Source organism: Miscanthus floridulus, chromosome 2 (genome assembly GCF_019320115.1).
Source record: "Miscanthus floridulus cultivar M001 chromosome 2, ASM1932011v1, whole genome shotgun sequence".
Lineage (NCBI taxonomy): Eukaryota > Viridiplantae > Streptophyta > Magnoliopsida > Poales > Poaceae > Miscanthus > Miscanthus floridulus.
The window spans coordinates 83,136,620-83,208,708 of record NC_089581.1 but is presented as its reverse complement, the minus strand read 5'-3'; the positions used below and the strand labels follow the sequence as shown (position 1 = coordinate 83,208,708).

The 72,089-nt window shown below is 45.0% G+C and overlaps 2 protein-coding genes across 6 annotated transcripts; one reads left to right on the top strand and one right to left on the bottom strand.

Moving 5' to 3' along the window:
- The first annotated feature begins 42,865 nt into the window (after positions 1 to 42,865).
- On the top strand, positions 42,866 to 43,793 carry LOC136539180 (uncharacterized). Its single transcript, XM_066531121.1, has 2 exons — positions 42,866 to 43,237; positions 43,394 to 43,793. The coding sequence occupies exons 1-2, from the start codon at positions 43,058 to 43,060 to the stop codon at positions 43,508 to 43,510; spliced, it is 297 nt and encodes a 98-aa protein (XP_066387218.1). The 5' UTR covers positions 42,866 to 43,057; the 3' UTR covers positions 43,511 to 43,793.
- Positions 43,794 to 45,698: 1,905 nt separating this feature from the next.
- On the bottom strand, positions 45,699 to 52,274 carry LOC136526550 (F-box protein At2g26160-like). 5 transcript variants are annotated; one of them, XM_066519202.1, is made up of 4 exons: positions 51,149 to 52,274; positions 49,050 to 49,133; positions 47,809 to 48,942; positions 47,368 to 47,689 (listed from the first exon to the last, which is right to left on the bottom strand). In XM_066519202.1, the coding sequence occupies exon 1, from the start codon at positions 52,265 to 52,267 to the stop codon at positions 51,170 to 51,172; it is 1,098 nt and encodes a 365-aa protein (XP_066375299.1). In that variant the 5' UTR covers positions 52,268 to 52,274; the 3' UTR covers positions 47,368 to 47,689; positions 47,809 to 48,942; positions 49,050 to 49,133; positions 51,149 to 51,169. The 5 variants fall into 5 exon arrangements, with proteins under 5 accessions (XP_066375289.1, XP_066375299.1, XP_066375283.1 ...); XM_066519186.1 differs by having other exon boundaries at positions 49,050 to 52,274; XM_066519197.1 differs by having other exon boundaries at positions 47,809 to 49,133.
- Positions 52,275 to 72,089: the final 19,815 nt, after the last annotated feature.

The window sequence follows — 72,089 nt, the reverse complement described above, 5'->3', positions numbered from 1 at the left end:
AGTTGTTTGTGTGAGCTCCTAGTTCTTCCCGAGTTGTTTGTGTGAGCGGGTGTTTTGAAAATGAATTTTTCCTTTTTCAGAAATAATTGAATAGTGCTATAATTTGTTATTTTTGTGTAGATTTATTTAGAGCTAAAAAATTATGAAAATTTTTGTGTGACCTCTCTATGATGAATATTATTTAGTAAAAATATGAAATATTGATTTACAGAACTTTTTGAATGTAATGAAAATTGCTCAATTAATTAATAAATGGATTTCCATGATTTTTCTAGGCTCAATTAATTATCCAAAAATTATGAGATTTATTTTGCCACTTAGTTATCATGTGATGAACGTTTACAAAAATTTTGAGGTCAATTGGAACAAATTGATTTATTTCATAATTCTTAGTTAAATAATTCATTCATAAAAGCAAATAGTAACTTTTAATGATTTAGGTTTTGATTGAATTTTTGATTGAGTGGTGTCCTTGGGTCATTAGTTGGTAATGATCTTTGGCAATCGATATAAGTAGTATGAAAAAAAGAATTGGTTAGTTTGACTTGTAACCGTATCGCGAAGGAAAGTTGTATTCAAGTTGTTAATTTTTGCATCCATCATCGAGCATCATGTTTTGTATTCCGCATCATGTTAAACATGTCATTGTTATTACGTGTAGTGAACGAAGGTGAACACGTGGTAGTTAATCAAGTTGTTGAGGAGGTTAATCCATCTGTTGAGGTCGGATCAAATACTTGTGAAACGTCGTAGGAGCCGGATTTTTCTGTCAATGAAGGCAAGCCCCGGATGCATACAACCCTACGTTGTGTTTTATAAATTAATTTTGCTTTTGCTTTCTGTTACTATATTAAGTGGTTAGGAGTTAAGTAAGAGCCTAATTGGTGCATTACCACCCTTGTTATTCCATATTTACCATATTACCAGTTTTAAACTCATATATGCCTAGTTTTGCTTAGCTATGCGTAGAACGATGAAAGTCGGGTGACTACCTGCCACCTGCAAGTTTTAAATGGAACATTAGTTAATTATGTTAGCATGTGATATGGGAATGTGGAGTAATAAATCTAGACCGGGCGGACTCGGTGAGTGTGAGCCACCAGACATGGAGGTCTTGTGAGCGAGTTCTTTCCACCTGTGTCGATTAAGGCACATCCATTGTTGAATTGCATGAGGTGAGAATTTGTAGTACTAACCACATACTCCAGTAAGCCTGAACTTGGCAATTCTATTACGAGAAGGGCTACTCGCGCACTGGGAGTGGAGAGATGGCGGGAATAGCGTGTACCCACGTGGCAATGGGCTAGATTGGTGGAGTACTGTATTCTCGGGTGGCGCGGACCCATTCTTGTTTTAGAGGATCCGAGGGTAGGTTGGTATATGTAGGTCTGGAACCTGCATATGTCATGTGGTCTGGAATTCCCAGCTGGGCTTAATCGGTTCGAATCGTCGTTGCTCCTTGGTTATGGAGACTCAACTCACTGTTCATCATCGTAGTACTAATAACTGGAACTCGAATAAGGCTTGTGAAGGTGTTAGATATGAAGTTTCATGATCTCAGCGCGGATCATGTCAGCTTTGTATATAATTCTTATGAAGTTTTCTATATAAAGAATTTTGTTAAAAGAGCTTTTATGCAAAAGAACTTTGATTATTGCTAAAGCCATACCTTGAATCCCTGAGCCTGCATTCCTGAGTCTTCTCAGTGTTATTTCAGTCAAGTCTTGTTGAGTACTTTTGTACTCAGGGTTCGTTGACCCTTGTTGCAGGTGAGCCTCATGAGCAGATCTATTTTGGATCGTGCTGCATGACTATCGTTTGTTCTGACGATGAGAAGTAAATGTGTGATCCTTGGGCAGGATGTTTAATTTGTGTGTAATGTATATGTTAATTATGCCACTCCACTACTACTATGGTTTGTAATAATTATCGAACTTAGTTTGTAAGGTTTGAAACAACTAGTTTGTAAACTATGTTATCGTAAGACTTCCACTGTTTTTACTCTGGTACTGATATTTGAATAAATGTTGTAATACTGCATTGACTTGGTAATGTGATCCTACTCAGAAATCGTGGATGATTCGGGGTTCCCCGAGGACACCTGACAGTCTTTTTAAGTTAATGGAAATATATGCATAGATGTCAAAGGTCGTCGGACAGTGACAGGTGCATGTGGGCCCTATAAATTAGGAGGTTCTGCCACAGAATGGTATCAGAGCGATCGTTATAAGGTTTTTGGTTGTATTGTTTTACAAAAACTTCAAAATAATTTGGGATAACTAAATTTAACTTGATAATTTGGTCCAAATTGCTTCTAACTTATCTTGTTTCTTTCTCGCCATTCCGTATTTGATTAAAAGGTTTTGTGTGGTGGAGTAGTAATTTTACTATGCCCTATATAAAAATAAATGTTGTTTATGTGTATTATAAACTTTGATGTTTTTGTTCATAAGAACAATTCATGCATCATGATTAATTCACTAGTTACTTCCTTCACCTCTTAGTCTGGAGTTGAGTAGTGAGTCTAGTTTGAGGAATGTAATCCATCTTAGCTACTTTTTAAACTTTGATCAAATGGTTTTACTTGGATTAAATTGGCTTCCTACAGTATGGCTCATGCCAAGATGACGCCCCGTAAGTCCACCGGACCAAAGGAGTTCCTCGTCACCAACTTGCCCCTAGAAATGATGGTGCTAGCAGTAGCAGCTCTAGGCTTGATCCCCAAGCAGAGATACAAAGGATTTCTGTAGAGTTAGCACAAGCTACTCGAGATAGGGCTGTGGATGCTATCTAGGTAGGAGAACTACAAGATCAATTGAGATGTCTCACCACTGCACACAGGAACTGCAAAAGCATGTTAGTTCGTACAGTGGAGGGAAGGAATGAAGCTTGGCATAGGGAAAATGTAGCTAGAGCTAGAACTCATGAGCTAGAATTCTATGTAGAAGATTTAGAAGAACATAATACCTATCTACATGAGGAAGTTCATAGGCTTAGCAATCTACTAAACCTGAATCATGAGCCTCAAGCTGATGCCATGGACCTCGGTGTCATCCTTGCCGATGATAATGAATCGAAAGAAGAAGAAGAAGAAGAAGAAGATCCTGAAGAATTAGTAATGATCAATGAAAGTGATGATGAAGGTGGTAATAATTCTGGAATGGATACCGAGTCTGAAGTTTGAAGTAATCACAAAAAAGAGTAGAGTTGTATAATAGTTAATTATGGTTAAGCTGTGTATCTTGTTTTGGTACTTATAGGTTCTAGTGTTTATAGTAGTAAACCCTATGTAATGTGTCTAGAGTAAGCTTTTGTGCAATTCAATAAAGGCTTGTGAATAAAGTCTGGTTTGTCATGAGCAGATGTGTCGTACGCGGGGTTCGTATGTTCCTGGAACTTCACAAGATGAGGATGGTATTCTAGATCTGCCACTAGTTCCAACAAATTTAGCTGATGCTATAACCGCACTTGTCAATGTGATGGCTGAAAATTCTCGTTTGCTTCATGAGATGGCTCAGAGTAATCAGAATCAGATGCACGGAAACCGTGGTCGCCACCATAACAGACAGGAAGCTACATATGTTGACTTTACAGACACAAGACCACCGGTGTTCACCAAGGCAGATGAACCATTGGAGGCTGATGACTGGCTTCGAACTATGGAGCAGAAATTTGACCTTATTCCATGCATGGAGTATCAGAAACCTACGTTTGCCACCCAGCAACTTAGGGGAGCAGCAAGTGCTTGGTGGGCAAACTTAGTGGCTATGCAACCAGCTAGCATTCCAATAACTTGGGCTGAGTTCTGTACTACCTTCAGAGCCCATTATATCCCTAAAGGAGTGATGGCTATGAAGCTAAATGAATTCCTTGCTTTGAAGCAAGGAGATCAAACTATGATGCAGTATGTGGGAAGATTTAATCATCTGTCCCAATATGCATCAGAACATGTCAATACTGATGCCAAGAAGAAGAGGTGGTTTATGACAGTCCTAAATACCAAGTTGCAGACTATGATGACCACTTGTACCAATGTCACTTACCATGAGGCCGTAAATATTGCAATTGCTTTAGAGTCAAAGTATCGGCAGCATAAGGAGCTCAAAATGAAAAAGAGTATGTCGTCTGGATATTTTGGGGGAAATCAGAAGAGGCAGAGGGTGATTTATCATCCAGTACATCATAATCGTCCTCCTTATCGTCCACCATAGTCTCAAGCCGGGCAACAGTCAAATGTCCATCCTGCTATAACCTATCCAAATTCACAGTCAACTAATGCTCCTGGTGGCAATGCTCTAACGTCCCAGGGTCATAACTATCCGTGTTACAATTGTGGAAGGATTGGTCATTTATCTAGAGAATGTCCATATCCTAGGTAGGCTAATCAAAATTATCAGAAGGCCCCTACCAATCAACAATAGGGTCAGGCACCAAACAAGAACCCCAATCAGAATGCTTAGAAGGGCAAAGATGAGAGGAAGATAGGAAGGGTGTTCTATATTCAAGCTGGAGAAATTCCAGAAGGGGAGCTAGTGATGATGGGTATGTTTCCTGTTGCCAATCACCCTGCAGTTATACTTTTTGATTCTGGTGCATTGCATTCATTCATCAATAGAACATTTGTCGTGAAGCATGAAATTTCAATTAGGGCAACAAAGGAAAGTTTCTTTATATAGTCGCTCGAGGCACGTCTGTGTATTAAGGAAATGGTATACTAGGTACCTATAAACCTGGGTGGGCATATTTTTCCCACTACCATGATTATCCTTAAGGATCAGGATATAGATGTAATCTTGGGAATGAATTGGATGTATCAGCATAAGGCTATTATAGATGCATTGAATAGGACATTAAGAGTGAGTTTGCCTGATAATAATTCTCAACTTCTCATCCAACTTCCAACCCTAAGAAGATCAGTGGGCAAGATTTGTGCAACTACTGTCAAAGAGATTAGAGATATTCTGGTAGTATGTGAATTTCTGGATGTGTTTCCTGAGGATTTACCTGGTCTACCACCTGATAGGGATGTATAGTTTAATATAGAGTTACAACCTGGAACAGCTCTGATTTCTCGGAGAGCTTATAGGATGCCACCTAAGGAATTGGCCAAGTTGAAGGCTCGGTTACAAGAATTAATTGAGAAGGGGTTTATCCAACCTAGTTCATCACCTTGGGGATGTCTGGCAATTTTTGTGAAAAAGAAAGATGAGACCCTGAGGTTATGTGTTGACTATCGTCCATTGAATAAGGTGACCATCAAGAATAAATATCCATTACCTCAAATAGATTTGCTTTTTGATCAATTGGCCAGAGCCAAAGTTTTCTCCAAGATAGATTTGAGATCAGGGTATCACCAAATAAAGATAAAGCCGGAAGATATTCTCAAAACGGCATTTACCACAAGATATGGATTATATGAATACTTGGTAATGTCTTTTGGTTTGACCAATGCTCCAGCTCATTTCATGTATCTCATGAACTCAGTATTCATGCCTGAGCTAGACAAGTTTGTAGTGGTGTTTATTGATGACATTTTAGTATATTCCAAGAATAAGAAAAAACATGTGGAACATCTCAGAATTGTTCTGACCCGCTTGAGAGAACATCAACTATATGCCAAGTTCAGCAAGTGTGATTTTTGGCTTAAGGAAGTGCAATTTCTTGGACATGTCTTGTCAGCCGAAGGAGTTGCAGTTAATCCTAGCAAAGTGAAGGATGTGCTTGATTGGAAACCGCCAGCCACAGTTCATCAAGTTCAGAGTTTTCTAGGATTGGCAGGGTATTACCGTCAGTTTATTTCAGATTTCTCAAAAATATCAAAGTCTATAACTGAATTGTTGAAGAACCAAGTTAAGTTTGTCTGGTCATCAGATTGTGAGGAGGCTTTCCAGACTTTGAAGAGACTGTTGACTACTACACTAGTATTAGCCCAACCTGATATCGAGAAGCCGTTTGATGTTTATTGTGATGCTTCAGGTATTGGTATTGGATGTGTGTTGATGCAAGAAGGCCGAGTCATTGCCTATGCATCCTGACAACTTAAGCAGCATGAAGAACACTATCCGACTCATGACTTGGAGTTACCAGCTGTGGTTCATGCTCTAAAGATTTGGCGACATTACCTGCTTGGTAATACGTGCCACATGTATACAGACCACAAGAGCCTAAAGTATATCTTTACTCAGTTAGAGTTGAACATGCGACAAAGAAGATGGTTAGAATTGATTAAGGATTATGATTTGGAAGTACATTATCACCTTGGTAAAGCAAATGTGGTTACAGATGCCCTCAGTCGCAAAAGTTATTGCAATTGTCTGACAGTGAGAATAATGGGTTTGAATTTATGTCAAGAAATGGAAAAGTTGAATGTAGAAGTAATTCAATAAGGAAGTTTGACTAACATAATTGTTGAAGCCACTATTCGAGATCAAGTTATTGCTGCTCAGAAGGAAAACAAGGGTATAGCCCATATCAAGGAAAGAGTCAAGAATGGAAAAGAGGAATGCTTTAGCATTGATGATGAAGATGTGTTGTGGTTCAAGGATCGCCTGGTGGTACCAAAAGTTCTTGAGTTGCGACAGTCAATTCTAGAAGAGGCACATGCTACTAGGTTATCTATTCATCCGGGAAGCAACAAGATGTACCATGACTTGAAGCAAAGATTCTAGTGGACTAAAATGAAAATAGAGATTGCTAGATTTATAGCAAAGTGTGATACTTGTCAAAAGGTGAAAGCTATATATTTGAGGTCTGCTGGTGAATTACAACCATTACCTATTCCATCTTGGAAGTGGGAGGACATAAGTATGGACTTTATTGTTGGTCTACCCAAGACATCAAAGGGATTTGACTCAGTATGGGTTATTGTAGATCGACTCACTAAGTCAGCATATTTTCTTCCAGTCAAGACAATATATCCTATGATCCAATATGCCAAAATGTACTTAGCAAGAATCATGAGTTTGCATGGAGTACCAAAGACCATAGTGTCAGATAGGGGTACACAGTTTGTCTCCAATTTTTGGAAACAATTGCATTCTTCATTGGGTACCAAACTACTGTATAGTACAGCCTATCATCCGTAGACTGATGGACAAACTAAAAGAGTCAATCAGGTGCTTAAAGATATGTTAAGGTGTTGTGTCCTTAACTATTCCACTAAGTGGGATGAATGCTTACCTTTGGCCGAGTTCTCATACAACAATAGTTATTAGGAAAGCATTAGAATGGCTCCATTTGAAGCACTCTATGGTCGTAGATGTAGAACATCATTGAGTTGGTCTGAGCCTGGAGAGAGAAGATTCTTTGGAGTTGACCTTGTGAAAGAAACAGAAGAAAAGGTTAGGCAAATATAGAGTAATTTGAAGATAGCTCAATCCTGACAAAAGAGTTATGCGGATAGAAGACGGAGACCATTGGTATTTAACAAAGGAGATTTTGTATATCTGAAAGTATCACCAATGAAGGGAGTTACCCATTTTGGTGTTAAAGGAAAGTTGGCACCCCGATACATTGGACCGTATCAAATTTTGGAGAGGTATGGAAAAGTAGCATATCGCTTGAAATTACCTGAACATCTCGCAGCTGTGCATGATGTGTTCCATGTTTCTTAATTGAAGAAGTGTCTCCGAGTGCCTGAACAGAATGTTGAAGTTGAAGGAGTGGAACTAGAACCAGATTTAACTTATTCTGAATATCCTATCCGAGTGTTAGATTAGAAAGATCGTGTTACTCGAAGACGGACAATCAAGTTCTATAAAATACAATGGAATCAACATTCAAAAGAGGAAATACTTGGGAATCAGAAGATTACTTGTTAGAAAAGTTTCTAGAGTTTCTAGCGTTAATATAAAATAGAATAATGTTAGTTGAGCTCGGTTACTACAAATGGTGTTTTGTAAAAGAACCCCAGTTGTTTTATGAACAAGTTGTGAATGTTTTTGGATTGACACATTTCTTTTTCCATTACTAACCCTTGGACTTTGAATCTCGGGACGAGATTTCTTTTAGGGGGAAGGATTGTAACACCTCGGGTGTTTAAATACTAAAACATGCCATGTCATCATATGCATACACTAAAACAAGTTTACCTTTATGTTACATGCGTTGACTTGTATGGCTTGAATTGAGTTAAAATTCTTTGTATTGAATTGAATTTCCGAAAACTCTGATTTTCAGTATTTAAATTCTACCCTAAAAACCCATTTCAAAATCTAAGTATATTTTGGGGTTGAGCCTAAAAGCAAAAGTGTAGAGCTTGTTGAGTTATACACAGTTTGTTTTTGGAGATTTCAAAGTTGTTATGAAAAATTTGAAGTAATTTGAAAAGACGAGATTCTTTAAATGTTCCCTTTTTGAATTCAAATTTGCATTTCAAAATGTAGACTGAATTAGGGGGTGGTTATAAAAGCAAAGTTGTAGAACTTTAAATTTGGAGCAACTTTTATTTTTGAAGATTTTTGAGTTGTTACATAAATTTGGGAGTAATTTGGATTTTTAAATCGAATGGCAGTTTGGTAATTTTGATGAACAGATTGGTGGAGTACTGTATTCTCGAGTGGCGCGGACCCGTTCTTGTTTTAGAGGATCCGAGGGTAGGTTGGTATATGTAGGTCCGGAACCTGCATATGTCATGTGGTCTGGAATTCCCAGCTGGGCTTAATCGGTTCGAATCATCGTTGCTCCTCGGTTATGGAGACTCAACTCACTATTCATCATTGTAGTACTAATAACTAGAACTCAAATAAGGCTTGTGAAGGTGTTAGATATAAAGTTTCATGATCTCAGCGTGGATCGTGTCAGCTTTGTATATAATTCTTATGAAGTTTTCTATATAAATAATTTTGTTAAAAGAGCTTTTATGCAAAAGAACTTTGATTATTGCTAAAGCCATACCTTGAATCCCTGAGCCTGCATTCCTGAGTCTTCTCAGTGTTATTTCAGTTAAGTCTTGTTGAGTACTTTTGTACTCAGGGTTCGTTGACCCTTGTTGTAGGTGAGCCTCATGAGCAGATCTGTTTTGGATCATGCTGCATGACTATCGTTCGTTCTGACGATGAGAAGTAAATGTGTGATCCTTGGGCAGGATGTTTAATTTGTGTGTAATGTATATGTTAATTATGCCACTCCACTACTACTATGGTTTGTAATAATTATCGAACTTAGTTTGTAAGGTTTGAAACAACTAGTTTGTAAACTATGTTGTCGTAAGACTTCTGCTGTTTTTACTCTGGTACTGATATTTGAATAAATGTTGTAATACTGCATTGACTCTGTAACATGATCCTACTCAGAAATCGTGGATGATTCAGGGTTCCCTGAGGACACCCAACGGTCTTTTTAAGTTCATGGGAACATATGCATAGATGTCAAAGGTCGTCGGACAGCGACAGGTGCATGTGGGCCCTATAACTTAGGAGGTTCTGCCACACGGACCCCACCCGTCAGCCCTCCTGTTCTTCTTCTCCACGCCGCGCTCAACTGTCGTGCGACCAAGAGCCGACAGTGGTGGCAGGGGTGGGCCAGGGGTCATGCCCGGGGCATGGTCCTGTCTCCCCCTTGGTGCATCGCCCATGTGACCTCCGCGCCAACCACCCCACACCGCAATGCCGTTCGATGCCCACGGTGCATCACCAACCGTCCGCCTGTCCGTTGAAGATGGAGCTCAGAGCTCTGGCTATAAAGCCATGCCCAGAGCCCTAGGGTTCTCCCAATGCCCTGCTGCCACCGTGGTGGCTGACCACAGCACACCTGAGCCAAGAGAGAAGAGTGGGGGAGAAAGGGGGAAACTCTAACGCCGCTGCGAAGGGGAAAAGCTCGCCGAGACCGCCGGAGCCGAGAGCGACGCCGTCGTCTACATCACCGACGTGGTTTGGCATGGCGCTACTTGGCTATCAGAGCTACATGGCCTCGAATCGACATGACACCACCATCCATTCTTCCACACCACCCATGGTGAGCCCCCTCCTTCTGGTCTCTCTCTACCGCCGAACCTCACCGTCGGCCATGGTGCTCCATCCTGAGAGCGCGTAGGCTAGCGCCTTGTCTCCGGCCACTAGGAACACACACACCCATGCACACCCCGCGACCATGCCGTGACCACCCCGTGGGAGCGCCCTTGATCACCTGTGCGCCTCGCTATTGTCTTCATGACCGCCGTGGCCGCTGGGAAGCCCTATCGGCCACAGGAGAACCTGTAGCCTCGCCTTGAGCCTGGACGTCCCCGCTGCATCCCCATGCATCCATAAAAGCATACACGCCCCGCCGAGATGTTTCACCATGACCGTAGCCACCTCACCGACATCGTCATCGTGCTCGGAAGGGCGTCGCCATGGCCAAAGCCACCGGAGGCCCTAGAGGACCCCTCGACCTGCCCAACATGCCTGCTGGTGCGTTGTGTCGCCCACGTGCACCACAGATCGGCCTATGCCACAGCACCTGCACCATTCCCGCACGCCGGTGGAGCTCGAGCCACCGATCGCCATGGCCAGTGCCTTGGAAAGCTTCGACCGCCACCTTAACCCCACTGACGCAGTCGCCACAGTGAGAGGAAGCTTTTCCCCACCCTAATCGAACACTAGCACTGCCACAGGAGGCTCACAGCAAAGCTCACCATTGGCAGGAGTGCCGCCGCAGGAAAAACAAGGGAACACTGCCCCCCTCACCGGTCACCCGTGAGTGCACTCGGTGTACATAGACCGCTCATAAGAGATGAAGGGTGGACTTGGTCCACCGTAGACCAGTCTATAGTCCATGGACCATGAACATGGGTCCACCATGAGCTGCGCTCACGCCCACAGCCTAAACACGAGGCCCAGTAAGAGCCCATGGACGTGACGTGGCAACGCCACAGCTTGCCACGTGTTCGGCCCGGCCCGGCCCAAATCTAGCCCAACCCGAAGCCCGTATGAGACCCGGTCGTGTTGACCGTTGACTGGTCAACATTGACCATTGACCTGGCCCCACATGTCAGTGACACGAACATTTTGGACCCACACGATAGGCGCTGACGTCATGCTGATGTCACACGGGACCCACATGTCAGCAGCCCCCGTAGCCAGGGTGATATCATGCTGACATCACATTGACATCAGCTGCTGACGTCAGTAGCCCAGGCCCCACATGTTAGTGACCCTGACCGTTGACCGTTGACTCGACGTTGACCGACATTGACTTTGACCGGACCCACCTGTCAGTGACCCAATAGCCTTTGGCCCCACCTGTCGGTGTGGACGACATTGATGACGTCATGCTGATGTCAACTGGACCCCACCTGTCAGCTTGGAATCATGATACCAGCATCATGCTGACATCAGCAAGCCACGTGGACCAACCACAGCATGACACGTGTCAGCCCAGGATTAATTCAGCCTTTTTTCCATTTTCAAAAATAGATTTAAACTTCGGAAATTCATAACTAATTCATACGACCTCAGAAAAATATGAAACCAGGACTAAAATTCATCTAAAATCAAGCTCTACGCAATGAACCCATGTTTGAGTGCATTTGGCTCTTTTGAATTTTCATTGCTTCTTTGTGCTACTCTATAGATGTCGCTAACGCGACTATAATGCAAACGTTGCAGACTTGGAGGAGAACCTGACGGACGAGGATTCTGAGTACCGTGAGGAGTATGGAGACGACTACACTAAAGGTGCCACATCCCACCCAATCTCATAGCACCTATTACACATGGCTAATGTAGAACTGTTATTGCTTTACTTTACTGTTATAATCATACTATGATAGGACTTGCATGGTAGTATGCTTTCTTGATGGCCTTTACCTTGACGCAACCTTACCCCTGCATACCCTGCTATTAGGTTAGACACACGCTCACTGCTATAATTTAATTGCTCGTACTTCTACTACGTTTATACTACATTAATGCATGGTGTATTCTGGATTACGGGGAGAGTGCTGCATGTGTGACTTGGGTGTGTGGAGGGTGAGGGTTGTGTCGACCAAGTTGGAGTATACGATGAGCCTGGGGCAAGTCATGCCATGTGGTGCTACCTGGGCACCCTTGGAATGGATACCTATGGTGGGTAAATGGTATATGAGGTGGTCCTGGGTGTGAACCTTTGATGGGAGGAGCCCGGGATGGAGGTGCTATGGTGGCACGATATATGGAAACCCTAATGAAGACATTCTGGCTTGGTCACCCCTAAGGACTTACTAGTACTCAGATTCACTGGGAAGCCTTACGTACCACTCGCCCTATATGGTGCGGGACGGTCGGACTACTTGGTAGGATATTGCCACTACTGCTAGGTTGATAGCGGACAGTGTAAGGAGGTACGGGGCATGAAGGATTTCTCCCCACACCCTTCTGAGACTTCATGGAGACCTTGTGGACCCGGCTCATGACTCACAGTTTCAGCCACCCCAGACTAGACTTGGGGTGTACCAGGGCTGAATGGTAGAGTGGCATTATCCTAGGCTAGCAAGCGGCCAGAATTAGCCCAGTTGACGACGGTCAGCGAGGAAGGCAGATCTTGTGGTTATGTAACACCTCTACTATGATAGAACCGCCCAATTTATACAAGATCAAGTACGGCTGTCCCCGCTTAACACGTTGACACGCGCATACTCTCACTTATATAAACCCGGTAGTCCACCGAGTGTCACGCAGGACCTCGGTAAATCAACATCACAACCAAGATCGCGTGATTAAGCAAATACACATCACATACACAGAGTTGCAGTGGAAATAATATTACAAATAGGTTCATAAATAATAATACATGTTTGGATTTCAAAATCGATTAGTGAAAACAACATTGCTTTCGAAGGATTTCATTAATATGAGTTCCAAATACATTGCTAGCATAAGTGACATCCTCAGACAAAAGCATGTAGATGAGAAGTGAATATAGAGTCACCGAGCCCACCGGTGGTTAGCCACCATCCTCAACAAGTCAAAACCTTACCTGCAACATGGTGGGATAAACCCTGAGTACTCAAGACTCAGCTAGACTTACCCGTCATAAACCAGAAATAAAACTAACTCCAAGGAGTATTCAAGGCTTTATAAGTGGAGGTAGCTTGACAACATTTTGCATAAAAAGCGATTAACTCAATTATACAATTATAATTTTGTCATCAAGTTAATTAGAACTATCCATCTCTAGATTAGCAACTATCCTGTGCCAAACATGTGGTATATCGTTTTAGAGCATACAATAGTAACCATAGCAGGTATTGTAATTCCATATTCATTCAAACCATCATATTCCATAACAAAGTTACTATGATGTTGGAGCTAGCCAAGTTTCTCACTATCCAGGAGAGACGGCGATTCGAATCGATTTCAACCAGCTGGGAATTTATTCCTAACACAAACCCAGGCAGACCAGATCAACGATCATCTTAGGTCACCTTTGGTACAACTTCGGTACATATTTCGCGGGTCCGTACTATGCCGCACAATCTGGAACACCAGATGCCAAGATGCTCAGGCCAAGCCTGCCCTTGGGCTCAGTCTGATCGTTCCCCGGAAGGAGCGCACAACAGAACGATTCCCGGCCTGAGTTGAATTACTCGGCTTCGTGGTCAGAACGAGTTATCCGGCCAGCTAAGTGATAGGCATGCGTTCAATCTTGTTAGAAGTTCCAACAACGGTACGGTCCTTGATCGGCACAGACGGAATCACATGAGTCATCCTACGCATAGACTCCGCCTGGCCTCGATTTTCTTTTACCCCATGGTTCTATTCCATGATAGCAAATATAGCCAACCATGCTCTGGTATCCATCTATATCTCGCAGGTGACAGGATATCACCCGACTTCTACCGGTCTAAGCATGGCTAAGCATATATTCGATCCTGGACCTATACCGGATTAAAGGTGTAATATCTAGGACAAGGAATTTATATGCATCAAGTGGTTCCATTCAACTCTTATAACCTAATGCATCAATCATAAGTACTTAAGTAATCATTTGTAAAATACTGGGAGACTTAAAATGCTCCGGGGCTTGCCTGGGATCCGACACAAGTCAGTTCAGTTAGCTTGTACCGACTTGGTGACATCTCCGGTCCCTAGCACTTGCTTAGTCCTTCCATCTTTGGAATAGATCCACCAAACACCATCTTCGGGTTTGACTCCACATCACATCCTTCACGTGGTTCATCTAGCGTACCTAAATGAGATGCAAGATGCATGTGTATGAATACATGGAAGTGCAATAGACAATGCATTCGCATGCAGTAAGTAAGACAAGCACAAGGTTACGTTAACATGCACAAGCACTTCGCATTGCTTACTTTAAATATCACACAATTTATCCATGCCACGATAGCAAAGAAGACGACAACACCAAGCATGACACAAGTTTCCCAAGATTTCAGGTACTCTAACTCAACCATCATCAAAGGTATGAGCCACACTTAGCAATATACAAGCAAACAACTATAATTGGAATCTGTCAATTTCTGGACATGCAAACAGCAGCTACAAGATTTAGCTATAACTGGAGTTACACAAATCAAAATGACTTGCAAGAAGACATTTTGGAAAAGCTTATGAAATTATCTGCATTTCATCTATAACCATCACAGCATGATTCACAAGTTAAGTAGGTCGAAATTATACATTTACAGAAACTGGTCCACAATTAACAGAGAGCAGCCATTTCTGAAACCCAACTTTAAACAGGCATAACTCACAAACTACTTAGCCAAATGACACCAAATTTTAACAGAAGCTAGATACATGAATTATCTACAACTTTTATATAAACAAGTTTCACAACAAAGCACATTATCATGAAGAACTTTGCTAAGTTCCCAGATCTGTCCATAAACCACATCGGCAAGAAAATAATTATTAACTTATGTTGCAAATTCATGATTGGGCAAAACCAACTTTACCAACATTTCACACATGACTAAAGAACACCAGAAAACCTAGTGTCCATGACCAAATAAATTCTTTTAATGTATATCTTAATTTATTTTAGATAACAAGGTGACTTAATGAACATATACCAAAAGTATACAATAAATTCTACAAATATTACAGTGGCTCACATATCCTCTCAATAGCCTACTGTACAAATTTCACTCCATTTGAATATGTATAGCAACCTCTATGAAAAAGACAAGTTGCTAAAGCAAGAAATCATGTGAGAGCAAGATAAACCAATAACTCACTCATACTTCATCCAATACTCACGAAAATTTTTACCACACATCAACTATCACATGAGTAGCATGCCACAAAAATTCCACTTCATTTGGAGCCCTAGATCTGCAGTTATGGAAAATAACAAATTCAACTAGCATTACAACCTTACTGCACAAATCTATTTTTATCACAAAATATTGAAACTAAAACATGCCATATTATAGATCCAATGCATAGAGAATTTCACAAGGATTCTAAAAAGTCCTCATTTGCTATTTTACGAATTTCCTATGAATTACTATGAATTTCCAAAGATTCAGCAAATTTACTACAAATGGGTCCTTATTGACACTATTCATTTGAGTCACAGACTTCGCAGTTAGACCCTTCCACTTTGTCAAATTTGAGCCCGAGGCCCCTGGTCGGAATTAACAGCAGAGGAGCATGCCGGACTTGTCGTTGCCGGCCGAAGGAGGCTCATCGGTGGCGGTGGAGTGGTGGTGGAGCATCAGCAGGGCCGCGCGCACCCGATGGTGCCCTCGGCTCGGCCCGAGGAGGAGTGTGGAGGGCTGGCCACATGTGCCTGTGGCTCGGATGCGCGTAGACCGACGGCGACGATGCTGTGGGGCGCTATGGGCGGCGAGGATGAGCCGCGCGAAACCGGGTGGCCACAGCGCGCCCGTGGCTGGGCTCCACTCGCGCCATGGCAGGGCGCAGCGGCCAAGCCACGTGCTCGTGCGGCGGTGGCCCGAGCTTCGGCATGGCTGGCATCCATGGCGGACATAGTTGTGCACGGCAAAGAATGGAAGAGGAGACAGAGAGCGAGAGGAAGAATGGGAGAGGGGCGAGTGCTCGGGTCTCCAAATCGACAAGCTGGGCGACGCGGCACGCATGCAGGCGAGCATGAGAGGCCATGGGGCATTGAGCGCCAGTCCACGGTCGGCCATTCCTACTGCTACTGTGGATTCAAATTTCTAATACCACCTCAAACATTCGACTCAAATGTCATCTTTCCCATCCTATATCTCCTAAATCGATTCGCTATTCGTTCAACTGATTGCACCATGTGTTATAGCTACATGAGTACTACAAATTTTCTTAAAGGATCATGGTCTGGATCGGATCGGTTTGCAAGATATTAGTTCCTCAATGTAGAGACATGAAACCTGAAAACAGTCATTCAGTCCATTGAGGACTTAGCAAATTTTTCGAGCTCCAAAGTAGTAATGGATTCCAATTTGAGGGCTCGGTTGGACTAAGTTAGAAACTGAGCTAGGTCTTGACCTTTAAACAAAGTTTGTTCTACTCAAACTGAGCTACAACTTTTATTAAAGGTGCAACTCCATGCAAGCACTATAAGTGATTGGTCAACATAGGTCAAAGTAGCATCACGGTAAAGCTTAAATCCAAGTTTTAGACCGATGGAGGTATTTTCTTGTCCTTCGCTCAACACGAACCCTGTATAACTTTTATTCACAAGTGTAAGTAGAGTTGTTTGAGCAAGGTTGCAATGTTTGTTTGTCATTACATATTCTTATTCACCTAATAAAGTAATTCAGGCGAGGACATAACTTGTCATTTCATGTGATTTCTTGATTCCAAACTTTATGAAACTTTTCCAATCATCCATGTGGGTGGAAATTGATGTGAGGCACATGAAAGAAGCACCTTCAACCTTACTTAGGTATATATCCGAAAAGGGCCAATAAGCAAGCAAAGGTGTGTTGCCCAAGTTTAAGTTGGAGCTCGCTCTTGTAGACTTGATCTTGACACCATCATCACCACTTAACACATCATGTTTGAGCTCCAACCCATTGCTTAATTGGTGACAAACACCTGGGGTGTTACAGCCCTCCCCCCTTAAAGGAACCGCATCTCGAGATTCGGTGCAATAGACTTTTAAGGGAAGAGAAACATGTCAACCAGTTTCCAACATCAGTGATAGCATTAAGCTACTTAACTTCGGAGTATCAAAGAGGCTAATTTGGTCACGACACTTTCTGATACTTGCTCTTCGTCATAAGCTGTTGTCTGAAGAATCTCCTTCATTGGCATCTAGAAAGCATTATTATATTGGAAGGAATCCAAGATAGCACTGTCCTACGTACTTCATCCTCAATGTATGAAGAGTGATACCAGCGTAGACTAAATACTTGTAACATCTACTTCCCTAGTGGATATAGCATAGACCTATGGACTTTGCACTAGACCATAGTCGATTGACGGATATTCCTTGCAACGGTGCTATATTTGCTCCCAAGGTTCGAAAAGCAGTTCTCTATTAAAGTGGCTTGAGCACAACTTCTCATAAAGGAGGTGATCATAAACGGTAAACGTCCTTTGAGGGTATGAGAAGCTAGTTAACCAATATCCAAACTGGTTGTAGCGGTGCAATCACTCAGATGTCAACTGATGGAAAGCTACATAATGTTCCATGTGCGCAGTGCTCTTCCTTTGATAACAATATTGTATGGTCTGAGTCTGCTGAGTGAGTGGTAAACGTAGTAGCTGACTCTGTCGGCTCAACGTTCTCGATGATCATTCCTTAGGGAGCCTTTGGATCCAAGTTGCAACAGTGATCTGGGTTGAATCTGATGCAACCTCTTGGGTAAAAACACATATAAGGTACCAAAGGCATGTCAGCATTGGAGAACCATTGACGTACAAGGATGTTAGAGAGGCTTGGAGGACAACACAAGTTGCAAGTAATCACAAAACTAGGGACTAGTTCACTACCAAGCAGGTTGAGTACAATTTGCCTTCGTGGTGCAGTTGCACATCAAGTTGGGTTGACTTGTATCATAGCAAAACTAGCCTTCTTAAACTATATTTGACGTCGAGGCTTCCATTCTTAGGCCAATCAATATCTCGAAAACCATAATCCAAAAATCTATGGTTTGACACCTTTCCAATTACTTTTGAATTGCAAGGGCACAATTTGGCTTCTAGAACACCTTGACTGCTCACGCATTGTTGATCTAAGAGGGCAAAAGCAAGGCACATAGGGGTGCAATTAGTGTTCTCAAGGGTATGGAGGGTTGTCTAATAGCAATACACCTACAAGTTGTAATTTCTTGGCATGAATTACAAACACAACCTTCTAATGCAAAGGATGATCGTAGTCACAGCGAAATTGCAGATTCTGTACCCTTTTGTTTTCTATTCATATCTCATAAACTACTGCTCCAATATGCAAAAATTTTTGTGGGTAGGTAGATCCATGGGTCTTCTAACTACTCACCAAAATTCAACTCAACCGGACACCGTTTGACCATCCAATCAATTCATCTATCGAAACTGCTCTGTTCTAAAATGACAGCAACCAGGCCAACAAGATATCTCTCAAATCCAATGTTTTACTCAACCAATACTCAAACCAACTTAGGACATTGAAGGGTCCTAAGCAAAGAATGAGATCACCAAGTTTGGGGTCAATCCAACTTCGTTTGAGTCACTAATCGCCTGGCTTGAAGATACCCGGTTTAGTGCCACAAAATCTGGACATATTTCTCGTTCTACCTTTATAACCACGGTAGCTTTCTCGCTGAGGATGGAGGCTAGGGTTTTCCTTACATGCCTCTTAGGAAACAACCTCAACCATAGATTTAGACACCAACTCGATGATGCACAAACATTGGACTTGTGGGCTATTTTCACAGGGTACAAAGCATTACTCCACATGGAGGGCATCCCTATATAGATAAGGAACCGTTTCTGAATATTCTCTGGCACCTCATCTAATAGAGCCTTGAACAAATCCGTTTGTGGTACCTAGGGGCACAATGATGCTGATCAAAACTAGGGATATGCTTTCTCTAGTTCTTTACTTAGCTGATACAACATCTTGCACTATATACGTGATTGTCCAAGATGGAATTGACTTGATAGCACATTTGGAGAAGAAGTAGCACTTGCATTGCAGGGCCAGGTTTGCTGGTTCCTTGATCAACATTGTTCTGTGAGATCTGGCCTTCATAGTTACCAACTAGTCATTACCTAACTGAAGACTAACTTTCCTACTGGTAACTAATTAGTTGTCCCTCAACACTAAAAAGGTTCCAAATCTTCACTCTTGATAATAAAAATTGTGGTCGAAGCATACAGATGGTCGCCATTGGAGTCAGCAGAAAGGGGTCACACCAAGGAAGGTCAGTTCGTCTACGTGATCCTTATGCACCTAAAGATTGAGAACTTGGATAGGAACTCATATATACTAGGTGACCTATTACAGCACATAATATCCTGGTCCATTTATCATCCGACTGATAACTTGTTCAACCTTAAGTGTGGTGCACCTTTCTGATCCAACGAGAATGACATAAGTTGCTCACTAGATGACCGACGTCCTTACAGGGACAGTCACGTCGAGTAGAGTCACTTTTCTACCACCTCTTGCAGTCTATTTATGTTCCTGTTAGTGACCTGTTCTTCAAAGGTTAACCATTGGATGACTCCAGAAGGAAGTCCTATTGCATCTACTTCAACATATAGATCTCTTAACAGGATAAGGAGAGATAACCAAGGAAGAGCTCATGTGAGAATAACATATTAGTGTAGTTCTGCAATGGATCATGACTAGAAACCTCGATACCAGCGTGTGCCGAGCAGCACAGCCTTGTGTGTGCACCCACAGGAGGCTCTCGGTTTTGTCGTGGCATCGTAGATCGCTAATCGTGGCACCATTACTGAACATACAACCCATAAGAAATCTCACATGGCATAAATTGGGTTGCATAGGAGCAAGCACTATGCGAAGGAGGGACAGCAAACAAAGGTAGTCACAAGGTTAGGAGTCAACAAGCAGGGGATCCGAAGATTAAAACACAACGCAAGAGAGCATAGCCTAATTGCCGAAGGCATCTAAGCAGGAGACTCTTGCTGAATTTCCATATACGCCTTGTGTCCACCAAGTGATTACCAGATAATGATTAACCTGAGATTTGGTCTTGCCGAGCAGCAACATGAGATCAAGACTAATAACATCCAGAGACTTGGAAGAGTTGGAGACAAAGCAAACGAGATTCGAGGGATAGAGCCAAGGCACTGACTAAGGATTTAGTTGATAAAGCAACGACATGATCTGCGAGGAAAAGGTTCCAAAGCAGGGTAGATAGCGATTAGCATTGCACCAGATCATCAGGAGAAGAAAGAGCAATAAGGCTCGACAAAGATTTTTGAGTAGAGTACACCCCCACAGGAGCAAGACAACCACGACACATGCAGGCATTCAAGGGAACTAAGCTTGGGCCTAAGGTCAAGCAAAGGCATAGATAAAGTCTTCGTAGCACAACGTTCAAGGCTCGCAACCACGTGTACAGGCTCAGGTTCCTAAGAGAGAACTTAATTGTAGACGACAACCCTGAGATTACCAAAACTTGGATGTTGTTCCAGGATAGCGCTCTTCAACACTCATATGCTTTCCGAGGACAAAAGGAGTGACAGCTATGGCACTACCTAGATTACAAGCATCCACACCTATGTCATGGTCTTAAGCAAGCACTTCAAAACACTCAATCTAATTAGCTTAAGCGACTATTACTAAGCACAAAGCTCGCACCTAACAAGTAGTCACCTACGACCACATTGCTACACATAAACATGCGAACCTGGTGGTAAGGTACTGTTATCTTTTATTTCCTTTTTACCGAGTAGGTGGATATCTCTACAAAATAAGTCTTATATTTAGCAATTTAGTCTTCGAAGGGGTGAAGTTTTGCTAATTAAGAACTTGTCATCTATTTCCTTTGGAAGCAAACATACAAGGTAAAGCTAATCACACACTATCTTCAAGCATAGCTATTCAAGCGGCATGGAACAAGGCACTTTGTCTAGCTTCACACAAGGAAGATAGTAGCATCACATTGATCACAAGTTACTTAGTATTTGAGCAAAGTGAGGGAAGCATATTTATGCACAAGCACAATCATGATGCATGCTCGTCATATTCGTCCTTACAAAATTACTAGCCTAAGGCGGCAATCACGTTCTATGTCAGTGGCATAACATGTACTCTCTCAACATATAGCTAGTCGTCAGCTACCTTCAAGCTACGCATTCGTGGTTAGTGTACCTATAGGCAAATTCATTGCAGCCCATTCCCACAAGAGATAAATAAGCACACAATGAAAATAGTAAACTAAGATACTCTCCATATATACATCCCCAGATATATATACTTCGGTATCCATAGCTACCCGACAGATATACCCACAATTAAGTACCTTCATAGATACATGTGTGTAACATGTAAATATTCCAGTAACCATAGCTAACTCTCCCCTAGACCGATAGATGGACGGTCATGCTCTCACAACTCACACTTACCTGGGCATAGAGGCAATTGATCCATACATTACCATTCAAGTGAGCGACATCCATACAATAGCACGCCGTATGGACGACGAAAGTAAAATTTGCAAGAAGTAAACCCCCATAGTTAGTACTTAGATAGCCACCTAATAGTCCTTAACTGGGCATAAAGGATGATGTCGCTAGCATAGTTTTGCAAATAAGATTTGACAAATTTGCATATAGCTAAAGTTTTAGTTAAAATAGGCTTTTTAAAACCAAAACTTGGCTTTTAAAACTATGTACATGATAGTATTATACTTAATCTCGCTCTAATACCAGCTGTGACAGAACCGTCCAATTTATACAAGATCAAGTACGGCTGTCCCTGCTTAACACGTTGACACGCGCATACTCTCACTTATATAAACCCGGTAGTCCGCCAAGTGTCACGCAGGACCTTGGTAAATCAACATCACAACCAAGATCGCATGATTAAGCAAATACACATCACATACACAGAGTTGCAGCGGAAATAATATTACAAATAGGTTCATAAATAATAATACATGTTTGGATTTCAAAACCGATTAGTGAAAACAACATTGCTTTCGAAGGATTTCATTAATATGAGTTCCAAATACATTGCTAGCATAAGTGATATCCTCAGACAAAAGCATGTAGATGAGAAGTGAATATAGAGTCACCGAGCCCACCGGTGGTTAGCCACCATCCTTAGCAGGTCAAAACCTTACCTGCAACATGGTGGGATAAACCCTGAGTACTCGAATGTACTCAGCTAGACTTACCCGTCATAAACCAGAAATAAAACTGACTCCAAGGGTATGCAAGGCTTTATAAGTGGAGGTAGCTTGACAACATTTTGCATAAAAAGCGATTAACTCAATTATACAATTATAATTCTGTCGTCAAGTTAATTAGAACTATCCATCTCTAGATTAGCAACTATCCTGTGCCAAACATGTGGTATATTGTTTTAGAGCATACAATAGTAACCATAGCAGGTATTGTAATTCCATATTCATTCGAACCATCATATTCCATAACAAAGTTACTACGATGTTGGAGCTAGCCAAGTTTCTCACTATCCGGGAGAGACGGCGATTCAAATCGATTTCAACCAGCTGGGAATTTATTCCTAACACAAACCCAGGCAGACCAGATCAACGGTCACCTTTGGTACAACTCTGGTACACATTTCGTGGGTCCGTACTGCACCACACAATCTAGAACACCAGATGCCAGGATGCTCAGGCCAAGCCTGCCCTTGGGCTTAGTCTGATCGTTCCCCGGAAGGAGCGCACAACAGAACGATTCCTGGCCTGAGTTGAATTACTCGGCTTCGCGGTCGGAACGAGTTATCCGGCCAGCTAAGTGATAGGCATGCATTCAATCTTGTCAGAAGTTCCAACAATGGTACGGTCCTTGATCGGCACAGACGGAATCACATGAGTCATCCTACGCATAGACTCCGCACGGCCTCGATTTCCTTTTACCCCATGATTCTGTTCCATGATAGCAAATATAGCCAACCGTGCTCTGGTATCCATCTATATCTCGTAGGTGACAGGATATCACCCGACTTCTACCGGTCTAAGCATGGCTAAGCATATATTCGATCCTGGACCTATACCGGTTAAAGGTGTAATATCTGGACAAGGAATTTATATGCATCAAGTGGTTCCATTCAACTCTTATAACCTAATGCATCAATCATAAGTACTTAAGTAATCATTTGTAAAATACTGGGAGACTTAAAATGCTCCAGGGCTTGCCTGGGATCCGACACAAGTCAGTTCAGTTAGCTTGTACCGACTTGGTGACATCTCCGGCCCTAGCACTTGCTTAGTCCTTCCATCTTTGGGATAGATCCACCAAACACCATCTTCGGGTTTGACTCCACATCACATCCTTCACGTGGTTCATCTAGCATACCTAAATGAGATGCAAGATGCATGTGTATGAATACATGGAAGTGCAATAGACAATGCATTGCATGCAGTAAGTAAGACAAGCACAAGGTTACGTTAACATGCACAAGCACTTCGCATTGCTTACTTTAAATATCACACAATTTATCATGCCACGATAGCAAAGAAGACGACAACACCAAGCATGACACAAGTTTCCCAAGATTTCAGGTACTCTAACTCAACCATCATCAAAGGTATGAGCCACACTTAGCAATATACAAGCAAACAACTATAATTGGAATCTGTCAATTTCTGGACATGCAAACAGCAGCTACAAGATTTAGCTATAACTGGAGTTACACAAATCAAAATGACTTGGAAGAAGACATTTTGGAAAGCTTATGAAATTATCTACATTTCATCTATAACCATCACAGCATGATTCACAAGTTAAGTAGGTCGAAATTATACATTTACAGAAACTGGTCCACAATTAACAGAGAGCAGCCATTTCTGAAACCCAACTTTAAACAGGCATAACTCACAAACTACTTAGCCAAATGACACCAAATTTTAACAGAAGCTAGATACATGAATTATCTACAACTTTTATATAAACAAGTTTCACAACAAAGCACATTATCATGAAGAACTTTGCTAAGTTCCCAGATCTATCCATAAACCACATCGGCAAGAAAATAATTATTAACTTATGTTGCAAATTCATGATTGGGCAAAACCAACTTTACCAACATTTCACACATGACTAAAGAACACCAGAAAACCTAGTGTCCATGACCAAATAAATTCTTTTAATGCATTTCTTAATTTATTTTAGATAACAAGGTGACTTAATGAACATATACCAAAAGTATACAATAAATTCTACAAAAATTACAGTGGCTCACATATCCTCTCAATAGCCTACTGTACAAATTTTACTCCATTTGAATATGTATAGCAACCTCTATGAAAAAGACAAGTTGCTAAAGCAAGAAATCATGTGAGAGCAAGATAAACCAATAACTCACTCATACTTCATCCAATACTCATGAAATTTTTACCACACATCAACTATCACATGAGTAGCATGCCACAAAAATTTCACTTCATTTGGAGCCCTATATCTGCAGTTATGGAAAATAACAAATTCAACTAGCATTACAGCCTTACTGCACAAATCTATTTTTATCGCAAAATACTGAAACTAAAACATGCCATATTATAGATCTAATGCATAGAAAATTTCACAAGGATTCCAAAAAGTCCTCATTTGCTATTTTATGAATTTCCTATGAATTACTATGAATTTCCAAAGATTTAGCAAATTTACTGCAAATGGGTCCTTATCGACACTATTCATTTGAGTCACAGACTTCGCAGTTAGACCCTTCCACTTTGTCAAATTTGAGCCCGAGGCCCCTGGTCGGAATTAACAGCAGAGGAGCATGCCGGACTTGTCGTTGCCGGCCGAAGGAGGCTCGTTGGCGGCGGTGGAGTGGTGGTGGAGCATCAGCAGGGCCGCGCGCACCCCTCGGCTCGGCCCGAGGAGGAGTGTGGAGGGCTGGCCACGTGTGCATGCGGCTCGGCTGCGCGTAGACCGACGGCGGCGATGCTGTGGGCACGACGGGCGGCGAGGACGAGCCGCGCGAAACCGGGTGGCCACAGCGCGCCCGCGGCTGGGCTCCACTCGCGCCATGGCAGGGCGCAGCGGCCAGGCCGCGTGCTCGTGCGGTGGTGGCCCGAGCTTCGGCATGGCTGGCATCCATGGCGGACACAGTTGTGCGTGGTAGAGAATGGAAGAGGAGACAGAGAGCGAGAGGAAGAATGGGAGAGGGGCGAGTGCTCGGGTCTCCAAATCGACAAGCTAGGCGATGCGGCACGCATGCAGGCGAGCATGAGAGGCCACGGGGCATTGAGCGCCAGTCCATGGTCGGCCATTCCTGCTGCTACTGTGGATTCAAATTTCTAATACCACCTCAAACATTCGACTGAAATGTCATCTTTCCCATCCTATATCTCCAAAATCGATTTGTTATTCGTTCAATTGATTGCACCATGTGTTATAGCTACATGAGTACTACAAATTTTCTTAAAGGATCATGGTCTGGATCGGATTGGTTTGCAAGATATTAGTTCCTCAATGTAGAGACATGAAACCTAAAAACAGTCATTCAGTCCGTTGAGGACTTAGCAAATTTTTCGAGCTCCAAAGTAGTAATGGATTCCAATTTGAGGGCTCGGTTGGACTAAGTTAGAAACTGAGCTAGGTCTTGACCTTTAAACAAAGTTTGTTCTACTCAAACTGAGCTACAACTTTTATTAAAGGTGCAACTCCATGCAAGCACTATAAGTGATTGGTCAACATAGGTCAAAGTAGCATCATGGTAAAGCTTAAATCCAAGTTTTAGACCGATGGAGGTATTTTCTTGTCCTTCGCTCAACACGAACCCTTTATAACTTTTATTCACAAGTGTAAGTAGAGTTGTTTGAGCAAGGTTGCAATGTTTGTTTGTCATTACATGTTCTTATTCACCTAATAAAGTAATTCAGGCGAGGACATAACTTGTCATTTCATGTGATTTCTTGATTCCAAACTTTATGAAACTTTTCCAATCATCCATGTGGGTGGAAATTGATGTGAGGCACATGAAAGAAGCACCTTCAACCTTACTTAGGTATATATCCAAAAAGGGCCAATAAGCAAGCAAAGGTGTGTTGCCCAAGTTTAAGTTGGAGCTCGCTCTTGTAGACTTGATCTTGACACCGTCATCACCACTTAACACATCATGTTTGAGCTCCAACCCATTGCTTAACTAGTGACAAACACCTGGGGTTTTACATCTGCAGAGTGTATGGTTGATCGATCGATACATGTGCTGACTTGTCGGCTATGGACCTTTCCTAGGTTTCGCTTAAACTAGATAGTGAGACGAGTCCTTCTCTTCTCCCCTTGGAAGTGAGTGTTCGGTCGTAGCTAGGGGCTACAGGCCTTGAGACAGTGCCGAGAGGGAGTTGGCCTATCGACTGAGCGATGGTATGGTTATGGTATGGTGATGGTGTGGAGACGGTGGTATATCAATCCCAGGATCGAAACCTGGCTCGAAAAAGGGAATGGAGTGGAATGTGGGTGGGAATGGTGTTAAAACTTGACTATACTATTATATAGTTGATATGTTGAATGCATAGGAAACCCCAGCCTTATAGGTTCCTCTTGACTATATCCAACTTGCATCCAATTTCCACAAAGCAATGCTCATAGGGTTGGGAGTGGCCAGTACAAATCGTACTGATAAATTTTGGCACATAGGTTCTACTGAGGAGTTTAGCTCCAAGGAGTTTTACGAATGAGGGGTTCATGCCTACGCTCGAGTTTGGCGATCCTATCTTCAAGTTGTTCTGAATGAATGCTACTTTTGATTCCACCAATGCGGCGATGTAATAATTTATGTAATTCCGCACTATTTGTACTCTAATATTATCGTTGTATGGATGTGATATTCGACTGGAATTTGGGTAGTATGATCTACCATGGTCTTATTATACTTCAACTCTATGGATTTCCCTTCGTGGAAATTGGGGTTGTTTCAGTTGGTATCAGAGCCATACTTGACCATAGGACGAAACCCTTAGAAATGGATGATAGAATAGGATATGGACAGCCCTTCTTTCGGCTATATACCGACCCTACATTTATTTTTATGCAAGGCTTATCTATTTATTGACCTACTAACACCTGTTCCTTAAAACATGCAGATGGCAATGAACGTCGAATGGCCGCCTCTAGGACCGCTACCTCCAGACCACACCAAGCTTACCTTTGACCTATGTGAGCTTGGGGGTTTTGCACAGACCCTCTGCTGAGTTCTCGTTGCGTTAGGTGTCCCCGACGAGCTTGTCAAGGTCACCTGCACCGGGAAGCCAGCTAAGGAAGGAGGAATTGAAGGACCGATTGTCACCTCAATGGAGTGCCCAACTAGCACCACCCTACCTTCTATTCCAGCTTCCACCAAGATGACCATAGAGGACACAGTTGAGGAGGGACTGCGAGCCATCTCCCACAAGGCACTTCGCAAAGTGATGAGGGATCACTACAAGCACCTAAAGATGATAGAGTTCCGTCTACTTCCCTAGGCCCTCGACCTCAGCCTTACCCCTAGTGAGTAGAGTTTCACAGTAGGCAGAGTTATCCTTGCCAAGGAGGATAGATGCCTTCGTGTCTTAGCTATTCAACTATTGGAGCAGGACATGTACGTGACCTAGCTTGAGCAGAAGAGACGTCAGGACAGGACCCTTCTATGGGAGTACCAGGAGCAAGACTCGCAAGGAGCATAGGAGCGAGCTAGTCTACTCGAGACAGTTGCCTAGCTACAGGATGAGCTCAACCGATGTGAAGAAGTCCACAGAGCTGAGGTCACTGACTTACAGGACAAAGCAGCCAACCTAGGCAACAGGAACTACTACCTCGATAGCAAGGTCTTGGAGTTGTAGAGAGAGTTGGACGACAAGAAGGCCGAGTTCAACCGAGTTCAACCATAGAGGAGATAGAGAGAGATCCAAGGGGATTGACATGTTGAAGATCCAGTCTCAAAACAAGACCATGACTCAAGATCTAGAAGAGTTTAGAAAGAAGGCCATTCGCAACTAGGGTCACCTGATCGAGGCACTCAGGCAGAATGAGTACCTACAGGACAAGTGTGAGAGGACTCAACAGGCCTGGCAGAAGTCTAACAGGAAGCGCCTCAGGGAGATGAAGGGTATGTGGGATCAGCTGCCCAAGGAGATTCACAGCAAGACGAAGACTAGGGTAGAGGAGTTTGAGTTAGCCCTGACTCGCCTTAACCTAGATGCCTGCCCTACTCTACCTGGAGCCAAGCCTACTGAGGAGCTCGTCGAGGCCTTGAAGTACGTATCCCAACTTCACAAGTCTGATAAGGAGATCGAGATCAAGAACAGTCGTATCCCAGCTGCGGTGTACGAGTTAGAGTAGACAACCCTGCATGGTCATGAGTTATGTCAGTAGCTTCCATGAGTTGTACCCCATGATGTACCCCTTATGAGATGTATTATGAGACATTATGCATAGCACGATTCTCGCACGTCTTCAAGTGTAGCTACTGGAGATAATGCTATGTAATAAAACCCATGTAATGAATGATTTGGATCTTATTGCATCTTGTGGATCTTATTGCTTCTTTGCAATGAGTGTTGGATAGCATAAATGTTTTTCTTTAAATCGTCAAAATCATGTAATCATATTGAATTATAAGCACTTATGGCACAAGCACTAAAACTCTCTATGATCCGTGTTGCAGATGCTGAATCGCCGTTCTAACCGCCTAATGAATCGAGAACGTGCGCCCACTCCTAAACTAGTTGAACCCAATGGGGGATGTGGTGGCAACAACCGTGGCTGTGGTCATGGCCGTGGACGTGGAGGGATACCCTTCCACCTAGAGAATACTCCACCGCCTGAGGAGAACATTCCTCCACCACCACCACCAAACCTGGCAGAAGTGATGGCATAGTAGACCCAGCTTTTTGTAGCTCTTGTTGAAGGAGCAAACCATCGCCAGGGAGGTCAGCAGAATGACTTCCAAAGGAAGCTAGAGGGATTCCTGAAGCTAAGGCCACCTACCTATGATGGCACCGACCCTGACCCGCTTGTAGCCGATGACTGGCTCAAGGAGATGGAGAAGAAGCTTGACCTCACTACTTTCACCGATGATGAGTGTGTTGGAGCTGCCACACACCAGCTCACAGGTGTAGCACGCACCTGGTGGGACAGTTTCAGTGATTCCCATGAAGACCCTACTAACATCTCGTGGGATGAGTTCGCCAAAGCCTTCACTGAGTACCATATTCCCAAGGGTATCATGGAGGCCAAAGCTGAGGAGTTCCGCAACATCAAGATGGGAAAGGACAGGGTGCCTGAGTACACTACTCATTTCACCAACCTTCTTTGCTATGCACCTCCCTATGTTGTGAACTCTAAGAAGGAGAAGTTGTACTATTATCACAAGGGACTTAACCCGCACATCAAGCTAAAGTTTGGTGGTATTGAGAGTAACACGTTGCATGCTCTGGTGGATCACTGCATCTAGATTGAGAAGGACCGTGCTGAAGCTGGAGAAGAGTACAGGGAGAGGAAGTGTAAGCCTAAGGAGTCTCTCCGCGGTCATGACCACAAGAGGTTCCACAGAGATGCACCATCTAAGGAACGCTCTCGCCACAATAGGGATGACAACCCTAGATCGAGTAGGGGTAGTGGAGGCTACAATGCCAAATACTCCCACCCTGCTCAGGATCGTTACACCTAGGACCGTTATGCATAGGACCGCAACACTCAGGACCGTTTCAACCATCCCTACTCAGCGAATGAACGCCTAGCACAGAACCGCTCCGCACCAAGCACTGGAAATTGGAAGGCACCTGCGCCAACCCCTACAGGCGGTACGCCTTTCACCTGCTTTGCTTGTGGCCAACCAGGTCACAAAGCCACTGAGTGCCCTCAGAACTCAGCTGCTCAAAAGTCTTAGCTCAAGGGATCTACTACTCATGGATGTCTCAACCATCTGGACACTAAGGAAGCACAGACTGCCCCTGACGTTGTGTATGGTATGTTTTTAGTTAATGGCAATACTACATTAGTTCTATTTGACTCTGGAGCAACTTGTTCATACATATCATCCAAGTTTGCACAAGAGCATGACCTGCCTATAACCCCATGTGAAAAGCCTATCATCACCAGCTCACCTTTAGGAGACCTAAAATGCACCCACATCTATAAGGGAGTGAGTCTTACCATTGAGGGTCTTGTCTTTAAAGCCAACCTAACCCTTTTACCTTCCACTAACCTAGATGTCATCTTAGGTATAGATTGGTTAACCATTCACTGAGGTATCATATCATGTTCACCTAGATATGTCCAAGTGACCCACCCATCAGGCCAAGTCATTAGATGTGAACCCAGTCTAGAAAGTCCACCTCTATCCTATGTGCCCTTAAAGCCAGTTTAGAATCACAGAAAAAGGAAAAGACAATTCATGATGTGTCGGTAGTCAGAGACTATCCCGATGTATTCCCTGAAGAATTACCAGGTATGCCACTAGACCATGATGTAGAGTTCATCATTAATCTGTTGCCGGGAACGGGACCCATTGCCAAGAGACCCTATCGCATGTTAGTTGATGAGCTGGCTAAGCTCAAGAAACAGCTAGATGAGCTCATCTCAAAGGGATATATCAGACCTAGTGCTTCACCCTAGGGATCCCCTGTTCTGTTTGTCAAGAAAAAGGATGGCTCAATGAGAATGTGCATTGATTACCAGAACTTGAACGCAGTCACCATCAAGAACAAGTACCCCCTGCCAAGAATTGATGATCTGCTTGATTAGCTTCGAGGTGCCAAGTATTTCTCCAAGATTGATCTTAGATCTGGCTATCATCAGATGAAGATTCAAGAAAGTGATATCTCGAAGATAGCTTTTGTGACTAGGTATGGGCAGTTTGAGTTCACTGTGGTGTCCTTTAGACTCACGAATGCTCCCGCATACTTTATGAACATGATGAATAAGGTTTTCATGGATGAACTAGATAAGTTCATGGTGGTATTCATTGATGACATCCTTGTCTATTCACCCACCACTGAAGAACATGAACATCATATGAGAACTGTGCTCGAGAAATTAGCCCAACATCAGCTCTACGCAAAGTTCAGCAAATGTGAGTTTTGGCTACAGGAAGTTGCCTTCCTAGGCCATGTACTATCAGCTGAAGGTGTCGTAGTTGACCTAGCCAAGATTGAAGCTGTGAAAGAGTGGGATCAACCCTGTAATGTGATAGAAGTCAGAAGTTTCTTGGGATTGGCTGGATATTATCGCCGATTCATCGAAAACTTCTCTAAGATAGCCCGTCCAATGACCAATCTTCTGAAGAAAACCAAGGAGTTTGAATGGACGCCTGAGTGCGAACAAAGCTTCCAGGAATTGAAACAGAAGCTTACCACAACTCCTGTGCTAGCATTGCCTGATATCGGCAAAAATTTCGTAGTCTATTGTGATGCATCCCATCAAGGACTTAGTTGTGTATTGATGCAAGATGGAAGAGTGATAGCATACGCGTCTCGACAGTTGAAAGAACACAAGAACCATTACCCTACCCATGATCTTGAGTTAGCAGCAATTATGCATGCCCTGAAGATCTGGAGACACTACTTGATAGGCAACAAGTGTGATATCTATACGGATCACAAGAGCTTGAAGTACTTTTTCACTCAAGAATATTTGAATATGAGGCAACGTCGTTGGCTAGAGTTGATCAAGGACTATGACCTGGAAATTCACTATCATCCAGGAAAAGCTAATGTAGTCGCAGATGCTCTCAGTCGCAAGAGCTACCGTCACACTTTGATCACTAAATCCGTACCACCTGAGCTCAAGGAAGAGATTGATGATTTCCAACTTGAGATACTACCACATGGCTTGCTGAATGAGCTCCGCATACAGTATGATCTCACAGATCACATCCGTCAAGCTCAGAAAAATTGTGAGGAGATTGAATATCTCCGTGGTCTGATGAAACTAGGCTACAAGACCAACCACCATGAAGATGAACAAGGAACCATCTGGTTCAAGAATAGAATCTATGTGTCCATCTGACCCAGTGCTATGAGAGGAAATCCTGTCAGAAGCTCACGATTCTAAGTACTGTATCCACCCTAGAGGTTCAAAAATGTATCAAGATTTGAAGAAGCACTTTTGGTGGAAAGGCATGAAGACAGACATTGTAGGACATGTGGCATGATGTGACACCTATAATAGAGTCAAGGCTAAACATCAAAGGCCTGCAGGTTTACTAAAGCCTCTTGACGTTCCTGAGTGGAAGTGAGAGAGCATATCCATGGATTTCATAGTTGGATTGCCCCGTTCACAGAAAGGCAATGATTCCATCTGGGTGATTATTGATCGTCTGACCAAGATTGCTCACTTTGTACCAGTTAAGACCAAGACCAATGCTGAGAAATTAGCAGATCTATATATTGAGCATATTCTCAGACTGCATGGAACTCCCTCTAGTATTGTATCTGATCGTGGCCCTCAGTTTGTGTCTCCATTTTGGGAAGCCCTACACAAGTCCATCGGAACCAAACTTGACTTCAGTACTACTTATCATCCACAGATAGATGGACAGACTAAACGAGTAAATCAAATCTTAGAAGACATGCTTCGCGCTAGTGTACTGAATTATGGCTCTGATTGGGAGAGGTGCTTACCCTATGCAGAATTTTCTTACAACAACAGCTACCAAGCCAGTATCAAGATGTCGTCGTTTGAAGCTCTGTATGGCAGACCTTGTAAGACACCTTTGATGTGGTCCCAACCAAGAGAAAGATCGTTCTTTGACTCTACTAAGATTCAAGATGCCGAAGGAGTTGCTCAAGTAAGAGAGATTTTGAGAATTGCTCAAAGTCGATACAAGGGCTATGCTGACAAAAGGAGAAGAGAACTTGAGTTTAATGTGGGGGACTTCGTCTATCTGAAGGTATCCCCGCTATGTGGGACTATCAGATTCCATGTGAAAGGAAAGCTTGCCCCTAGATTTGTTGGCCCATACAAGATTTGCAAAAAGATTGGAAAGCTCGCCTACAAACTCAAGCTACCTGAGGAATTGGTGGGTGTACATCCCATATTTCATGTCTCACAGCTACACAAGTGTTTGAGGGTGCCCAATGAAGTAGTCCCAACTGATACACTTGACATTCAAGATACACTTGAGTATAGACAACATCCTATCAGAATTCTGGACAGAGATACCAAAGAGACCCGAAGCAAGACTATTCCTATGTGCAAGATCCAATGGAGTAATCATACTGAGAGAGAAGCAACATGGGAGAAAGAGTCGGACCTCCGGCTATGATATCCTTACCTCTTTGAAGAGTATGTTACACTTTAATCTCAAGGATGAGATTCTATTAAGGGGGTAGGACTGTAACAACCCAAAAGTCCACACACCAAAAATCACAACTACAAAATTTTTCTTAAAAACTCCCATGTAGTGATGAGTGTCATGTATAGAAAGCCAACCTAAGGGCTACATTAGGCATAACCCCAACCCAAGTCATCACATAAGTTATTTAATTTCTAACAAATAAAGGCTTGCATACATTGTTAACTCAAATTGTGAGTTGGATCTTCATTTGCTTTATGTTATGCTTAATAATTCCATTAAAGTAATAAACCATAAAGTTATTATTAAACAAAATCCCCTACACTACAATGAACAAGTTACCTTAGTTTTAAATTCAAATTCTAAACCAAATTTGAATTCAAACAATGGAAAAGAAATGAAAAATAGAAAAAAGAAAAGGAGAAGAAGGCCTCCCAGCCAGCGGCTCGGCCCAACCCGCGCGACCAACTACCGGCCTAGCCCTCCACTTCTCCCCCTTTGTTGGCCCCCACGCGCAGTAGCAGGCTGGCCCCAACTCACGCACAACAGCCCAGCTTGTGGCCCAGTGACGCCCGCGCGCCCTTAGCTCGCTTGCGGTCACTACCACTTGGCCCCACGCGTCAGCCACGCGCTACTCACCCGCATGCCCCTTTCCCTTCGCCATAGTCGCTGCTAACGGACCCCACCCATCAACCCTCCTGTTCTTCTTCTCCACACCACGCTCAACCGCTATGCGACCAAGAGCCGATAGCGGTGGCAGGGGCAGGCTAGGGGTCATGCTTGGGGCATGGTCCTATCTCCCCCTTGGCACATCGCCCATGCGACCTCCGCGCCAACCACCCCACGCCGCAATGCCATTCGATGCCCATGGTGCATCACCAACCGTCCGCCCATCCGCTGAAGATGGAGCTCAGAGCTCCGACTATAAAGCCATGCCCAGAGCCCTAGGGTTCTCCCAACGCCCCGCCGCCACCGTGGTGGCTAACCACAGCACACCTAAGCCAACAGAGAAGAGTGGGGGAGAAAGGGGGGAAACGCTGACGCCGCTGCGAAGGGGAAAAGCTCGCCGAGACCGCTGGAGCTGAGAGCGATGCCATCGTCTACATCACCGATGTGGTTCAGCATGGCACTGCATGGCTACCAGAGCTACATGTCCTCGAATCAACATGGCACCACCATCCATTCTTCCACGCCACCCATGGTGAGCCCCCCCTTCTGGTCTCTCTCTGCTGCCGAACCTCACTGTTGGCCATGGCGCTCCACCCCGAGAGCGCATAGGCCAGCGCCTTGTCTCTGGCCACTAGGAACACATGCACCCACGCACACCCCGTGACCATGCCGTGACCACCCCACGGGAGCCCCCTTGATCACCCGTGCGCCTCACCGTCGTCTTCATGACTGCCGTGGCCGCCGGGAAGCCCTACCGGCCACAGGAGAACCCGTAGCCTCGCCTTGAGCCTAGACGTCCCGGCTGCGTCCCCACGCATCCGTAGAAGCATACACACCCCACCGAGACATTTCACCATGACCGTAGCCACCTCACCGACGCCGCCGTCGTGCTCGGAAGGGTGTTGCCATGGCCAAAGCCACCGAAGGCCCTAGAGGACCCCTTGACCTAGCCAACATGCCCGCTGGTGCATTGTGTTGCCCACATGCACCACAGATTGGCCTATGCCACAGCACCCGCACCATTCCCGCACGCTGGTGGAGCTCGAGCTACCAATCACCATGGCTAGTGCCTTGGAAAGCTTCGACTGCCACCTTGACCCCACCGACGCAGTCGCCATAGTGAGAGGAAGCTTTTCCCCACCCTAATGGAACACCAGTGCTACCATAGGAGGCTCACAGCAAAGCTCGCCATCGGTAGGAGCGCCACCATAGGAAAAACAGGGGAACACCCCCCCTCGCCGGTCACCCGTGAGTGCACCCGGTGTACATAGACCGCTCCTAAGAGATGAAGGGTGGACTCGGTCCACCGTAGACCAGTCTACGGTCCATGGACCGTGAACATGGGTCCACCGTGAGCCACGCTCACACCCACAACTTGAACACAAGGCCTAGTAAGAGCCCATGGACGTGACGTGGCAACGCCACAGCTTGCCACGTGTTTGGCCCGTCCTGGCCCAAATCCAGCCCAGCCCGAAGCCCGTATGAGACCTGGCTGTGTTGACCGTTGACTGGTCAACATTGATCATTGACCTAGCCCCACATGTCAGTGACACGGACATTTTGGACCCACACGACAGGCGCTGATGTCATGCTGACATCACATGGGACCCACATGTCAGCAGCCCCCGCAGTTAGGGTGACGTCATGCTGACATCACGTTGACATCAGCTGCTGACATCAGCAGCCCAGGCCCCACATGTCAGTGACCCTAACTGTTGACCATTGACTATTGACTCGACATTGACTGGACCCACCTGTCAGTGACCCAATAGCCTTTGGCCCCACCTGTCAGTGTGGACGACGTTGCTGATGTCACGCTGACATCAGCTGGACCCCACCTGTCAGCTCGGAACCGTGATACCAATGTCATGCTGATGTCAGCAAGCCATGTGGACCAACCACAGCATGACACGTGTCAGCCCAGGACTAATTCAGCCTTTTTCCATTTTCAGAAATAGATTTAAACTTTGGAAATTCATAACTAATTCATACGACCTCAGAAAAATATGAAACCAGGACTAAAATTCATCTCAAATCAAGCTCTACGCAATGAACCCATGTTTGAGTGCATTTGGCTCTTTTGAATTTTCATTGCTTCTTTGTGCTACTCTATAGATGTCGCTAACGCGACTATAATGCAAACATTGTAGACTTGGAGGAGAACCTGACGGATGAGGATCATGAGTACCATGAGGAGTACAGAGATGACTACATTGAAGGTGCCACATCCCACCCAATCTCATAGCACCTATTACGCATGGCTAATGTAGAACTGCTATTGCTTTACTTTACTGTTATAATCATACTATGATAGGACTTGCATGGTAGTATGCTTTCTTGATGGCCTTTACCTTGACGCAACCTTACCCCTGCATACCCTACTATTAGGTTAGACACACGCTCACTGCTATAATTTAATTGCTCCTACTTCTACTACGCTTATACTACATTAATGCGTGGTGTATTCTGGACTATGGGGAGAGTGCTACGTGTGTGACTTGGGTGTGTGGAGGGTGAGGGTTGTGTCGACCAAGTTAGAGTATACGACGAGCCTGGGGCAAGTCATGCCATGTGGTGCTACCTGGGCACCCTTGGAATGGATACCTGTGGTGGGTAAATGGTATATGAGGTGGTCCTAGGTGTGAACCTATGATGGGAGGAGCCCGGGATGGAGGTGCTATGGTGGCACGATATATGGAAACCCTGATGAAGACATTCTGGCTTGGTCACCCCTAAGGACTTACTAGTACTCAGATTCACCGGGAAGCCTTATGTACCACTCGCCCTATATGGTGCGGGACAGCCAGACTACTTGGTAGGATATTGCCACTACTGCTAGGTTGATAGCGGACAGTGTAAGGAGGTATGGGGCGTGGAGGATTTCCCCCCACACCCTTCCGAGACTTCATGGAGACCTTGTGGACCCGGCTCATGACTCATAGTTTTAGCCACCCCAGACTAGACTTGGGGTGTACCAGGGCTGAATGGTAGAGTGGCATTATCCTAGGCTAGCAAGCGGCCGGAATCAGCCCAGTTGACGACGGTCAGCGAGGAAGGCAGATCTTGTGGGTATGTAACACCTCTGTAGAGTGTATGGTTGATCGATCGATACATGTGTCGACTGGTCAGCTATGGACCTTTCCTGGGTTTTGCTTAAACTAGATAGTGAGACAAGTCCTTCTCTTCTCCCTCTGGAAGTGAGTGTTCGGTCATAGCCAGGGGCTACGGGCCTTGAGACAGTGCCAAGAGGGAGTTGGCCTGTCGACTAAGCGATGGTATGGTTATGGTATGGTGATGGTGTGGAGACGGTGGTATATCGATCCCAGGATCGAAACCTGGCTCGGAAAAGGGAATGGAGTGGAATGTGGGTGGGAATGGTGTTAAAACTTGACTATACTATTATATACTTGATATGCTGAATGCATAGGAAACCCTAGCCTTATAGGTTCCTCTTGACTATATCCAACTTGCATCGAATTTCCACAAAGCAACGCTCATAGGGTTGGGAGTGGCCAGTACAAATCGTACTGATAAAATTTGGCACATAGATTCTGCTGAGGAGTTTAGCTCCAAGGAGTTTTACGGATGAGGGGTTCATGCCTACGCTCGAGTTTGGCGATCCTATCTTCAAGCTGTTCTGAATGAATGCTACTTTTGATTTCGCCAATGCGGCGGTGTAATAATTTATGTAATTCTGCACTATTTGTACTCTGATATTATCGTTGTATGGATGTGATATTCGACTGGAATTTGGGTAATATGATCTACCACGGTCTTATTACACTTCAACTCTGTGGATTTCCCTTTGTGGAAATTAGGGTTGTTTCAGGAAGCATCCTGGTTGCGGAATGTGGTCGGGGTGATCCTTTCTATCGAAGGTTATCATAGTTTTCAACCATTTTAGGAAAGCTGGGACCGCTTCACCCAGGGCGGCCATGTTGACCTCCCTATCTATGAGCTTGTACTAGCGCCTAGACTCATACACCATCGGTCTGCTAAAGATCATGAGGCACCCTCTTGGGTCAGGATATGCATCCCCCTTCTCTTTATTGTCAGAGGGTTCAGGCGATGCGCCCATGCCAATCATCTTGTAGTTGCCACTGAAGTAGCACTTGATGAGGTTGCACTCTTTGAGTATGTGTTTGACCAGATAGCCATGATTGTGACACGACATCTTAACTATCTTGTCGAAGCTGACATGGCTTAGCTTGCTAGTCTTTTGCTTATGGATCATGTCAACAACTGCAATGAACTCGCTGTCGTGGCACCTCTAACTGTCCTTCGTGCCTTTTATTCGCCAATTGCAGTCTTTAGCCTCATCTGTGGGTTTGGCTTGCACCCTGCCCTTGTGCTTGCAGAAGATTGCACGGATGGCCTCCTCGCTGGAGGTGTGACTTGTCGTGAGGTCGAGCAACTCCCACGTCATTTGCGGTTTGCAGCGTCCGAGCTCGTGGATGAGTGCTTCATTGGTCGTGGCAGAGATGAATGCTCCGATCACGTCCTCATCCACGATGTTGGGAAGCTCATTGCACTGCTTGGAAAGCGGTGGATGTACTCGCGTAGAGTTTCTCCCACCCCCTGCTTGCAGGCCTTGATATCTCAGGAATTCCTAGGGTGCATGTACGTGCCCTAAAAGTTTCCCACGAAGATGCACTTGAAATCTATCCATGAATGGATGCTCTTCATGGGGAGATGCTCGAGCCATGCTCGAGCACTTTCTATGAGGTAGAGCGGTAGGTACTATATGATGAAGAGGTTGTCATCTGCCCCGCCTGCTTGACTAGCGAGATAGAAGTCCTCCAGCCACATGGCGGGGTTGGTATCCCTGATTTACTTGGCAATGTTTGGCTGCGTGCGGAAGTGTGCTAGGAATGGAGTTTGCTGGATCCTTTTTTGTGAACGCCTACGGTCTACAGGCATCCGGACTAGGGCTACGTCGAGCGTTCTGCACCCTAGGGTGCTGGCCATGGTTATCTGGGTCGTTGTAGCCATAGTGTAGTTGGTCTTTGCCCGCCCAGTTGGGCCCAGGGTGCCTGGCACCTTGAGCTGGGCAGGCATTGTGATTTTTGATGTGATAGCTGTGCACTAGGGAGGGTTCCCACCCATGTGCTATGTTGCCATCGTCTGGTCAGAGCACGCTCAGCACGTGGTGCCCCTCGGGGGCACCATGTGCCAATGAGATGTGTATGAAGCTGGCTTCGGGATGCCGCCTCTCCATGGAGCTTTGGGCCTACTACACCACCGCAGTTTCTAGCAAGTCCCATAGCTCTTGATGGATGCGCTTTCCCTCATCGGTTGAGGGTTTAGGGGCCATCCACCTGATCATGGCAGCTGCTGTGACATTCTAGCTGGCGCGAGGGAAGACTGGTGTCTCCCTTCTGCCCTGTTGGATCTGGTCGTAAACATGGCATGTTCATGCCCGCGCCCCCTCAGCGTCGAGGTGTTGAGGGCTAGGGCACCCATGGTCATGGTGTGCTTCGACCTGATTAGCTTCTCACACCATGGCTCACTCTAGGCACTCCTGGTCATACTCGGCCTATTCCCCAGGGATGCAAGGAATCAGGTTGGTATCATCCTCTGCGTCCTCTACCAGCGCTGCCCCATCCTCCGAGAGGTGCAACATGTTGCATTCCTTCATTGGAGGGTAGCTCCCCTCAGAATCAAACTCAGAGTTTGTGTTCTCCAGGGTTGCTAGCAAGAGGTTGTAGAGGGACTCTGGGTCCCACTCCATCATCCCCATGAATCTAGGGGAATCTAGCGTTGTTGTGCGACCATTGCGTCTAGCCAGCTCTCGCTCAAAGAGAGCAATTGAGTCCCTCATCTCGAAGGGCAGTGGAGTGCTGGGGTTCTAGAATTTGGCCTCTAGCGGCAAGGGCCCACCTTCGGAGAGTTGGACGAAAGCGTTTGCCAACACATAAAACATGCGTTGGCTTAGCTCTAGCTTAGGGGATCACCCAGAGGTATGCGTCAATCCTGCATGCTAACACACCAGAATCGACGACCGTGCCTCCGGCTTGCGCCGACCCATGATCAGGCGTCGAGATGTGCGGTGGAGCCGCATTCTCTTCACTTAGCCATAGCTGACCTAGGTGGTCAACTACGAAGTCTAGTCCCCAAAGCACAGAGCTTGATCGGGGATAAGACCATTGACGGGAGCTAGCCCATCAATATCGGCGAACTCAAGGCTTCCAATTCGGATGCGGCCGTCGGGGGCCATGCCAAGAGCGAGTTCGATATGAGTGCAGGGATCCATCACTTCCTTCTCAATAATTGAGAGTGCACGACTATCCCCTACCTAGCACGCAACTGTTTGTGTTTCATAAACCGGACTAGTAAATTTATGCGATTGCCGCGCTGCTCTTGAAAGATGATGGTAGAATCCAATAAACATGAGGATTTATACTGTTTTAGGCCAGAGCCCTACGTCTAGTCTTAGACAAGATCGAGTGCGTGTTCCTTGCTTGAATGCTCTGAAGTTCTTACAATGGGGGTGCAAGAATGGTGAAAGAGGTGGTAGAACCTATGCTAGACAAGGGGCAACCCAAAGAGAAGCTCCAAGAGCCCTACTACTATGGATGGAATGGTAGAAGATGAAGAATGTGAATATCCTCGAGATGGGAGCCCTGGCTGCCCTTATATAGAGTTCGGGGCCAGGGCTTGTTACAAAGAGGAGGTTTCCTTGACTGAAGGGTTGAGAGCTTGAGGGAGGTGCTAGCTACTTGGCTTGCAAGCTACGCCATCTTCTGGTGCTCGCCCGGGCATGGCTGTCATCATGGTCTTGTGGCCATGTTGCAGCGAAGTGAGACATGGTGCTAGTGTGCCGATCGTGGTGGGCACTGTAGGCACATCAGTGGTTCGTCAGCTGTCCTGTACAACGTGGTGTCCGTCATGGTCTTCGTCGCCGCTTCTAGGTTCCCTGGGGTGTCATACCCGTAGCAGGTTGCTGCCTTGGGTCGTCGTTCGTCTGGTCGTATCTCGGGACTAAGGGCCACAACCTCGATCGTCGGGGTCTAGGCTTTCAACTGGCCTGGTCGGCCTCTGCTCTGAGACCCTTGGTGTGGCTTCCATTCCACAGTGGGTAGCCCTGTATATCTGTCTGGTTGGGCCATACCCGGTCAGTGGTCATTGTACCCGTCATTACCGCCTTGAGGCGGTGTTGTCTTGTCAGTGTAGCGTGGCATAGGGTTGGCGTCTGACCGGGCTGAGGTGACTACTGTCACCTTGGTCTTTACAGGGTCAGTGCGACGTGCTTGTCCCTATCAAGGTTGGCTCGCTTGGCAAGGCATGACCTCTTTCTATCTCTTCCGGAGGTCGTGACAGAGAGAGATCGTACGCCTTGCGAGCGTGGTGAGACCAAGGCAAGTGGAAGGGGCCGTGGATAACCCTGACCTGTTTGGCTTTTGCTGGGCCTCGGTCATTTAGGCCTTTGTCTGTTGTTGCGTTGTGAGCTATGCGGCCCGCCATCTAATCGATGCCTTAGATACCCCGGGGTTATAACCCCGACAAGTAGACTAGTTTTATCCCTTAGATACCCCGGGGTTGGATTTTACTCCCATGAAACTTTCATCCTCTCTCTCTCTTCATCAATATTGTGTCATGTCCGCATATTTGCTAAGTTGATAGCTTATTTAATGCTCATGAAACTCTCATGATATTATTTAATGCTCATAAAACTCTAATGATATCTAATCGATGCCTTAGATACCCCGGGGTTGGATTTTACTCCCATGAAACTTTCATCCACTCTCTCTCTCTCTCTTCATCAATATTGTGTCATGTCCGCATATTTGCTAAGTTGATAGCTTATTTAATGCTCATGAAACTCTCATGATATCTCCACTTCATCGTCCAATGTCTTCCCACGAAGGACCATCCTTGCTTTGTATGTTCTTTTCACTATCCTCCCCTTTCTATTATATTAAACCCCTTTGAAATATAGAAATTTTATAGGAATTGTACATGAATTTTATAGTAAACAACTTCTTTTTATAGAACACACAAAATAAGAAAAGTTCCCGCATTATGACAAGACTTGCCTCACACTACATATGTCGTCTTCCTGTCCATATGCAAAAATTTCTTCACTTATATCCTTTTGATTGACCTGGCCTTCACTTATTTTGTGATGGCTATATAATATATTAGGGTTGAGGCACCCGGTAGATTCCTCTTAGGACGTCCATGTGAACCTATAAATGTACTGTATATGCACAATACCTGCCCCGTTCGCTAGTCTGAAACTTGGCTGAAACTCGCTGAAAAATACTATTCCGGCTGAATTGTTGTGAGAAAAAAATACTGTTCCAGCTGAAAAAAAAGCCGAGCAAGTCGAATATGGGGTAAGCCGAACAGGACCAATATGGAGCAGGATCCTGCCATAATCTTTGATCTCATCTCAAAACAAGTTTTATCAGGACAATGGCATTGCAAAATTTACTCAAGTTCCATCATGGAAAATGAAGCCCATACACGTCATCTGCTGATCTGCTCGCTTGACTGCATGCACAAACGCTGTATCTTGTCCTTTTTTTTTTAACTTGCCTGCCGAGGTAGCACGCATGGTGGCGTCCGGTTGCCCTGTTTCTTGGCAGCGCCACGTCAACGGGACGATGTACACGGCGTGGTGGAGGCGTTGACCGCCCCCGGCGACTGGCCAATACTACGCCGCACTCATGACCACACGATGACACGACACGATCGACGCCGTCCAAGCGTGCGCGATCCATCCCTGCCTCCTCTCGCTGGCGGGTCGCCACTGAAACGAGAGACGGAGCGAACCCACCAGTGGGCCCCGCCCCGCTGCGCCGACGAGAAATTCCAATCGGGTTAAATCCCGCGCGCCAAATCCGGGCCCACCCTTGCTGCCTTCCCCTATATACGCGACCCCACGCCGCCGCTCCTCCCAACTCCATCCCCCACACTCGTCGCCAGCAAGCAAGCGCTCCCCGCGTGTTCACACCTGGCCCTGCGCTGTGACGCGTGGACCAGCCTCGTCAGCCGGCCGTCCGGGGAGTCTGCCAGTCGCCGACCACAGGCGATTCGCTTCGCCGCCGCCGACCGTCGACCGCCGCACGCCGCAGGAGGAGAGATGAAGTGGGGGCTGGCAGCCGCCATGGCTTCCGCCGCGGCCGTCGCGGCGGCGTCTGGCGCCGAGCTCCTCGCCTGCGACTGCGACTCGTCTGCCCCGGCGGCCGCCCCTGCCGCGACCGTTGGAAGGTGCGATGGGCTGGTGCTCTCCCGGCAGCACCACGACGACGAGGTCCACGAGGTGCGTCTCCCACGGATCAAGGATTCTTGGTCTCCCTTGTCTCGTTTGGCGCGATTTACAGGGTAGCGCTTCCGTCTCGATTTACTTTCCGAGAAAGGATCGTGGAATAGAATCAGGGTTGGCTAATTGCGACGATCCGCGCCTGTTTCACTACAGGAATCCTCGTCGGTGTCGAGGGAGAACAGTCATAGTGGCGGTCGCCGTGGGGACCGGTTCGCGCCGCGGTTCGACGGCCTGCGCTTCATCGAGACGCTCGTCACGGCGCACCGCTGAAACGACGAACCGCGAGCCTGGCTGCCTATCTTCCGTTGGTAATTCCCCGCCGCCATGATTCGGCGAATTGTTGCTGGTGGTTCTTAGGCCACCGAATTTTGTTAGGACAACTTCAGGTTTCCCTTTTCCTTTGGTGTTGCGCTGTTCGTCTTCTTGTTGATGTCGATGGTCACCTGATTTAGGGATCATTGTGTTAGTGTGTGTGAGAGGAGGATTAAGATTGTACTCGGCATGTAAAATTGAGCAAACACTAGTCTTTATCATGTTGCACAATTCATCGTCACCTGATTTGGTTGTTTGGACAAGCATGATTGATTTTGATTCATTCCCCGTTCCCCCAGTCCCCATCCTTTCTTGGACAAGGATGGAATTGGAAGTCACTGGCACGTGGGCCATGTTAGGCTGTGGGCCCTCGTGTCAGTGACTTCTAATTCTCTAGCAGTATATCAGAGGATCCGGTGCTTTTTTTTTTAGTTTTTGCCATCTTTTTCACAAGTATATATAGGCCCCTTCACTTCGCTGAGAGAAAAACATCGTTTCGATTGAAAAAAAAAAACTGAAAATACGAATTATAAGACAAGTGAACAGGCCGTACTCTTTTGAACGCAACACCGTTTTTTTGGTGGAGAATTGCTGGAGTCATTCTTTCACATGGCATCTTGGTACACTTTGATTTGGGTGCAACTTGCCAAATCCCATCCTTTCGCATGGCATCTTGGTACACTGTGATTTGGGTGCAACTTGCCAAATCCCCATTTCCTTGGGTGGATTGCTGAGTACTAATGAAAAAACATACATGTGGACATGTGGTTTGGAACATGAACAGGTAATGCTTTTGTCCCGAGGGAGATTAAGATTTGTGATGGTACTTTTGGATTGTGATCCGATGACGATGATGGCGAAGGCTAAGGTGGGAACAACACCTGTGATGTGGCAGCTTGCTGTCCAAGTTGCCCTGTTGGTGCTGCTGCCCTCCAATGTTCGCTTCATCCATTCCGTTCCGTGCTACATCATCTTTTCTTGAATTTTTTAACACCACTGGTACCATCTCGCCAAGACGCCAACTGCTTAGACCCATCTGATGGCTACTCAGGAAATTCCGGCTGTCAAAGATGTGGGCTGCTTCCTGCTTTCATCCTCATCGAAGGTTTGACATTACCAGATTGAAATTCAGTTCAGTCCCCTTTTCTCTCTTGCATGCAGCATCCTTCTTTTCTCTCTTCTTGGCGGCAGCCATTGACATTGTCGGAGGCATTATTGCGTCAGCAAGTACAAAGGGATGACTATTGTGCTTGCAGCTTGCGAGGGAAGGAAACCAAACTGATTCAATAGAAGAGCCTAGCAAAGGGGAAAAATGTTGTGTAAGAAGTTGCAGGCTTGGGGCATCGCTTTGGCCTGAGATGATAGGAGAACTGACTAATTTGGGAGCACATTACTTGAGGATCTGATTCAAACATCTTTACGTCTATCACTTGAGCTCACCATCAACATGCTGTCCATCTTTGTGATGCAGAGCCCATGCGTTTTGGCTAAGATGTGGGTTCCCTTGAAATGATGGCTGAATCTTCAAACCTAAGAGAAAAGGTTTGTATTTTCTTTTTGACCCTGCGGATCTTATTATACATTGATTAGCAGTATTACAGTCACCATTCAAGTCCACAATCAAAGCCCAGAGTCACATACGGCAGTCTCAGTGGGAGTTTCATCTCACTGTTTCCAAATGTTTTGGAAACAATGTAGACAAGTTTCATCCCTATGAAACTTATTTCATCCCATGCAACTTTTATCATATTTGTTAGTATCAATATTATGCCACACCAGCTTATTTAGGCCCTGTTTGGTTGAGCTGTGGCTGTGGGAAAAAGCTGCTGTAGGCTGTGAGCTGTGGAAAAGCTGCTGTGGGCTGTGAGCTGTAGAAAAGCTGAAAGCTGTTTGGTTAAACAAGTATAAAATATACCTTTTATCTTTATCTCTCTTGAAACAACTATGGAAGAGCTTTTTATTCCACCAATTTCGAAAAGCAGAAAGCCAAAAGCCAAAAGCAGGGTCAACCCAGCTTTCAAAAATGAACTACGGAAAAGCAGCTGCTTCTGAAAAAGCACCTTCCAAAAGCAGCCCCTTTGGTTGGGCTTTTGGCTTTTGGGGCCAAAAGCCAAAGCCAAAAGCCCAACCAAACAGGGCCTTAATGCTTATGAAACTCTTGGGAAACTGCCATCGATATTGGCCTAAGAGAGACAATTGGCCTTTTTTGCGCAGAGATGAGCAGCTGAGTGTGCATCTCCTCGCACAAAACAAAGTCCAGACTTCAGTAGAAGCTCTTCTTTGCCTGTATTGGAGAGATTTCTACTCTTGAGTTGACTTCTGGTATCCATAACTTTGGCCACAATCACATGTCTGATTTTACAATAGTCCAGATTCCAGTGTACTTGTCAACTGATTTCTAGTTCAGGCTGTAGGACAAAGAGGAAGTCATTCTACTTTCAACCATGACAACCCAGATGCTTTTCAGCCTCAAATGGTCACCCAGAAGTTACTGTCATCCACCCTATCTCTAGTGATTTCCAATCTCCTGGATTTGTGCTACTTGATGTCTATCCAGAATTCCTTGCACGTGTGTCCAGCGACTCTTGTGTCTGTATCTCGTGCCAGGTTGATGCACTGTACAAGAGATGGGGATCCCTTTGCATGCCATCTGTAATTTTGTGACATCCACAAGGCCCACCCACCGCACAACGTAGTAGCCAGTCTCCTTTCAACAATTATTCTCAGCACCGAAAGATAATGATGCGAACACCATTGCTACAACTCCTACACAAGAGCAGCACCGAAAACAAGACACCGGTGCAGGCCTACAACTATGGCGCCACAACTACAGTCAGCGCTCTCACTGCCTCCGTACAAATTCAGTCCAAAGTACATCTTACGTTCCTACAGGAGTACAACCAATTACAAACAATAATAACAGCCACGTGGGTACGGAACATGCATACAGCGATGTCGCCTCCGGCAGCCAAGGTATGAATCCGTCAATTGCAGGAACCGGCACAGCCACAACATCTCGGCAACTGACGCACAGGCCCGGTCTGAACTACACAGACAGATTCACTGTCCAACTTCCGGGAACCTTGCAAGGATCTAGCACAACCACAACATCTCGGCAACCGACGCACAGGCCCGGCCTGAACTACACCGACAGATTCACTGTCCAACTTCTGGGAACCTTGCAAGGATCCAGATGCTACACAGATGCATCAACTTTGCCTGACCAAACCGCTCTGCCAACAAAAAATGCTGGCCTTGGAGTGCTCATTATCAATACACAGGTCCATCCATCTCAGAACATTTACATCAAGGCTTCCATGACTGATTCCACCTCGGTCCTAATGGCCGAGGCAGCAGCCATGGCACTTGGTGCAGCAGTCACGGACCGGTTACAGTTACACCACACAAACTTTCTATCTGACAGTCAGGAGCTTGTATCCTTCTTCAATGCCAATGATCACTCCAACCCACCAGACTGGAGAATCAAATACCTCACTCAGCACTTCATCGACTACACGCAATACAGAAGCACATCGACCTTCAAGATAACAAGGAGCCAAAATCAAACTGCTGATTCTCTAGCTAGACAGGCGCTTCTTAGATATGAGGTCTTTGCCTCCAAATGTTTCATCTGTTTGTTCAAACACAAATCATGTCAATCGGTGCCCAGTTCAGGATGCACTGCAATCTGTAACAGTTGACTCTGTAACTGTGCTAACAGCTAGATGCTGTTGAATAAATAAATTGTTTCTCGTAAAAAAAAAAATTATTCTCAGCAACCACACTAAATGAAATTTGGGCAGAATCGAGCGAGGGAGAGAGAGACCATGCGCTTTGCTTTAAGTATTTCTGTTCATCATACAACAGCCCCATGGAAGCCGCTCTGTGCTGCTCTAACCTTTCTTGTCATTTGCCAACATATCATAAGCTGACAAGGTTGACTATTTCTCCACTTCTCATATGGTCAAGCCAGAAAAAAATCCTCTATCCCTCACCCAATCACTACTTGCAACCCAGAAGCTATGTTAGCCACAAAGTACGCTTGACTTTGCATTACACTAATTATACATCCTGGGACCACATGCTCATCAACACTCTGAGCAGTACTATCATCAAGGAGGCCCAAGGGTTTGCAGCCTGGTACAAGTTGGTTCCCATTAATGACTCCAAATATCAACTGAGGTACCGTCACCAACACATTCAATAAAGATTCATCTTTTGTTAACCCTCAAGTAAGGTGCATCAGGAATGCTTACTTTGGTGATGTGTATAGGGAAGTTCCTTACAGCTGATGTCTGTTTGAAATGCGGTTCTCAATTCTCATGCAATCTAAATGCTTTTGATGTGCAACCTGCAGCTGTGAAAAACAATCAAACGAGATTACACATATCAATAACTAATCAATCATTGTTTAAAGATATAGTAACAAACAAGAAAAGGTCACCAAACTAATACAAGGGAAGAAGTTGCAAGAGGATTGTATTAGTAAATTGGGTATTTCCATCAAATTTAACTAAATCCTACAAATTTGGATGCAAATGACCTCCATTTAAATGTGCCCTAATGGGATAAGTAATGGACACAGTAAGAAATTTGAAACACATCGTACAAAAGTTTACAGCAGCTTAGTTTCAATGAAGTTCACACTTCTGGTACTTCAAGCTAAACTCTTTCTGAAAATATATATGTTTTTGTGATGCTTCTGTAGAGTACATAAGCAGATTAGTCAAGAGCAATACATCTATTCTGATGCTTATTTGTAACATAACCGTAAATCACATCTGTTAAGCTCCAACAATGCTTATCTGGTCAAACAGTAGACTATATGAAAAGAAAATTCTCAAGAATAAACATATGTCAATCTCAACAGAATATGTGCAGCATTGGTGGTATGAGTTGTAGTCGTTCATTTCTTCAAAAGAAAAAACTTGTAGTCATTCACAGTATAAGATGCATAAAAACTTTAGGCCAAGTAATATACAGTGGCACCCTACTTTCGCTGATCAGATCTTGCAGAAAAAAATTATGATACCAGAAAATTTCGCTAGATGACAGAGAGTTTAACCTTCTTTCCTCTTATTATTCACGAGGAGGTAGGTTAGTACTCCCTTCATCCCAAATTATAAGACTTTTTGGCTTTTCTAGATACGCAGATTTTGTCATGCACTTAGATGTAGTAAAAGTAATGTATCTAGAAAAGACAAAACGTCTTATAATTTGGAACGGAAGGAGTATGTAGGTGTGAGAACCTCTCAGTCTCGGGCATCCACATACCAGCCCCCCCACAATATCCAATTCCTCCAAGCATAATATGCATTATGCAATGATGCCAGGAAGGAAGCCTTGCCTGCAGCACTCAGACAGTTCTCTGATGGCTTGGTAAATGAGGTCTGCCAACAGGGTTCATTCATAGCCTCAATTGCATATTTGCATTATTTGACACAAAATCGACAGATGTTAGCTGAAAAGTAAAACACTGCATATCTTTTCCTTGTACCTTTGAACCTGACTGAATTTGATCTTGGCATGGTCCCCGTATCTGGTAAATTTATCCAGAATTCCTGAAATCTTCCAACATTATCTGCACTTTTCAGGGCATTTCCCCATCATACACACTGAAATTACTAAAATAATACTTTCTATACCTTCTGTTCTAGTATAGTAATAATCATGTAGTAGGCAATATTTCCTTTTTGTTACTAATCAACATACATGTTATTTTATGTTTACTCTTAATGATTTTCTAGTGGATGCTAAATGCTAACAGGGAACAGTATATGTTAATATGAACTCATTGGGGGAAAACCCATCATGGATTAGTCAGCAGTACAAGGGATTTGATGAAGGTAGATCGCACTAGGAACTGACCTAGCTCATGTACTACCTTTATTTTGCTATTGTCTATTTTCTTATCTTAAAAAATGAACCTAAACCTTTTGGCAGGGCAGGTCTGCAATATTCATTCACCTCCTAGATAATGATCCTCATGCTGGACGTATCCTGCATGCTTGTCAGCTTGAGATAATGCTCTACTCTGCTGCAGTACTACACAACAATGCGGCGTGTGCATGCTAAGCCTCCTTGTAGGCCAGAGCTTACACTTCTGTCATGGAGGAATGATGATTTAGCCATTTACGGCTCTCCATGTCAAAAATATCATGCATCCCTTTTCATCATCAGCCATGAATACAACTGCTGTGTCAAGACTGTTCGACAAAGGCCTCATCACACTGATCTTCAATCAACTTCAGTCTGGAGGTCTCCACTGTTAAATCTGCATGTGCCAGCTCCAGCATCCAGATAAATGCATAAAATGTTCCTGCATTTCTCTGCCACCCCACTGATTTCTTAGCTGTCTAATCTTCCGTTTGATGATTTTATTAGATGATGAACAGATTTCGATAGTTCACTAGGACATGTAGAACCTTGGATTGACGAAATGCTAACTAATACAATATGCTATGGCAGATTTGCAAAAATCTCCACAGAAAGGTGAACAAGGATTAGCAAACTATTTGTCATTGACATGCTTCATACAGTACTAGTTTAAGGCTGCCATGTATCCGCAGGAGCTAAGGAGCCAAAGTCTTGCAACCATTTAAGAATATTTGAGCATCACAAAAAAATTAGCAAAAGCACATATATGTTTTTTATATTTAAACTAGAGGGAAAATATTAGTATTTCCCAAAAACCGTAAAAAACTAATAGCTCATTAATGACAGTTTCTCATTTCATATGTCAGTAGGAAGATCTATTCAGTTAGAATTCCTTTCACATGCAGAAAATAAAACTGAAGTACTTGTGGTATTACCACAGTTCGATAGTAATGCAGCCAAATTAAGAAAGAGAAAGGTAATTACAGATATGGCATCCATATCTGCACTTTTATTCTGAGAAATAACACCCATAAGTCTGAACTACATTGTTTCTCTTATTAATAGGATTTGCACTGTATGGGAAGGATTCTAGGAAGGTGAATTTAGTAACTTTACTTCAATATTAAAAGGTCGGAATCAAGGAGAGTTCACTATTCAGATAGAATTGTAGTTATCTGAAAACTCCACAGTACTATATTATTTCTATACCACTGAAGAGAATGGAGACAATTAGCACAGTCTAGCTTATTCAGAGTATGTTTGCATGCAAGTACTGTCCACAGAGCATAGGCACATTGCATTTTTTTTCCCCTTCAAGTGCAATGTTGATGTTTACCATGTCAGCAGATAAGTTATGGAAATGTGAAAGAATATATGGTAACAATAACTGCAAGTTTTATATGCAGCTGGATGGAGGCATAGTTTCTTGTGCTTAAGTACATTTAATTTGTTACAATACTTGATGAACTGAGATCCAAGAGAAATTTCCTAATCTTATTTGAAATGTACATGACTAATCAATAAGTTATCAAAACTTTTGATTCATATTCACAGACTATCACTCTACACATCTATTTCTGATAATCTGTGCTTCACCAGATAATTGTATGCAGCAGCAGAATGCATGAACAATGATCTCAGAACAATATCTTGGAGAATCAACACTAATTTCTTAACCAAACAGCCTACAACCGCAATGTACAAGCAATGGAAGCTTACCCCGCTTGTCCATAGCAAGTTCTAAGACAAGCTCGGCACAAACCAAGTGCAAGCATGCATCCACGGGCCAGGCAGCTCCTCAGTGTGGCCATCTTCCATGCTACTAAACCTGTAGATGGAAGACCTCTTGTCCCTCTCCAACTTGAAGAAATAGATGCAATGCCCCTTAAATCCGTGGAAATCCGAGGCATTGAATGAGAACCCCTGGAACAGCCCAATAAATAGCACACGATCACCAATGCTCCTCATCTGAACCCACCGCGGCAATTGTGTCAACTGATCATGCCCCTGTCCAATTTCCATATCCAACCGGTGAACCTTCAAACTGCCGCAATCCTCCAGTAACTCCCCACGCCCATCCTTCCCGAAGTGCCGGATCACGCACAGCAACTCGTCTCCATATGGCACCAGGGCGGTGCAGTCGAAGGCATCCCTGCGTGGAGGGGTGGCTTGTGTCAAAGGTGGCGGCACAGCCCCGAGCACGGCCAACGTGGCCGCGTCAAAGACCATAACGTGGCCTTGATCATCGCACACATACAGCTTCCCGTTATGGAAAATGTTCTCTGCGACAAGGCCTGGCACCGGCAGCTCCGCCCAACCATCACCATCTCCGACTCCGAGACCTGTAGGTCCACCCTTGGCCGGGTCCGGGTGGCAGAAATGGAAGTAGAGCTTCTTGGCGTTGCAAAGAACCACCGGCGCCGGGGAGTGGTCGGCGGTGGGGACGAGGTAGCCTTGGATGACGGGGCTGGAAGCGGGGAAGGGAGAGTCAGGGAGGGGGAGCCGAGCACCGGTGAGGGGGTTGAGGAGGAGGAGTCGGGGATTATCAGAGAGGAGGAGATGGGAGCGGGTTGGGCCGAGGAGGCGGTGGGAGGACGAGGGGGCGACCACGGAGCGGACGGCGCCAGAGGCGAGAGAGAAGGAGAGGGCTGCGGCGGTGGGGTCACTGGGATGGGCGGTGCAGGGGCAGGCGAGAAGCCAGGGGAGGAAGGGAGGAGGGAAGGCGGCGGCAGAGCGCCAAGCACGGCAGACGGCGCGGAGGCGTAGGAAGTCGAGCGGATCGTGGAGGCGGCCGGAGACGAGGCGAACCACGTAGTCGGGGAGGGTTGACCAGTCCATGGGATGCGACGGGAGTACGGGACGGTGGGACGGTGTCGATGTTTTACCGCTATAGCGTGCCACGGGGTACTCGGAGCATTGTGTTCGGGCTTCGGCGTATGTTGAATTCGATGATTAATGTAAGAGACAGTTGATTTATCCTGGTTCAGGTCCTCGATCGTAGATCGAGTAACAATCCTATGTTCGATCGGTGTTAGCCTTTGCGTTGGATTAATTATGAAGTGTTGTGTCGTACAATTGATCTGTTGAACTCCTGATCCAAGGTGCCCTGCCCTCCTTTATATAGTTAGGAGGCCAGAATCCTAGTCGGTTTATAATGAGAGTTCTTAGTAGGATTACAGAGTAATACTACTATTAAGGTTATAGGAGGAGAATCCTAATTGGACTAGGTCTTCTTCCTTCCTTGCGGGGTATCCTGTGGGTCCTGTACCGACAAGCCCCCGAGCACTTCATGGTTGAGTTCTAGAAGCCTGGTCTTGTTCCTGCAGGTCTTTGTTGGGTAGGACCAAGCGTCGTCCGAGTGCTTTCTTGAGTGAAACCATGTAGCTCTTCTTGAGATCTTCGAGTGGTGTGTGTTTTTTGAAGAAAAAGTACATCCATCTGGGTGTAGCCTCTGAGCCTCTTGCTGTTTGGAATAAGGAGCTAGAGGGTCTTGTCTTGAAGAAGTCTTCTTGGTGATGTGCACTTTTACACAAAAGTGCACTTATTGAGTGTAGTCCCCGAGCCTCTTGCTTGTTGGGACAAGAAGCCAGATGGTCCCTTTAGTCTTCTTGTAGCTCCAAGTTTTTTTTTGTGGGTACAATTTTTTATAAAAAAGTGCACTCACTGAGTGTAGCCCCCAAGCCTCTTACTATTTGGAACAAGGAGCTGGAGGGTCTTGTCTTTAAGAAGTCTTCTTGGTGTTGTTTGATAGCACCATGTACCTCTCCTTTTGCAGCCCCCAAGCATATATCCGGTTTGTTTTGTTTAGGAAGAACTCGGAAGCAGGGTTTTGACATATTCTCTAGTAGTCTGCTGTTATCAGATATAGTTGTATGGTGGTGGTTGAGTTTGAATGCATTTTGTTCATGGGTTATACTGTGTCGGTATATTCTTCTGAATATGCTTGTCTTCGAGTACTGTTTCCTCTCATCCTGAGTCTTCCATTATTGAGTCCTGTCTTTTCACTAGTGTCCTTTGTTAGTCTTATTTTGTTGGTACTCCTAGTCCATGTGCACCGCTCCTTTGCTCTATAAATACCCTTCCGGAGTGCTTGCTTTCATCCATTGAACATTCTGTTGAAACATTTGTGATCACTAACATGATAGTTTGTGAAGTAGAGCAGCTCCCCGGACGTGTTTCGTAGTTCCTATGCGTCTTGTCGTAGTTGGAGGAAGTCTTGTGATAGGGATTAGAGGTTGACTAATCCCGCGGTAGCAATGTACCTAGGATGTACGTGGCGGTAGTTGGAGGAAGTCTTGTGATGTGGACTTCGTTCCTTCATCTGGTAGTTCTAGGATTGATCCTCGTCGCCTATCTTGAGACTGTCGGTGCAGATCGACACCATATCCAGCATCACATCGGTCTTAGGATAGACAGATACCTGCCGGCCTTCTCTGCACCATGTTGTCCTACCATGCTACTGATTTCCGCCTTGGAAGCACTGCGTCCGTCCTTTGAAGAAAACAGTGTAGCCTGATGGCGGTTTGTCCTTCTGAGTAGCAATTTAGGGACACGTAGTCGTTCTAGAGCCCAGCCGTGTCCGTGTTCTTCTTTGCTACTTTGCTTTCGTGGTACCGAGTACGTTGGGTCTTGTAAGATTTGTAATCTTCTATTTTTGAAGTCGCTTGTAATGGAAAGAATCTTTGTCCTCTGAGTTGTTATTTACTTTTCTGCTAGTAGTTCCGGTTGCTCATGATATTCCCGAGTTCTTTTCATAAGAACCGAGTTCTTGTGTTCCTTATGAAGTTGCCTTTCTTTTCTTCTTTGTTGATGGGTTGTTCTTGCTGTTATCTGATAGCTCCGTAGTAGTGCTAGATGGATAAGTCTGAAATCTGCCCGTTGAATTGTACCGTTGTGTGGATTTGTGCCCTCCGTCGTTTTAGCTGTGTCGGTAAATGGACCGTTGCGTTCTCACATGGTGCTTTAACGGGCCTGGTGAGCCGTTTTTAACGCTGTAAAATCTATTTAAAGACCATTCATCTTCTTTTTCTTTACTGCCTTTCTCTTGCCTTCAAACCCTAGCCATCAGTCCTCCGCCGTCGCTATTACCGCTGCCTTCTTTAGCACCACCATCTAGGCTTTCTTTTCCCCCAATTGCTTTTCGCCTCCGTTAGTACATGGGTAAGAAGAAAACCGCAAGCAAGTCCTAATCTTCCTTCTTGGACGAGGAATCTTCACTCCCCGTGATTGAAAATCAAGAGTTTGTTGCCATGAGGGCCGCTCAGAAGTCTTGGCCGACTCCGACGACCACCGAGGAGCAGCTCCGTGAGCTCGTCAGCGACAGTTTGATCCAGAGCAAGGCCATTGCTGAATGGAGGGTTCTAGGCGAGCATCGGGTCCCTGCCCTAGGTCCTAGTGAGATTGTCCTTTTTGTCTCTTTCATTCGTGCTGGACTCTGCCTTCCTGCCTCTACTTTTCTTCATCAGTTTCTTAGCTATTTTGGGATTTGCTTGAACCATCTTGCTCCTAATGCAGTCCTTCACCTTTCTGTCTTTGTTCATCTTTGCGAAGCTTTCCTTGGAATCCCTCTTCTCTTTCTCTATTTCAGTTATTTCTTTCGTCTGAAACCCCAACCCCTGCTGCGAAGAAACTAGCGTTCTTGGTGGTTGTGGGATTCAATTTCGCCTAGGGTCTTAAGAGCAAGATCTTTGATTATGACCTGGTTGATTCCATAAGAGATTGGCGTGCCGATTGGTTTTATGCCGCCAATCTGATCTCTTCTCTTGCTGTCCACTCTGGATCTGGTCCTGTGGTTAATGACCGCTAGGATAAGAATCCTGTTTCAGTCTACTGAGGTTCAGGCAATCTAGCCATTCCTTGATAGGATTAGTATGCTGAAACAGTAAGGTTTAACCGGCTTCGGCATTGTTTCGAGTTTTCTTCATCGCCAAGTTCAGCCTTTGAAGGAGCGAGAGCACCTTGGCTTCGAGTACTCGGGGGCTGAGGATTCTTCACGCATGGTCCTAGCTCTTGAGCTGACCGATGAGGAGGTACTCGAGCGTCTCCAGAAGATGCTAAAAGGAGCAAGCATTGTCCCGCCTACCGTCTCCGAGTTCTCTGCCAACAACCCGCCTCCAGTTGTAAGTTGTTTTCCCCTCGTTCGGGTACTTTATGTATTCTTGCTGTATCTTTCTTTGTTTAATTTTTCCTTGTCTTGTTGTCTTATTCTTTTTCATAGGAACTTGGGCGCAACTTTATTGACTCGATCCCTTCTCTTGCTGTTCCCCCTGTCGTGGTGAAAACTAGGAAGGAACTCACCGTAGCTTCTGCAACTAGTAAGTCCCCAATCTCCATAGCGTTTCCTGGAGTTTCTTCCAAATTTGTTGATGTATATGAAGAATATGTTCCTCGTTTAGTCCCCTGTGGTCCTCGTAGTGTCTCAAAGAGGGGGCGAATGGATGGGTCTTCATCTGTCCTGCCTGCTTCCAAGAAGTCTCATAAGCCAAGTACTCCTCCAGGTACTCTAGTTGTAGCTAGCATGCTCTTAGGTGAGCATATTTATACTCTTTGTCCCTTTGTTTTCTTGATTTTGTCCTGAACCGAGTGCTTTTATTCTTTTTTCAGTGGGTGCCTTGGTGGCCTTGGTCGAGATCAAGGGGGAAGAGGATGATGAAGTGCCCCTCATCATGCGGCGGTGAGTTGTTTTCATATTCCCCTTCCATTGAATTTTTCCTCTTTGTCTTGACTTTTAGTCTTGATCTTTTTTGAAGTAACCGGACGTCGGGTATGAGTTCTTTTGAGGCTCCCGCGTCGGCTTCTTCTAAAGCTCTGGTGTTGAGTTCCTTGGTACCGAGCTCTTCCGCACCTCCATTGCTAAGTTCTTCTACGGCTTCAGCCCTGGCTTCTTTTGGGGCTCCGATATCGGCTATACCGCTCCTATCGCCAAGTGGCGGGGACATATTTTGCCAGCCGTGGTCCCCCCTACGAGGTCTTCTTTTGGCTTCACGAGGAAGAAGGTGGCTGGGTGAGTAGATTCTGGCTTCATGATTTTGCTTCTGTTCTCCTTTTTCCTGGTTCTCATCTGTGATTTCCTTTATCAATTTTCAGTCCTTCGTCCTCTCACTTCTTCGTTGACTTCTTCTCAGCCCTCTGCCATGCCACCTGAGTACCAAGCCTCAGGACTCAGCAGTGTACTATTAGTGAAGTGGCTGCGGGGGCTACAAAGCTCTCTAGCGATGGCGCCGCTGCAGACTTGGCCGCCCCGGAGGTGACTATGGCCATTGCGTCGGGTCCTTCTGAGGGATTGGCCTCGGCTTCTCGGGAGATCGCTCTGGTCAGTTCCTTCTTCACCTCAGGCCAGGCTCTCCTTCTCCTTCTCTTGCTTCCGGCGGTCCTCCTTTTGCCGATGATGTGGTGTAGCAGTTCGATGCCACTCATCGGCTATCGGAATTAACTGCTGCCTGGGGAGACTTGTCATCCCTTGTGACTTCTTTTGGAGAAAAGCTCTAGGTAAGCTTTTTCATCGTTCCTTCTTTGGATGTTTGCTTTTCTTTGGTCCTTATTCTTTGTTTTTCTTTATATCTTTTTGCTCAGTCCTTCTCTCATGATCACACCGACTTCTTTTTCTTGTCTGAAAATGAGAAAAAGTTGTCTTCAAAGTGAGCACCCTGAAAGCTAATCTTGATCTCCTCCGGGCTGAGCTAGAGGCTGAGCGTCAAACGCATCAGGATGAAGAAAAATCTCTTTTATGCTCGGGCTGTTGAAATCGAGAAGCAGAGGGATGCCGCTCTTCAGGTGGCCCGAAAGAACTCAGCGGCCGTGAAGGACTTGGGGGCCGTGAAGAAGGAGTGCAACGGTATTGAGAGTTATTTTTGTTTCTTTTTGTAATGAAGCTTTCCTTTCCGCTGACTTGTTGTCTGCTGCTTTGTCCAGCTCTCCGGGTTGAAAAGCAGAAACTCTCGGAGGGCGTTGAAGAAATGAAGACTCTTGTTCGTACAAGTCATAACAAGGCTGAGGAGGTAATTACTCATGCTGAAGAGGAACTTGCGCTTGCTAAGTTGATTAGGCGTGGAGCTGATAGAGATCTTGTGCAGGCCTAGAAAACCATTGAAGACTTGTCTGGCAGGTTGGCGACGGCTACTGAAAACTGGAAGGCTTTGTGGAAATCCTTTCGTTCAGTAGCCGACGTTCTTCAAACTCTAGCTGATGACGGGCAATCTTGGGCTCAGTTGATTCCTCGAATTCCAACTCGTTTCCAAGAGTTTATGAAGAGGTGTGCTCAACTGTGTACCAAGAATGTTCTGGTCCCAAGTCCATGGTTCTTGCTCCAGCAGTTCCTTTGTCCAAGATAGTAGAGGAATCTGATAGTCAAGAATATATCGATGCTGTTGAGAGGACAGGAGCCCGAAGTTGAAGACTTAGCTAGTAGGATAGTAGATAATCTTAATATCGTCCTCCCTTCTCCTGATGATGAAGCTTGATGTATTTGACTTTTATGCCCGTGCCTTGTAATATGACATTATACTTTTTTTTGAATGAAAGTCCTTTTTGTTGATGTCTTCTTTGCCTGGATGCCCTGGTTATTCTTCGAACGAGTTGTCGAGTACTTTTCTATTCAAGTAAACAACTCATGTTGACGACCTCTCTTGATCTGTCAAGTGCTTGTCTGGCCTTCTCTTGTGCCCTGTAAACAACTCGTTGTATGTAGATCTTTGTGTTGACAACCTTTCTTGATCCATCGCATTGTAAACAACTTCGTTATAGATTTATCGAGTACTTTTCTGTTTAAGTAAACAACTTGTGTTGACGACCTTTCTTGATCTGTCGAGTGCTTGTCTGGCCTTCTCTTGTGCCCTGTAAACAACTCGTTGTATGTAGATCTTTGTGTTGACAACCTTTCTTGGGTATCTTCTAGTGTAGCCCCCGAGCCTCTTGCTATTTGGTACAAGTAGCTGGAGGGTCCTGATTTTGATATTGCTCTGGTCTATGCCCAGGCTTAGTTTCAGTCATTTTGATTTTATTTCGGGTGTTAGCTTGTTAGCTACCCTAATCGGCGGGCTCAAGTGTCTTTTCAACTATTTTGCTCTCGGCCGGGATGCTCAGGTGTCTTTTCAGCCATTTTGTATTTTATTTCGGGTATTGGCTTGTTAGCTACCCTCATCGGCGGGCTCAAGTATCTTTTCAACTATTTTGCTCTTGGCCGGGATGCTCAGGCGTCTTTTAGCCATTTTGTATTTTATTTCGGGTATTGGCTTGTTAGCTACCCTCATCGGCGGGTTCAAGTGTCTTTTCAACTATTTTGCTTTCGGCCGGGATGCTCAGGCGTCTTTTCAGCCATTTTGTATTTTATTTCGGGTATTGGCTTGTTAGCTACCCTCATCGGCGGGCTCAAGTGTCTTTTCAACTATTTTGCTCTCGGCCAGGATGCTTAGGCGTATTTTTAGCCATTTTGCATTTTATTTCGGGTGTCAGCTTGTTAGCTACCCTCATCAGCGGGCTCAAGCGTCTTTTCAGCTATTTTGCTCTTGGTCAGGATGCTCAGGCGTATTTTTAGCCATTTTGCATTTTATTTTGGATGACAGCTTGTTAGCTACCCTCATCGGCGAGCTCAAGCGTCTTTTCAACTATTTTCTCTCGGCCGGGATGCTCAGGCGTATTTTCAGCCATTTTGCATTTAAGAGACAACTCGGATAGAGCCATGAGATATATGTTTGTCGAGAAATAATCATCTTTATTGATCATGAATATTGATGTGTTACAATGGTACACTGCGGTATCTTTGTTGATCATGAACGTCGATCTCTTGTGTCTTGTATACATATTCTCCCTTGAGTTGTTTTTATGCTTAGAATCTTCATAGCTGACTGATGTGCCATGTATTGTTGACTTCTTTTCTATCTTTAGTTTTGAGCTTGTATGTGCCTGGTCCGATGACTTTTGTGATGATAAAAGGACATTCCCATGGACTGAGTAGTTTGTGGCGTCCGTCGGTTTTTTGTATTCTTCTTAGTGCTAAGTCTCTGACTTGTAATGATCGAGACTGAGTACTCTTGTTGTAGTGGCGCCTTAGTCCTTGGAGGTATTTTGCTGATTGTAGGGTAGCATTTACTCTGACTTCTTCTATGTTGTCGAGTTCTAATCTTCGGGTGTGTTCTGCTTCTCCTTCGTCGTATTGTTCTATCCTTGGTGACGTCCAGATCAAGTCTGCGGGTAGTACGACTTCTAATCCGTATACCAGGAAGAAAGATGAGTATCCGATGCCTCTGCTTATTTGAGTCCTTAGCCCCCATACAACTTTGGGTAATTCTTCGATCCATTTTGATCCATAGTCTACTAGTTCTTCATATAATCTTGGTTTTAATCCGGCTAGTATGAGTCTATTAGCCCTTTCTACCTGTCCGTTGGCTTCTGGATGTGCGACTGATGCGTAATCTATACTGAAGCCACAATCCTGTGCCCAACTTTTGAATTTTGTAGCTGTGAAGAGAGAACCCAAATCTATGATGATTCGATTCGGCATGCCGAAGTGGTGCATAATATCTTGGATGAACTCGACCGCTTTGGCTACGCTGTATTTTGCAAGTGGTTTGTATTCGATCTACTTGGTGAACTTGTCAATTGCTACAAAGATGTACTCAAAATCGCCCTTTGCTTTCTTAAGAGGTCCCACTTGATCCAGCCCCCAGTAGGAGAAAGGCCAAGCTGGTGGAATGTAGATAAGGTTGTGGGCTAGCACATAAGCTTGTCTTGCGAACATCTGACAACTTTTGCATCTTCTGATGAGTTCTTCTGCGTCTTTCAAAGCGGTTGGCTAGTAGAAACCCGTGCAGAATGCTTTGCCGACTAGTGTTCTTGAAGCCGCGTGATTTCCACAGCAGCCTGAGTGTATTTCGTCTAGGATTTGTTTGCCTTCTTCAAATGAGACACATTTTAGGAGTACTCCTGATGATGTGGCTCTTCTGTATAGCTTGTCTCCTACTAGAACGTAATTCTTGCTTCTGCGGACGACTTGTGTAGCTTGCTATTTTTCTGCTAGGCAACTTATTCTCTTTGATGTAATCAATAAAAACCTATGTCCATGATGTGTTGATCACCAGAATCTAGGTTGCCTTTGGCTGTGAGTTCTATGGTTGTCTCACCGGGTTGTTTGATAGAAGGAGCTGATAACTCCTCTATGAATACGCCGGGTGAGACTTCTACCTTGTCAGATCCAAGCTTGGCAAGAACATCTGCAGCAATGTTGGAGTCCCGCAGGACATGTAGAATTTCTAGTCCTTGGAAGTGTTTTTTCGAGTTTTTCGGATTTCAGCATAGTAGGCACCCATGTTCTCTTTGGTGCAATCCCAATCTTTGTTGACTTGGTTGATGACTACTGTCGAATCAGCCGTATACGAGTAGTCGCTTGATTCCGAGTGTAATAGCCACTCTTAGCCCAGTGTATGAGAGCTTCATATTCTGCTTCGTTGTTGGTGGCTTGCCATAATATCTGAAGGACATACTTTAGTTGTCTTCCAGTCTGGTGAAATTAGGAGGACACCTACGCCCGCTCCGCCTAGCTTAAGTGATCCATCAAAGTACATCTTCCAATGGTCAAGGATGGCGCTTGATACGAGTTGTTGAATTTCTGTCCATTCAGCAACAAAGTCAGCAATGGCTTGAGATTTAATTGCTTTCCGCAGGGTGAAATCGATGTTGAGAGCACCGAGTTCAATCGCCCACTTGGATATGCGTCCTGTTGCAGTCTTTGTTGCGTAAGATGTCTCCTAGTGGGAAATCTATCACCACGGTAATCTTGTGGCTCTCAAAGTAGTGACGAAGCTTGCAGTGAAGTAATCAGTAGGGCGTAGAGTAGTTTTTGCACATGCGGATACCTGGATTTTTGATTCTGATAGCACTTCGCTGATATAGTATACTAGGGTATTGTACTTTATATATTCGTCCTTCTTCTTCTCTTTCCACTACTATTGTCGTGCTGACTATAGTAGTAGTTGCTACAATGTATAGCATCATGTCTTCGTCTTTCTTTGGAGGTGTGAGTACTGGTGAGGAGGTGAGGTATGCCTTAAGTTTTTTGAAAGCTTCATTGGCTTCTTCTGTCCACTCGAACTTGTCTGTCTTCTTTAGTAGTTTGAAGAAAGGCAACCCTTTTTCGCTGAGTCTTGATATGAAACGGTTGAGTGCCGCCATGTAGCCTGTTAGTTTTTGTACTTCTTTGATGTTTCGAGGAGGGCCCATCTCTATTATTGCTCGAATCTGCTTGGTGCTTGCTTCGATTCCGCGATGACTGACCAGGAATCCGAGTAGTTGTCCTGAGGGAACTCCGAATATGCACTTGTTTGGGTTTAATTTCCACCTCCACCTCTTCAGGTTCTCGAAGGTTTGTTTTAAGTCTTCAATCAGTGTATCTGGGTTCTTTGTTTTTACAACCATGTCGTCCATGTATGCTTCTACGTTTTCGCTGATCTGATCACCGAGGCATGTTTGGATGGCTCTTTGGTAAGTGGCTCCAGCATTCTTGAGCCCAAACGACATTGTCCTGTAGCAGTAGGCGCCGAATGGAGTGATGAAAGATGTCTTGCTTTGGTCTTTTTCCTTTAATGTGATCTGGTGATACCCAGAATAGCAATCGAGAAAAGATAGTAGGGCAGATCCTGCTAGTTGAATCAACTATGTGATCAATGCGTGGTAGCCCGAAGGGATCTTTTGGGCAGTGTTTGTTGAGATCTGTGTAGTCAACACACATGCACCACTCGTCTATGTTCTTTTTCTGTACCAGAACTGGATTTGCTAGCCAATCCGGATGGAGAATTTCCCTGACTGAATCCAGCTGCCATTAGTTTTGTAATTTCTTTTTAATTGCTTGCCTTCTTGTCTGGAGAGAATCAGTCATAGTCATTGCTTTACAGGCTTGGAGCCTTCATTGATATCAATTCCAGTGCTCAGCCAACTCTCTTGGGACCCCTGGCATAGTCGGCCGGTTTCCAAGCGAAAATGTCCTTGTTGTCCTGAAGAAAGTTGGTGAGCGCGAGTTCCTATTTTGCCGATAGGTGGGCACTGATGGTTGCTATTTTTGTAGGATCACTGGTGCCTAGGTTGATTTGCTTCATGTTGGCTTCTTTTGGTGGTGCTAGGATGCTCGGTCTCTTAGCTGGTATCTCTAGTTCCTCTTGGCTTGTTTTTGCGGCGACAGTGGCTATTTCTTTTCTCCCTATTGTTTGCCTGTGCCTTTGCTGCAATTTGGATCGCCTGTACGTTGCAGTCAAATGCACAGCTTTAAATCGCTCTGAAGAGAAAGAACTCCATTAGGCCCTGGCATTTTAAGCAACAAGGTATGGATAATGCGGTATTGCCATGAATTTTGCTAGTGCTGGGTGCCCAAGAATTGCATGATATGAGGAATTGAAATCTACGACTTCAAATTTGATGAACTCTGTGTGGTAATTTGAGGCAGTCCCAAAGGTAACCGGTAGAGTGATTTGTCCAAGTGGCATTGCTGCTTTGTCGGGTACTATGCCATAAAAAGGTGTACTTGTTGGTGTGATCATCCCGGCGAGTTGTAGTCCCATCTTCCTTAGAGTTTCTGAAAAGATGATGTTGAGTCCTGCTCCTCCGTCAATTAGTACTTTTGTGACAGTCATGCCGGCAATGGTCGGATCTAGAACCAATGGGTAATGGCCTGCGTTTCCTACGCTGGTCCACTGGTCTTCTCTTGAGAATTGGATTGGGTACTCTGACCAGTTGAGATATCTTGGTGTAGCGGGTTCTGCGGCCATAATTGTTCGTAGCGCTAACTTTTCTTGATGTTTGCTTCTGGAGTCTGGAATCCCGGCAAAGATTACTGCTACTGTCCCTCTGGATTTTTGGAATCCCTTGTCATCATGGTTGTCTCCTTTTTTTCTGATTGTCTTCTTTATTGTTTCCCTTGCTATCTTTTCTAGTGTACCTTTCGTTGAAGGTGTAGCAATTTTCGATGGTGTGCCTCCCATTGGGGTGCAAAGGGCAACGCATGTTCTCAATGTTGTCATATCTTCTAGGCTTGGTGAATTTCTTTGATTTGTCAGCCATTGCTACCGTGTTGTCTGGACTCTCGCTTTCTCTCCTGATGTCTGTTGTTTCGAGGATTTTGCCTGTCCAGGTTGTCTCTGTTGTTCCTTTCTGGGAATCTCTCTTTCGTTTTTTCTTCCGCCGTAATCATCTTTTCTACTGTTCTTCTGAATTCTTCGTTATTTCTTGGGTTTTCTTTGCAGAAGTCTTGGAATTGCCACCTAGCCACGATTCCATGAGAGAAAGCTTCGATTACTTCTCGTTGTGTGATGTCATGTACTTGAGCTCGTAGTTCGCCAAATCGTCGATAGTAATTTCTAAGACTTTCACCTCCTTTCTGCTTGAGTCCTTTTAATTCTGCGTGGGTGATTGGATGTGTAATAATTCCCTGCAAAATTTTCGTAGAAAGCTCTTTGTAAGTCTTCCCAATTTCTGATTGATCCTGGGATTTAATTTGTCAAACCATTGAAGCGGCATGGTCTCTAGGGCCATGGGGAAGAACAAGGTTTTGATGTCATCGTCTCCTCTGGCTAGTTCAATCGATTGAGAGTAGATCCTGAGCCATTGCTTTGGTTCGGTCTTGCCATCGTATTTGGAGTGGTTGGACGGCATTGAACTTGTGAGGCAGTCGAATCAATGCAAGTCTGTTTGCACAACAGGGAAATCTATGGTGTGTTCTGGCTTCTGTATATTCTGACTCTATAGCCCCTTCTTGCCAGCTGTCATCTTGGTAAGAGTAGTTTTGTGTGACCGTCCGAGTAGGTGCTCTGCTCCTGTCCTTTCTTGGTTGCTCGACTCGGTTATTTTGACTAGGATTTCTATGGCTTCCTCCGTTGTGACTTCCACTTGGTCCTAGTCTTTCGAAAGCGGACTTCCTTTGATTTTGGTCTTCCTGTTCATGAGATGTTGCCTTTCCATCGTTCGTTTTAAAGATTGTTGATCGGAGGAAATCTCGAAGCTGTTCTTAGTTTCTCATTGGGGTGTGAGGTCGCCCTGAGTTCTTCTAGTGCCTCCTGGATCTTGTCGTAGGGAGTATTCGCTGCTCGTCCTTCTTCGATCTCTCGCTCTAATTTTCTTTTATTGTACTCTGCCAGGTCTGATTCGTATTTGATCCATGTGTCTTTCCGCTGCTTCGCACGGCGTTGCCAGTCCTTGTTTTAATTTGTTCTTTCTTTCTCTTGCTTGCCTCTGGCTCTCAGTCTCACCATCGTATCCCTGGATGAATGGTGATATATTGGACTCGGATTCGTCTGAAGATCTTACTGTCGGGTGCTTCTAGGGGGATCAATGGTGATCGAGGACGGCGAATCATGAGTACTTCTCTAGCGTGAGTTGTTCTGTCATCGTCGTTGATTTCCGTTCTGGTAGGATTGTTGATGACCTCAGTAGAGGTCTCAAAGTCATAGATGGAATCTCCTTCTTGGTAAGGTAGAATTGCTGTTGTCGTATCATCGATTAGTTGGGCGTCGTCATTCTCAGGAACGGTATCTGGCCAGTGAATGATGCGGTCTTGAGATGTTATGGTTAAAACGAGGCCTTCCTGGGCTCCCTTCAGTGGCATTCTAAGCCTGGGATAAGTGGATCCTTCGTGCCATGTCTGATAGGATGTTGCCATGTTGTGGAGTCCGAACGGTAAAAGATTCCGACTTCTTTGAAGTATTCTGGGTGTATTTCCGAGTAGTATTCTTGACAGGTTGATGTCATGTCTCGGAGCTTTGTCAGAAAAGAATTCGGTCTTCCGAAAGAACTCGGAAAAGATTTCGTTTCGAAGCAGAACTTGAGTTTGAATCGGATACGTGATCTTGCAAGAACTGAGTTGGATTGAGCTGCGCGAATCTTCTAGCAAGCTGATCTAGTCGTTATCGTCGAAATAGGAATGATCCTGATGATGATCTGATTCTTCAAGGAGATAGGACTTGGAGCTTGCCGTCGTCGCCTGCCTTGCAGATCCATGAACCGAAGATGAAGGTCGATCCCTTTGAGAAGATCATGTTGTCGAGGTCCATCAAGCTCTCGGATGCAAAGTCGCCGAAAGCCCCTACCTGGCGCGCCAGCTGTCGATGTTTTACCACCTGATAGCCTGCCACTGGGGGTATCCTGGGGCAGTATGTTTGGGCTTCGGCGTATGCTGAACTCGATGGTTAACGCAAGAGACAGTCGATTTATCCTGGTTCAGGCCCTCGATCACAGATCGAGTAACAACCCTACGTCCAGTCGGTGTTAGCCTTTGCGTTGGATTGATTATGAAGTGTTGTGTCGTACAATTGCTCTGTTGAACTCCCGATCCAAGGTGCCCTGCCCTCCTTTATATAGTCAGGAGGCCAGAATCCTAGTCGGTTTACAATGAGAGTTTCTAGTAGGATTACAGAGTAATACTACTACTAAGATTATAGGAGGAGAATCCTAATTGGACTAGGTCTTCTTCCTTCCTTGCAGGGTATCCTGTGGGTCCCAGTAGCTGACAGACGGTGTCCACTTCGAAATACGGTGACATCGTGAGAGTGTTGATTTTTGGATTCTAGCGTCACTTCGGCTCTAGCTTCTCTAAAAAATGTCTATAAAATGATTTAGTAGAAGTTATTTTGAGACATTTTTCTATAAAAAAGACTGAAAATGACTTCGCTGCAAGGGTATTTAGGGAGTAACCCTTTCAAATAAGGTATAAAACATAGGCCCTAAATCATCATTTAGTGTGTGTTTGGCACGACTTCTCCTTCATTACTTCTATGGCCCTGTTCGCTTCTCTTATAATTTGTATTTTTCAGCTTGTTTTTTTAGCCGGAACTAGTATTTTTCTCTCACAACAAATCAACGGGAACAGTGTTTCAGCTTGTTTTTTCAGCGAAGCGAACGGGGTCTATAAAGGTGCCAGAAACACTTGAGAAAGAGTCACTTTTTGCGGCTTCAGCTTCTCACTCTTCAAACTACTCTGTTCCTCTACTGTTCAGCCAAAATGCACTACTGCCAAAATAATTTTGCGAGGTAGACCCAAACATTAACGGAGGTGGACACAACTAGCGACCACCTCCATAAATTGTTTTTTACAACAACACATACCCCATATATTATAACAATTAGAACGGAGTATAAAGTTTTTCGATTGTTCGTCCCAAAGAACAGAGGTGTAGCTCCCTAGCTACTAGAAAAGAATCAACCAAATGACTCATATTAAAAAGTCGATCGTCTTGGGCATCCAGTCGCTCTTGAAGGAGATGATCTATTTTTCTACTGCTATCAGGGGTGCCAGGACCGTGACGGAGACATGGCCACGATGGACACATCGGGTATCCTCTGTGTTGCACTCCGATAGTATAGTTGGCGCTCCCTCGACTATCTGATCGGTCATGTGTTTGTAAGGATTTGAGATCTTGAGTCGTAGATCTTATATGATCGAGCTTCACCTAACTCAAGAGGCTGGCACTACTTCTCTTGATATTAAATCTGAGGATCGGCTTTGACGAGAATTCGGCAGACTACCTGAATACCAGGAGTAGCTTTGCCACTTCCGCATTTCCGTCCAGCTAAAAACAGGAACCTGAAAAGTAGAGAACAGTACCAAATGGCTGGGCACGTGGAAGGGCCAACCCCAACTCTCTCCAAAGAACAGTAGCATTCTTGCACATGGCGTTGGTGGCCCGATAGAGGAGAGGTTCTGAAGGCGTCCATGAACGCAACATAGCCTCCACACACGTCTCCCTAGGAGGACGCTTGCATGCGATGCACGTTGCAGTAGCGGGACCCACCGTTCTGGTGGAGGGCCCAACAATCATAGCAGGTACGCACCGTGGTGTAAAGCTCTGATGACCGGCTCTGGTGGCATCATAGATGCTCGCATCGTCTGCCTCGTCGGGGGAGTCTCCTACAAGAAGGGCCTAGCGGTGGCGCGCCATCTCTAGGTTAGGATTTTTTTTTAATTTTAACACTTTTTTAACCATTCTTAATTCTAACACTGTTTATTTTTTTAATTGTAACACTTTTGGCCACTCCTATTTCTAGGACGCTGGCAAAACAACTCTATCACGCCATACATGGCGGCGCTGGTAGGGGTGCGTACATGGCAACTGTCCTGCCCCACTTACTGTGCCACCAATCAGGGCACGGCTGTGACGCACCATCCGTCAGGGCGCGACAGAGCCAAATAGAGCCCCGCGGCATAGTCCCTTTCCTCCCTCTCTGTTTCACTCCACGCCGCACAACAGTCGCCTCCATGCCGCCCAGCCCCCACCGCCGCGCCTCCTAGCCCGCACCGTCGCGCCATTGCCTCTCGGCTCCCTCACGGCTGGCCGCTAAATTTTCCTCCCTTGCCGACCCTCTCCCTACCTCTGCTTCTTGCCAGACATACAGAGCAGTCGATCCTACGTCCATGTGATTCCATGCCTGCATTGAATAGGATAGTCAGCCACAAGTGCGGCATCAAGTTTGAGAAAAATAAAAATATCAATGCACTTACAGGTAAACCGTGAACAATGGGCCTCCCGACTGGCCATTGCTCTCAACACCAAACCTGTAGTAGGTGGGAACAACCTTCTAGGTTGGCACCTCCTATACTGCATCGGCAGGCAACACAGACCTGACGATAGATCCATGCTAGGACCGCGCTGTCCCAGCTATACGCTCCTATATTCTCCTATGGCTGGCTTAGTATGTTGAGGAAGGCACAGCTGATGGTGTTACCCGACGCGTCGGGGAACAGGAAGGCGCCTAAGATGTGACACAACCATAACCTAGCATACCTCTCGATCTCCTGCTCTAGAGCATTTGGGTGCAGCGGCGCCCCAATTTTTTTGTTGTTATCTAGACCGAACTGACACCGAATGTTTTCCTAAAATATTTCACAAACATTAAATTAGAGTTGACACCGGATGTTACATGAGAGCTGAGGGAATAAAAACAAACATTAAATTAGACAAAGACAATACGCATTATAAAAGTTATGTACTACACCCTCCATCTAAATAGCAAAATAATTTGTAGAATATGTGCTGGTGTCAAAATGGTAAATGTTTGGAACGTAGAATTGTTACTTTGCTCTCTTAGCATCCTCATCCTCGGGTGGTCTTCTGCCATAGAACTGCTCCACCAAGTCCATCCAATGATCGTTATCAAGGATCCCAGTCACTAGAAGACCCCCCAATCACAGACACAGTATCATCTTCACGTTCTGCATCATGATAGTCATCTCGTCGCATGGAAGGTGGAAGGTGTGGGTCTCTGGCCTCCACCTGTTGGTTTTTAATTCAATACAAGAAGTTTTTTAATTCAAACAATGAGACAAATCAATTCTTTGTACTATCGCAAACGTGTATAAAATCATACCTATCAACAGCAGCAATGAGAAGTGCAGGGTCGAGGATCGGTAGCCCAGTGTTGAAGACCTAGATGATCTCAAGGAAGCTGACACGCTGTATGTATGGCCTGGTATCGCTCGTCCTAGCAGTGCGGCTAGTGCGTGTGTAGTCTAGGAGGTACCAAGTCCTCCTAAAGCTCTGACAGACGCTTGGCTCGGTGGTCCTTGTCGTAGTGCACCTCAAGAATGGGGTACTGCGGATGATGATCCCCCATCCTAGTTCAAATTTCAAATGGATATGTTAGAACAAACATTAAGAGTACTATAATATGATGGAACATTAGTGCAGTAAAAGACAAAGTAAATGTAAAAGGAATAAACTATTATGCAAAATTAGAGAATAAACATATATCATAATAAACATAGCTCCAAGGTTCCAATGTACTAACATAGTAGTTTTAAATAGCATAGCAAACAATTAACATTAATATAATAAAATGTATGCTATATGCACCTACTTGCCCTTGTCTTCTATGCCAGCTAGCCTTGTGACCTAGGTTCTTTGCAAACAGGAGTAAACATTCCTGTCCATGGGTCTCGTTGAAGTCTCCCCCTCCGTACATGTCTTCGTCGTACCCTCTCATAGCGTCCATGTCCCCCTTGAGTCAGCTTCTTCTTCCTCCTACCCATGCCTACCTTCATTAGATCTGGATACGGCACGTAGTCATAACCATGATAAGGTGGCCACTATGTAGGGTGAAGGTATGGCTTCGAAGCTCCTTTCCCAAATACTAACGGTGTTCAAATAAAGATACAAGGGTGACATATATGGTAGATCCTCATAATTTTACCTGCGAACCATGCAGGTTGTGATCATATGAGAGCAAGAGGACATGCATGATCTGAGGGACATTGTAACTGCACTCTACTTTTCCAAGATCAACTCAGTAGTTTCATCCACCATAACGTTCGCCGCCCAAGCTTGTGCCACCCTTGCCTCGTACACTAAAGATATGGCGGCGGGGTCCATACGGCTCGACGGTGTGCTGCTGGCTAATTCATCAGCCTCCTTCAAATGTTCAGCTCTAGCCTTTCCAAAATGCCCCTTCTCCTGCTATATTCCTCTGTGTAAGTTCCCACCTCTTGACAAAATATTCGTTGCACTTATGAAAGGAGAACTCAATAATTCTAGATACATAGGCAACTGATCGAACTTTGGTGAATACACGGTTGAAAGACTCTGAGGACTTAGTGGTCATGATGCCATACCTAAAACCCCCCTCTGTCATATGCTAACACCCACTAAGCCTTTTGTTCCATCTGCGCCTCTAACCATGGCCTTTCCTGCTTCATTTAGCATCTTGTCTAGTTCTCTCTTTGTCTCCTTGAACTGGTGCTCTGTATGTACACAACATAGATCCCTTTACCTTGTCACATACCTCCTTCTTCCTCTGACGCCGTATCAGAAATTAGCGGCAAAGTGTCTCATGCACCATTTGTGCACTAGAGGTGGGAACCCATCTATATGCTCAGCTGTAGCATTAAGAAGACCTGGGTGACGGTCCGAGATCAAACATATAGTGTGAGATGGGCCAAGCACTTGTACACGTAGAAGCCGCATGAACTATGACCATGATTCATTGTTCTCTCCCTCTACCAAAGCAAAAGCCATGGGTACTATCTGGTCCTCAGGATCAATAGCAGCAGCCATCATTAAGGTGCCCCTGCACTTTTCTATTAGGAAAGTGCCATCAACAAGTATGAGTGGCCGATAAAACTGGAATGCATGTTCTGTTTGCACGAATGACCAGAACACACGATAGTAGGACATGCCTCAATGGGTCTCGAAAATACATCCCTCCAGTATCCACAAACCATTTCAAGCCAGGGTTGTAGTAATACATTACACATAAGATGTAGGGCACCCTATTGTATGCTTCCTCCCAACTACCCTAATGAATCGCCAGGGCAATTTACTTAGCATGCCAAGCCTTTCCATACTTCACATCATACTTAACGAATCCAGATATGGACTATTGTAACGAAGACACCAAAATGTCATTATTGTCATCAACGAGCCCCAATATACAATGGGCAAGGTAATATGTAGTGAGCTACTGATGATTTTCCTTCCCCCTATTTGTTAGGCAAATGTGGGGTTCGACCACTTTACTTATCCTCCACTTGCCATCACTCTGTCTCTTTCATGCATTTGTCCTCCACATACAACCGTTTTTGCATATCACGTGGTACCTCAACTCCTTGTCTGAATGAGTGACGCTGTACGACCTATGATGATACACAGCATAGTCCTGAAGGAAGAGCTTCATCTCTGACATTATATTGAATATCATCCCCTTACTAAGGATTTCTTTCTTCATGGTCATACAATGATTTCCTACACATCTGGAGACCGGTGTCACAAACTGCCATATCCATCATGCTAACATCCTTATAGTTTGAAATGCCCTTGAAAGGTATGTTCATCAACCTTAGTTGCTCGAGCTCAGTCGCTGTGTAAGGTGGTGGTGGAACATACTGCTTGCGCTTTGCTAAGTCTACCCCATGAATCATAGGGGGTATCATCTGCTGGCAAATCTATGACTAGTCTACCCTAAGCCTGGATAGCATGCAAAACCTCAGTTGGTACTAGGTAATGGCATACCATGAATAGGTACTAGTATGGCATCAACCGGTGTGGGCATAGCATGTCTACCTCCTTGATCATCATCTGAATCGTCCGAATCACTGCTAACTACATCACCGATCTTGTCCTCCTCCTCCTGCTCCTCCTCTTCCAGTTTGAACTCGTTCACATCAAAGTCATTGCTTATACAACCTACTTGACTTCAATGAAACTGCTCCTATGTCAACTGATCGTCCAAATCCATGTTACCCTGAGTTGCTTCCCCTTCGACCCCCAATTCTTGCTCATTGCCTCCAACATCATCAATGGACGGCCCATCCAGGACACCCTGCATCTTGTACCCATTCTCCTCCACCACCTCAGCCATGGGCACATTGGAACCTTGGAGCACGCTATTGTAGTGAGATCAGTAAGCAGGGTCACGCAAGGGCATCAGGACATAGTGTGCCCTAGTCTTCCCAATATCAAACCTCCCCTTAAGTGTGAAATCACTGCCAAACTTTGCATTCAAATAGACACAAAGGTCATTGAAGCTAGGAGGTTCATCAAACCATTCCAATTCTTCTTTCATATCCTCAAACATACCATCTTATCTCCTAACACGTCCTCCGTAGAAAACTCTAACACAACAATCAATCTACAAAAGCATTTCAGAAACTTCATCAGGTCATTGAAATCGTCGTGTGTACTAACTAACTGACTAC

Excerpts from the sequence above, each read along its gene's own strand:
- LOC136539180 (XM_066531121.1), top strand. The coding sequence starts at position 43,058 with ATGAAGTGGGGGCTGGCAGCCGCCATGGCTTCCGCCGCGGCCGTCGCG. Across the intron at positions 43,238-43,393 it reads ACGACGACGAGGTCCACGAG|GAATCCTCGTCGGTGTCGAG; the intron begins GTGCGTCTCCCA and ends GTTTCACTACAG.
- LOC136526550 (XM_066519192.1), bottom strand. The coding sequence starts at position 52,267 with ATGGACTGGTCAACCCTCCCCGACTACGTGGTTCGCCTCGTCTCCGGC.